Below are 72,089 nucleotides of genomic sequence, written 5' to 3'. Positions count from 1 at the left end.
CTGAGTTCTTTCATACATTCCCAGAGTTATTTCTTTACTTCTTTCACTATCATTTCAAGAGTTTCAGGTGTATGGCTTACATTTTCTTCTATGTCCATGTCTCCCAGGCTTGTAGGGGATGGGCTGAATGTTTGAGATTGCAGTTTGCTCTTTTGTTTTGTCGCTTTCCTATTTTCCCTTAGGGAAATTGAATGCAAGCTGTCAGTTGCCATCTGGGTTGAGGATATATGTCTGTACTGCCTGGAGTTTCCCTAATTGAATGGAGGTCATTAGACAGGCCTTACTTGATGACTCCCAGCTACTCACAGTCACTGGGCAGGGTCCAACTAGGCCAGAAGGCAACTTCTTGGGGTTCTACCTGTGATTGTGGACCCTTGGTGGAATTTTACCCGGCTCAGAGCAATGTGCTGAGGCCGCAATACAGGATGGAATTCACAGCGCACAGTTTTGGCTCACAAAGTGGAGGGCAGGCAGCTCCTGGCCAATTGAGGGTCACTGGCTGGGGCCCAACTAGGCCAAGCAGGGAACTTCCCAGGGACCCACTGGTGATGAAGGATGCTGGGCAGGGTTCTACCAGGCTCTGAGTGATGTTTGGATGCCCCACTAAGGGATGGAGCTTGTTGCTTGCACTTTCAGCTTGTGAGGTAGAGCACAGGCAGCTCTGGACCAGTTGGGGGGTCACTGAATGGGGCCGAACTAGGCCAGGAGGAACGTTCCCAGGGGTCCCCCAGTGATGTTGGCCACTGGGTGGGGTCCTACCAGGCTCAGAGCAACATGCTGATGCTGCACTGTGGGATGTAACTTGTGGCATACTTCCTTGTTATTTTTAAAAGATTTTTCTTTTCCTGTTCACTTGTAATTGAGATACAATCTTTCTTTGAGATCTGAAAGTCTATCTTCACTTTCATTGATGCAATTTTGCCAGCTTTTGATGGAATTTTTGACTTCCTGGATATCTTTTTGAATTTGTCTTATGCATTATAATTCTTTCTTACATTGTTCATTCAACATTTCCATTATTTTGCAGTGTTCTTCTATTTTTAAGTATGTCTTCTTTAGATATGTTCAGCATTTCTTTATGTTTATCATTTCTTGTTTTACCTGAGATATTATTTTTGATCTGATTTCCTTTATACCTTCATGGAATTTTTCTTTACTTCAGTTGCTATCCTTTCAGACATTTCAGGTGTGTGACTCACACATTCTTCTATGTGTCATGGCCTTATTTGGGATGGGCTGGAGGTTTGAAATTACATTTTGTTTTCATTTTGTCATTTTCCTATATTCTTCTAGAGCAGCTGAATGCAAAGTCTCAGTTGTTTTCCAGTTTGAGGACAGCTGTCCATACTGGAGGGGCCTTCTCTAGCTGAGTGGGGGTGGTTAGGCAGATCTTACCAGGTCCTGGTGGCACTCAGAGGCTCCTAGAATGGGTAGAGTACACTGAATGGACCTTCAGCATGCCCCATATTGCATGCTGAGGCTCCTCAGCTTACTGCTTGTTGGGCAGGGCCCTATGAAGTCCTGAGTGGCCTCCAAGGCTGCATGGTTACGTGGAGTATGTTGTGCAGACCGTCAGCTTGCATCATGCAGCACATGGATGCTCCCTGGCTGCTTGGGGTTGCTGGGTGGGGCCTAATAGGACCCAGGTGGTGCACAAATTATCCTTGGCTGCTTGTGGTCACCAAATGGGTCACTATCAGGACTCAATGGGAAGCCCAAGGCCCCTCAGTTTCTTGGGGGTGCTGGGAAGGACTCTACCAGGTTCTGATCAGTGCACCAAAGCTGCATGGCTAGGTGGAGTATGCTGTGCAGGCCTTAAGTTCACACCATGCTGTGCATTGATGCTCCTCAGGCCTTGGGGTCACTTGGTGGGGCTGTATCAGGTTCTGCGCCATGCACCAAGGCTCCCTGGCTGCTTGGGGTTGCTAGGTAGGGTCTTGCCAAGTTCTAAGTGGTGTACCAAGGCTGCATAGTTAGGTGACATATGATGTGTATAATGTCTGATTTTGAGGGCACAAGAAGAGTTTGACTTGTCTGTCAAACATCTTACTTACATAGTCTGTGGGTAGGAATGAATTATGGGCCCCAGTTTTGGAGGTCACTAGGTTTTGTTCTTGCAGGTTTGGTGGGTCAGTGTTTGTGCTGCCACATTTATCTATGATTGGGGTGGAGACAGTTTTGTGCAGAGGATCCATGGTGAGATAAGTCCTAAGCACCCACATTTCCTCTGGTCTCCATATCAGTGTTCCCATACTCAGAACCCACACAAGATCTCACACGACTAAACTCTTTTCCTGTCACAGTATTCAAACCACTATCTTGCCCCCACCCTTTGGCATTTCTGTCCACCTGGCTATGTGTTACAGCTACTGACACAGCTGGTAATGAATTGGGAATGCCAAAGAGGACAGTGCCCTCTGTCTTCCAGAGATGATTGATGTTGCTCATGGTACATGCTCAGAGGTGCTAGTCTTTAGGGATCACCCTAACTCAGTTGTAACAATTGAGATGCTTTAAAAGTTGACTTTTGTGATTCTAGAGACACTGTGGTTTCCAGACATTTTGAAACTCTCTGACTTTCTTTTCAATTTTGTCAATACTCTTAAAACACAAAGTTTTCCTACATCAAAATTACAAATTGTTAAACATAATTTTCAACTATTCTTTAACATTTTTATCTACTTTTATTTCTTTGAACATAGCAACCATAAAATCTAGGTCTGATAAATGTTATCTGAATATCTTACAGATTTTTACTATTTTCTGTTTTTTCAAACTTTCAAATTTTTTATTTTTAAGAGAATAAAGCCAAACAAAATAAAACCAGTGAAAATGAAATTGCTTGGGTTTATTCTGCTTTGTTTTATTCATTTTAATATGTCTGATGGTACAAACAGCTACTTTGAAGATAATAAGAGGCATTATGGTAGCCATTGTTGATTTCCTAAATTCTTGTTTTGAGATTATATTTTTCTCTTTTTGACCACTGTGTTTTCCTTACACATGCTAGAGTATTCGTGATTGGATGCTTGCCTCCATCCACTCAGATTGCTGCCCTGAATCATTTAGATGAATTATGAACAACAGAGATTTACTTTTCACAATTCTGAAGGATGGGAAGTAGAAGATTAAGGCACTGGTAGTTAGAGGTCCTGTGAGAGTCCGTTTCCTCATACGTAGTTGTATTGTCAATACAAGCTCATTTGATGAAGTGTATAAAGGATCTCTTTTTTTTAAAATTAATTTTATTGGTATACTTTTGACATACATAATGATCACATTCATCCCAAGGAATTTGTATTTGGATATATTGTATCTTGCTTCATTTTTCCTCATTCCCCTCGTTTCCCTTCAATCCTTCTTCCTTTCTCCTCACACAAAACTTTATTTTTATCATTTTCCTTCCATTTTTATTTATTTAGATTCTTATTCCACCCCTTCCCTTATCCTTGCCCTCTCTCTTGTTCCCTTCCCATTTGAACATTTGCTTCCTACTTTCCAAAGTCTATCATTCATTTTGGAAGGGTTCTCTTTTATAAGAGCATGAATCCTGTTGAGAAGAGTTCTGTCCTATGATCCAGTCTCCTCACAAATTCCTCCTCTGCCAAATATTCCCACTCTGGGGTTTAGGTTTAAGCATGTGAATATTGAGGAGACAAAAATTTCACACTTTAGCAGTGCTGAACATTGTAATGAAAACTTTAGACACAGTTTAAGATGTAGAATAATGACTGGTGTTGTGGGTTGAGTTGTAGCAGTTAGGCTAGATGTCAAATAGATGATGTGCGCAATTCAACATTCATTCATGATGAAACATTCATTACCTGATACTTTGAACATTCACTATGATTGATAAATACTATTAATGAATATATAGCAACATCTTACTTAATGGTATAACATTGAAATTTTTGCTTGCGTCACAGAAAAGGATGATACCCACTTTTTTTCTCTGCTGTTCAACATGAAACTGAAGGTAATCACAGTGCAGTAAGTGAAGCCAGAGAAAGTAAATGTGCCAAGACTGGCAAGGAAGAAATAATAGTGATTTTTTTCTGATAATATACTTTTGATATAGAAAATCCAAGATTACATACAGACCAATGACCAGAATTAACAAGGAAAGAGCATTTTTGCTAGATACAAAGCCAGCATGAAAATCAATTGTATTTCTTTATATAAATATCAAATATTAGAAGATGAAATAAAAAAGCATTTACATCAGCAATAAAAATGTTAAGGAATAAATATAACAAATGATGCACAAAATACCTATGCATTTTTATCGACTGTTATTATGAGAAATCAATAAACTTTCAGGAGAATTTTAAATATTCAAAATTCAATATTTTAGACCAGGTGTGGTAGTGGCAGCACCCCTGCAACCCAGCACTCAGGAGGCTGAGGCAGAGGATCACAACTAGTTCGAGGACAACTTGGGCTAAAAAGTGAGTTCAAGGCCAGCTTGAACTGCATAGTGAAACTTTGTCTCAAAAAGAAAAAAAATATTCAATATTTTAAGAGCATCATTTTTCCCCACAATGACCTATATGTGGGGTATAACTGAAAAATAAATTAATATGTATATAAGAAATACTTAATACAGTAAAAGATACATTGCCATTAATCCTCCTCAAAATATTCCCACTCATTTCCAACACATTTATCCCATCATTCTTTCCATATTTTTTCTTCTTTTATGAGTGTCTTTAGTTGTACTCTTGTGGCTGTTTCAATGTTCTGAATAATTGAAAGTATTTACTTAGTCACACAATGCCAGGTTAGTGAGTAAGGTGCATGACACATCGTAATATTTTTACGAGCCGGCTTTTCTTTTGGACAGCACTCAATAACAGTGTTCATTGTATTCTTGATTGTATCTTGTAAAAACATAAAAGAAGACTTCCACAACTGTTTCAGAAAGTGGCAAGAAAAAGACAAGTGTGTTCAAAGCAAGGGGGAGTTTTTGAGTGGGATTAATAATAATGTGTCTTCTACTGTAATAAAATTTTTGAAATTCATAGTATGTTTTGATCACTCTTACAGGCAATGCAATTCAAATAAAAATTTCAATGGTTTGTGTGAATTGGGTGCAATGTAAGTAGATTTAAAGTTTTTAATGTAAGAGCTGGTAATGTAGCTCAGTGGTGTGAGACCCTGATTTGACCCTCAAAACCACAAAAAACCAAGAGCTATCAACACATTTTAAAGAACAGGTGAGAGGCCTTGCACCACTAGAACAGCAAGACATTTCTACTGCAGACTGATCAGCAACCTCTCAAATGATGGACAGCAAAGACTTAAATAAAAGAGACAACTGGTATGATTTTAGGGCTCCAGAAGATCAAAACCTTCTGGCAGAATTCGAGATTCTTTGAGGGCTGAGACAAAGAACTTGTCTGTGCATTCTGTATTTATTTGGTTTTCAAATGAAAGGGATACTAAGAAAAACTGGGGCTTAGTGGGGGGGGAGTGGTGGAACTGACCAGGACGTTGGGAGTCAGTTAAAAGATTTCTCCAAGTAGTAAGTCATGCTAATAAGGAGAACTATCTTATTTCCAGGTTGACATTCACTGCAGGAATGAATGCCTGCAGCTGCAGTCTCTATCTGGTTAAGTGGGTTGGAGCTAGGCAGCTTCAGCTGTGGCCTTGTCTTGTCCTTTGAGGCCTCACAGGAAAATCAGGCATCATCTAGAACCAGTGATTCACAGAGATTCACTTACTATAGGAATCTGCTGCCCATCTCCAGACAAGGGAGTTAGGCCTGGGACAGACTCACAAGCAAATGAGGCCAACTGATTAATTTTAAATCCTGCTCAGAGCTGCTTCATAGTGGTCTCCATTACATTTTATTTTTAGTGTTTTAATTTTGTTTTTACTTTTTAACTCTATTCTTTCCCCTAGAAAGACATTTTATACATTTATAATATTTTTGATAGTGTGGTATGGGCAAAAGGACCCAACTGATATAATAGGGGGCTTGTGATTAGTTTTGTGGGGAGGAAAGAGGTTTTGTAATCTGGAAAAGGCATATGGGAAGCACTTGGGATGCTGATAAAGTTTTATTTCTTGACCAGAGTGGCAATTACACTATATTTGCTTTTTGGTAATTCATTAAACTATATATTTGATTGTTCTCCATCTGTGTTTTGTTTCTTTTTTAAACAAGCAACAATAAAGGATAATCAGGTCACTTGGAGAGGCAGATGTTGACCAGGAGAGAGGTAGTGTGTGAGGGAGGGGCTTTCTTTTACATGTTTCTGTCTAAATGTATACATACTCGTTTCCCTTTCCCCCCTCAGGTGCATTTTGAATTATTTTGACATGGACTGGCTGTTTATAATTCCACCAAAAGTGGAATCTAATTCCACCAAAAGTAGTATTCCATGAGAAATATATGTCTACTTCTTTCATGTTTTCTTCCTTCCAGCCCTGCCTTTCCTTCTCTGATTCTGACGTGTGAACCCAGGGCCTTGTGCAGGGTAGCCAGGCACCCTTGTTCTTTTATATTTTTAATCAGTACCTTCTTCTCTCTTCCCAACTGCTTCAACTTTTCATGACGAACAACCTAGGCTCAAACTCTGCCTCCTATCCCATCCCAATTTAGGCTGCAGTGTAAATAGAAAGATCAGTTGGCTGCAATTAATACCTTCTGACTTCTCTCACACTGTTTCAGCTTCTCATTCTCGCCAATGCACCAATGTTTCTTGTTGGTTCTATTGTTACCCTCTTAGTGCCTTTGCTTCCTGTCTTCTGTTGCCTGTGGATGTTCAGTGACCAATGAAGTTGACCTGCAGTATGCATAAGGTCCAAAGGATACAAGAGAAAGACAGGAGTGAGCTGGTGTTAGGCATTTAGAGGATCCCACTGACCACCAGCAATGGACTCAGTGCTGATTCCAGATGTGTGAGTATCCAACCCTAAAATCCTATCCCAACAGTCTCTTTATAAATGAATGAAGATGAAAGAAGCATTAAAGTATCCCAGTGATTCCTCCGTGCAAGCCACCCATACTCAAATTGCAGTCCCATTAGCTCAACTTGCAGTCTCATTTATTTTTTTCAGTCACTAAGATATGAAGTGATTTGTTAAGCAGCAGCAGGTACCTGACACAACCTCTACAGCATAGAGTTTGAATGTGGTGCTTCAGCTGATGCAGGATGTGGTTTGTGTCTCATGAGGATCCTTGTCGATAGCAGTGTGGAGCGGCCTTGTACTGGGTCAGTACTCTAGACAGAAGAGGGTTAGGAATGTTCAAAATGGAGGCCAGAGGAAGGCCGTTTTTATAGCTCATCAAGATTAACCCCATACATAGAGGATTAGTTTGAGATTGACATTGGACACTTCCATCACTCTGACCACAGAGTATTCACAAATGGGCATGTGTTTGGGCTATGTTTCCCTCGGTTTCATAGCTAATCTTTAGTACATCAGAATGTGAGTGTTGTGAAGACAGAATCTTTAAGGCATGACTAATTTAAAGTAAGGTAATTGAAAGATTCTTGCCTCAACAGAAATTATGGCAGTGGTCTAATGAGGTGGAAGGCCAAAGCTGGAATGCCTACCATTTCCTGCTTATTCCCCAGCTCCTGTTTGCACGCAAAGAAAATTCCAATTGGCTGCTCCTGCATTGGCAATGCTGTCCTAAGCATCACTCCAGTTGGAAATTATATGTATGTCCCATGCGCCATGTTTCTAGCAGAAAAAGCCAGGCCCCAGCAGTCATGGAGTTCTCTCCATGTCCTTAGAATAAAGGCTATTTTTTACTTTATGTTCTCCCTTTCATTGCATTGAAAACCCTGCCAGTAATTAGGATGGTTTTTTTTTTTTTTTTTTTTTTTTTTATGGGTACTGGGGATTGAACTCACGACCGCATGCTTGCAAGGCAGGCACTTATGCCGCTGAGCTAAATCCCCAGCTACTAGGATGGTTCTTAATTTAACCTGATTGGTGTACTTGTTTTGATTTTAAAGGTGATAAAACCAAGGAAATTCAAACAGAATAAAATCAATCAAAACAAACCAGTGCAAATGGTACAGGACCTCAAAACAACACGAAATCTACAGGAGTCACCATAATGCCTCCTGCCATCTTCAAAATAGCTGCAGGCACTCTCAGACATAGTAAACATCAAACAGAACAGAACAGGACCAATAAAGACAAAACAGTGAATGCAACAAAGGACTTCAAAACAGGACAACAGTAAATCCAAAATGGCTATCATAATATATTTTGCCATTCCTGAAGTAGCTGCTCATGCCATTGGGTACAGCAAAATCAAACAACAACAACAACAACAAAATAAAACCCAACCCAACAAAACAATGAAAAAAATAAAAGATATAGGGCTTCAAAACAAGGTAACAGGGAATCAACAATGACCACCACCTCCCCAGATGCCATACTGCATACTGCTATCCTCCAAATAGATGATCAACCACTGGTCCTAGACCTGCAAGGTCAGTGAAACACGGAAACACCACAAGCATCTAATTGTATTTCATTCTCAATAGTTACTTTGCGGTCTGTGTTTATCTGGATTGGCCAGTTGCTTACTGGGAGATGGGGTGGGGGTGGGGATTGGCTCTTGTTTGCCAGCCTGTGTGCTGGTAGGGGTTGAGGTCTGGCTGTTCCCCTGCCAGCAGTGGTTGCACATGGTGCTGGTTCATGGGGAGGGCTTGTTTCTTGGTGAGTTCTTGTTCTGCCCCTCCACCCCCACCCCGTGAAGGGTGCTGACTCATGAGGAAAAGCTTGGGTCTGGCTGCCTGTCCCCCAGTGGCAGTGTCCTGATTGGTATACTTACAGGAAGAGGAAATTTAGACTGAAAGAGAGACACTAGGGGTGCATACACAGCGAAAATGCCACAAAAGGACTCAGAGAGAGAGTGGCAACCTGTAAGCCATAGAGAAAGAACTTGGAAGGCACCAGACCTCAGTAGGAACCAAAACTAGCCATTTTCTTCTTGGACTTTTACCCTCCAGAAGTGTGAGAAAATAAATTTGCATTGTTTAGACCACCTGGTCTGTGGTATTTCTTATAGAAGCTCTATTAATACAATTGATCCATCTCTGACCAATGAGAAACATGCAAAAGGAAACAGGGAAAACTTGCTTTCTCCTGAAAGGGAAAGGAAGCCATAGGAAGACATATTGCCCTCTACTCTCCTTGTAGGCAATACCCAGACCACAAGTGGCCTCCTGGAACTCAGTGAAGAGACTAAGAACGCCTCAGGTCTTGATGGCATCTGGCAGCTGCTGAGTTAACCAAGCCTGCAGCCTGCCTTCTTAAGGGTGCCTTATTTCAGGAGGTGATGTTCACTTTTTGTTTAAGCCATTTTGAGATGAGTTTTCTATTATTCATAGATGATTGCATGCTAACTAACCTACCTGTTAACTAAATAAGTGGGAAAGCCAGTAGAATTTGGTGGGGCTAGCATGGAGAACAGATTCAAGAGGAAATAGGAGGTAGAATCAACTGGGCACAGCCATTGATTGGAAACTTGTGGTTAAAAGAGGTGATGTCCCTCAAATAAATCTACCATTCCTAGACTTTTAGGTGCAGTCAAATGTAGAGTGTTCTGTGATTCATGTGCCTCTAAGGGTGTGATGTATGACAGAAGATGTCAAAATGTGAAAAATGTATCTTGAAATCAGTGAAAGAAAGTACTAAAAGAAATATATATTTCTCTTTCTATGTATTCAGATATTATGGTTATATTTAACCCATTGCCTATTTTTTTTAAGTAGCAGACCTTGGAGTTGGTGATCCTGATGGTCATCTGGGCTGCGGTATGTACAATTACAATTCTTGGAGGAAGATTATGCACAGCTCCACAAGGTAATACGTGTTGTATACCAGCAGCCCTTCCGGTTCATCAGTATTGTGGACCAAGAACTTCTGGAAGCCACTGGGCAGCATGTGCATTGTTTTCATGTTGCTCCCAAAGCTAATGTTGTGCATCATGAATTGGCCCTTGAATCTTCACCCTACCCAATTGTCAATATTTCAGTGATTCTAGTAGTTGTGCTTCTCAGCTGATAGGTGTTGCATAAACTACTTAGTCTTCTTTTAGATGACCTTGAGCATCATGCAAAATCTTAGAGCAGCCATGAAGCTGGGTATGAGATAGTTGCCCCCACCATAGAGAGCAGTAAGTAGAAGAGGCCAAAGTATATGTTTTTTTGGAGCTTTTCTTCATGGCTGCCATTTTATTTTATTCTATTCATGTATTTGAGTATTTTGTATAAATCAAGACACTAAATCTACAAAGATAGACAATAATCAGGAAGGCACTCGTGATCTTTTCTTAAAGACTGTGGGATTTTCAGTGTTAAAACCCAGTGATAGCCGGATGTGGAGGCATGTGTCTGTCATCTTAGCATTCAGGAGATTGTGGCCAAGGATTGTTATGAGCTCAAGGCTGGCCTGAACTACACAGTGAGTCCCTGTCTCCCCACAAAACCAAAAACCCACAGTGACATACTGGATGTGTGGTATCACCGAGGGGGAGGCTGATCAATTTTATTACTGCTGAAAGTGGGAGGAGGGATTGAGAACTGCAGAATAACGTAGGAATAGGAATGATATCAGGGTTTGAAGCATTAGAGGGTGTTTGAACTGATTTATTTCCAAATGTACTGTTTAGTTTGTGGCAGAGAAAGTTACAAAGTAGTGAGTCATTGTATGAAATTAAATTTATTGACATGAAAGATTTAGACGTTTTTTGAATCTGTATTCTCTCTTTTTTTCCTTTTTCTACTTGCGCAGAGAAGAAAGCTAGAGTGCAGGAGTGAGAGCCGCCTGTGTTTTTATTGTATAATTCTTTTTTTTTTTTTTTTGGTAGTGGGGATTGAACTCATGACTTCACACTTTCCAGGCAGGCGCTTATGCCACAGAGCTAAATTCCCGGCTATTGTATAATTCTTACACAGGCTGTTATCTCATGTTTACATTCTTATGTAGTGCCATAGTCAACATGCATGTTTACCTTGCTAAGTCATGGCCATAAAACTATATCCCACTGTGTGGCCTGCACTGGATAATTAGAGTCATGTCCTCAGGCAGATGTCGCCTGAACTTTGAAGCAGTCTGGATGGTTCCCCACATCCCACCCCACCAAAAGTTGGGGGTATATAAAGGTAACATTTTATATGCAACAGGGCACAAGTACCTCTAGTTAACAAATCAAGATCTAGTGTGTTAAGTCTTCCTTTTGCTATGAAGTGATGAGGATAGTATACATGTCAGTACGTTTTCCAAAAGTTTTTGCTGTCAGAAAAGGCAGACACAAGCAAATGAACAAAAAAATACCCAGCGACCAACATGAACTTTTATTAGTCTGCTCATATGTTTTTTTTGTGTTTATTTTTTGGACAATAGGTCCATAAAATCCACAAACCAGGAAACAGTGCAGTCTGTTAATTCTGTTAATTATTATAAATTTAAAAACTTCCCTGAAAACATCAGAAGCCTTGCCGCCCCAAGGAAGGAGGAGGCAGGAGTTCCTGGGCAGCGCCTGTCTGGGATTTCTCCATAAAGGGCTCAGGGCTTCACCCCTTGTTAAGAGTCTCTGCAGAAGAAGTGCACAAACTCCATTCAGTTGGAAATTCTCATCTCTTAGCTTGGTGAGAAGAAAAGAGGGCTACCGTCTGTGAACTTGGGGGAACATTAACTTCATGTCTGCTTTAGCTCCTACAGATGTGTAGAGTTTGAAAAAAGGCAAAGGGATTTTACGTCTTTGTAGTGCTTGTTAAGGGTGGGGTCGTAGAAATAGAAGAGAAAATGGTCAAAATAGTGACCTTCATCTTGCTTCTCTGTAGGTAATGATCAGGATCAGTATCCTGTTGTTTCTCATGGTGGCCACCAGGGGGCGGAGCGCAGGTGAGTCGCCTACCAGAAGCTTGTCCTTCCAGCTTACCTATAGTTTTGGAAGAAAACGAGTAGGCTAAGTTATGACCAGGATCTTTTTTTTTTTTTTTTCTTTTTCATTTTTTTTATCGGTACCGGTGATCGAACTCACGACTACCTGCTTGCAAGGCAGGTGCTTATGCCGCTGAGCTAAACCCCCAGCCCCTATTACCAGGATCTTGATCGCTTCTATGGCAGAGACAATGTCTTTGAGATGAATAGAAGCAGACTGGCTTCAGGCTGACTGAAGATTTTTGTCCTCTTGAGGGATCTGACTTGTAGCAGGGGGGGTGTTGCTAAGGCCTGACCTGGTTCCATGCTGTATGACTTGGTGTGCACCTGTAGGGGACTCTGGTAAGAACTGTGTATTCTCCAAGCCATTCCTCACTCCCACGGGGCTTACTTTATGCCCAGGGAATGTTATTTTCATCATGCTTTTCTCTCCAAGAGCAATGGCATTTCACAATCTGCATTTCTCTTCATTGGTTTTGTGTGTGTGTGTGTGTGTGTGTGTGAGTGTGTGCGTATACCTGGGATCGAACTCACGACCTCACTCTTGCCAGGCAGTTGCATAGGCCACTGAGCTAAATCCCGGCCCACTCTTCATTGTTATTTTAGAAAACATTTTTCTAAATATAATTTCATTTGAACTCCAGAAAAATGATATTTATTAGCTCCATTGTAGGCATGAGGATACTGAGGCTCAGAGGTGGTGAGCTGGGATATTTGTAAGTATGAGCTAGTTACAGTTAAACACCTCTGACTTTGAGCTTGTGACTGCTTCCATTCCTCTGATTTGTATTAGTTCGCAGAGTTGAGGAGCATAGACAAGTTTCTTTGTTCATACTTCCATTATCCCTTGGCCATAGTCAGTACTGTTTTTCTTACACCCTAAGCTTCAGGCACATTAAGCTGTAAATATTTCTTCAGTGCACTGGATTTGTTTTCTGTCCACCAGGCCTTTGGACATGTTCTCCTGCTTTGACTTCTCTTCTCTTTGTTCCTACTGATAAGTCATATTTATTCTCTCAGAACAAGCTAGGAGTCACCTGCACTAGAGTTCTGTGACTAAAACATCCTATCCTAGGAAATCTTCATGCTGCCACTCAGGTATCTCCATTCTTCATTCTCATGTCAGAGTTTTTCATTCGCTCTCCCGAGGCTCTCATTCATTACTCTCAGTACACTTTTTTTGTTGACTTGTTGACAGCTCCCTCTATTGGTAAGCTTCTGGTTGTTTGGGGGGAGAATGTTTAATTCCTTGGGCTTCCCGGAGCCCAGGGCAGGGCCTAGCACCAGCATCAGGTTCCATGGAGAGGCCATGTGTTATCTGTGCTGGATGCCAGGCCAGGTGGGCTGAATGGAGATGACACTGGCCATCTCAGTGCCTTCCAACCCAGGCAGCGAGGCTCTGGTTCAGTGGAGAAATGAGTTTGAGATTAGTGATAAAGACAGGCTGGGTTTTGTGTAAAACCAGCAATAAGAATAAAGCTCTACATTTTCTCTAGTTTTGCCCAGCACTAATCTCGAGCAAGAGACCTGCTCTTTGTCTCCATCTCTGCCCCGAAGCTGCAATGAAGTGAAGCAGAGGTGCCCTAATGCCCGTGGTGAGTGGTGAGGTTATAGAGTCCAGCCAGAGGTTTGTTGCTTTTAAAAAAATATTGTAAAATATTATCTTTTGAATAGTTTTGTGTTTCAATAAGTTTTCAGTGTACATTTCAATAAATTACATTCACAATGCTATGTAACCATCATCACTATGCATCTTTAGAAACTTTTTGGTATCTCAGACACCAGCTCTGTGACCATTAAGCAATGAATCTATAGTCTGTCTTCCCCTTGTCCCTGGGTAACTGATGTTCTACTTTCTCTTTCCAAGAGTTGGCCTTTCTAGTTACCTTATATAAGTAGAATCATAAAGTATTGACCCTTTTGTGTTTTGCTAAATTGACTTTGCATAATGCTTTCAAGGTTTATGGATTTTTTTTTTTTTTTTGGAACCGAACTCACAATTTTGCATTTGCCAGCACTTATGCCACTGAGCTAAACACCCAGCCCTTAAATCTTAGAGTCTGTGACATTTTTTTTTGGTATTGGGGATCAAACTCATGGCCTCACCCTTGCCAGGCAGGTGCTTATGCCACTGAGCTAATCCCTGGCTTATCAATGTTTTAACATGGATAATTCATTCTTTTTCCTCACACATACATATATATATACATATGTATCAATATTTATGTAGTATGTATAATATTACACACACACTCCATGCTTTTTCCGTCATTGATCTGTTTAAGAATGCATAGGGTTGTCTTCAATTTTTGGGTCTTGTGACCAACACTTCAATGAATATTAATGTACAAATATCAGTTAAATTTTGGCTTCCAGTTCTTTCAGACACACACAAGTAAAGGAATTGTGAGTCACTGATGAATTTATGTTTACTTTATGAGGAATGTTTCTGGCAGTTTGGATAATTGTGTTTTAGGTCACTCACAGGGGCAGGGTCTTCTGAATGCAAGGGGAGTCTGGTAGCCATAGGACATGCAATGGTAGGACTCGGGAGGAGTCTTTAGGATGTTTCTGGTTCCTTCAGCTGTTTTGGGTATTGGTTGAAATGGATAATGAGCTCTCAGATGGGCTGGTGTTCTCTACAGATGGCCTGTATTTCCTTCGTGCTAAGAATGGCGTCATCTACCAGACCTTCTGTGACATGACCACTGCGGGTGGCGGCTGGACCCTGGTGGCCAGTGTGCACGAGAACAACCTGTATGGGAAGTGCACGGTGGGTGACCGCTGGTCCAGTCAGCAGGGCAATAATATCAACTACCCTGAGGGTGACGGCAACTGGGCCAACTACAACACTTTTGGGACTGCAGAGGCGGCCACAAGTGATGACTACAAGGTTGGTGCCACTCGCCAGCCTTGTGGGAAGAACAAGGGCTGGGTACGGCTGGGCCACAAGCAAGCAGGTGGGAGGATTGAAAGGTGGCTGTGGTGCTGGGGTAGAGTAGTTGGGCAAAGCACATGCCTTGAAATCCACCTTCCACTCGTCAAAATCTTGAGTGATCTGGGTGGCAGTGTTAAGAATGGGGTATAGCTGGCCATCTCTCATTTGAAACCCAGAGCTGTCAGCACAATGGAGGGAGGGAGTTCACTGTGTGTATCTTTGCTTTGTGGGGTCTTGTGGCCTATTCAGGCCTATTCAGAAAGCTGTGTGGGTTGCTTTCTAGAATCCTGGCTACTACGACATCCAAGCTCTGGACCTGGGCATCTGGCATGTACCCAACAATAGCCCCATGGAGACCTGGAGGTATAGCTCCCTGCTGAGATACCGCACGGCAGTTGGCTTCTTCCAGCACCTGGGACATAATCTGTTTGGACTTTACCAGGTACACAGGGCTGCTGGCTGGGTTGAGTTTCATGGGTCTTGAGACCAGCAGGTGCTTAAGGTTGTGCCAAAGAACCTGTCTTCCAGGTTCCCCAAACCTTCATTTGCAGATGGCTTCTGTCCTGCTTCTCTCAGAAATCTTGAGTTAGGAAGGGCAGAGACTTATAAGACATAACATTTGAGGCAGGAAGATAGAGTGAGAGAGGGAGTTTCAGAGAGGAGGAGGATGGGGAGGAGAGAGAGAGAGATAGAGAGAGGAGGGGGAGAGAGAAGAAGAAAGAAGAAGAAGAAGAAGAAGAAGAAGAAGAAGAAGAAGAAGAAGAAGAAGAAAAAGAAGAAGAAGAAAAGAAGAAGAAGAAGAAGAAGAAGAAGAAGAAGAAGAAGAAGAAGAAGAAGAAGAAGAAGAAGAAGAGGAAGAAGAAGAAGAAGAAGAAGAAGAAGACGGGGAGGGAGAGAGAGAGAGAGAGATTTGCCGAGTTTCCCGGATATTTGGAGAGGCAGAGCCAAAAGAAAAGATTCTTATTTTGACTGGTTTTGAAGCGGTATCTGTTATTGTGAAAAGATTATTTTCCCCTTGTTGAATGGCAGCATCCCTGTGAGAACTGAACCTCTTGTCCCCTTTCATTGACTTCTTCATTTCTTGTAGAAATACCCAGTGAAATATGGAGCAGGAAGGTGTTGGACGGACAATGGTCCCGCGATACCCGTGGTTTATGATTCTGGCGATGCCCAAAAGACAGCATCTTATTACTCCCCCAATGGCCGCAGTGAGTCCTCAGTGCTTTCCTCTGAAATCTTTGAAGGACATATGGTCCATTTCGTTATCACAGGTAGCAGTTATCTATCACACACTGCAGCCTGGTTTTCTTCTATGAATGTTAATTAAGTCTCTTGCCTTATGCAATCTGCATAACTCCCCTCGAGGCCTGAATTAATATTAACTCTTCAGTGGAGGTTAGGAAACAGACAACCGAGGGGTTGATGACCTGGCATAGGCACAGGCAGTCGAGTTGGTATTTGGACTGGGAAAATTTGGCTCCACGCTCTATTCTTAGCAAATCCATTACCACCCTGTCATTAAGCTTTTGTAAGTATGCCGGCTTCATGTGCACAGGGCAGAACAACAATCATGGGGAAATTTTATTTTTATCATGAAGGGTAGCAATTCATTTGTTTGATGCAAATCTAAATTTGACAGTGTATCTTTCATAGAATCTGAGCCTCTTCTATAACACTGAAAGTTATTTTTTGCATATTTGAGATTTAAGACTTTAAAATAAAAAGGAATTAGAAGTTGGATGTGGTGGTACACTCCTGTAATCTCAGCACTTAGGAGCCTGAGGCAGGAGGATCATTGCAAGTTCAAGACCAGCCTGGGCTTCAAAGTGAGCTCACAGCCAGCCTGAACCACATAGGGAGACCCTGTCTCAAAAAGACAAAAACAACAACAAAAAATGGGAACTAGAAAAGTCCAAAGGGGGTTGTAGATGTGCCTTAGGTATAGACAACTTGCTTAGTATGTGTGAGGCCCTGAGTTTCATCCCCCGGTACCACTCCCCCTAGAAAGAAAAAAAAATTAAAAAATAAGAGAAAAGTGTGAAGAGAGTCAGAGTGAGCGTACTTGCCGGATGCTTTAACAAGCCCTGATATTGTATAGCGGTGATCTTTCTGCAGTGTTGAATTTCTCTGTACAAATCTCTGGCAGACCAGGAGCCCTCCTTCAGTGCCAGCTCTTGGTCCCTGTGATTTCAGGAAGGTCCCTCTTGATCAGAGATGGTTCCATTGGCCACAGTGGTGCTGAGTTTCACTTGCACAGACAGCTAAAGTGCTGGGTTGGGCCTCAGCCTGAGGCAGATGCCTTTATGCTGCCCCAAAGGATGCTAGCTTTAGCATCTTCCTTGAAAGATATTTTCTGCTTCTTGTTTTCAGGTGAATTCACTGCAGGATTTGTCCAGTTCAGGGTATTTAATAATGAAAGAGCAGCTCATGCCTTGTGTGCTGGAATAAAAGTCACCGGATGTAACACTGAGCATGTGAGTCCTTATGTATATCGGGGGAGACTGTGAGGAAGGCTGATTTCATCTGTATGTGTGTGTGTGTGTGTGTGTGTGTGTGTGTGTGTGTGTGTGTGTAAGAGTATGACTGTGGCATGTCTGTATATGTGCAAGACTGTGACATTCTCTCTTGCTCCTTACTGAATCTTCCGGGACCAGAGTGCTGAGATCTTATGTTGAGCTACAGACAGATTGTAATATTGAGGACCAAAATCAATGTTAAGACTTTGAACACATAGATGAAACACTCAGTTGCCCAGAACTGGAGTGGTTGAGAAACTAAGCCTTGTCATTTTCTGCCCAAAGTTTAGCTTTAGTATTAAACTTGGCCTTCCTAGATATGTGAAGGCTCTACAGATGCAAACTCTGTTGACGGGCTGCTCAAGGGTCCTGGACATCATCTCATAGACCTCAATAGGCCATCTTCTGGCTAAAGAAGTTATCTGTTCACAATCATCAGTGTTTCAGAGAGGAAGAAGCACGCTGTTTGCAGCTGACTGCATGGAAATTACGTGGGTTAGAGGCAAAGGTTGGTGCTGGAAATAACAGCTGATCAGGAAGAGACTTCTACATCATACTAGTGACTTAGACTTTATGCTAGATGATGGGAGTCAATAAAGCATTTTAAAGGGTAGATCGACTTGATAATCATCTTGTGTTTTATAACATTATGCCAAGCACAGTGGTGGTAGATTTTATTGGAGAAATATTAAGGACAATGAGACCAGTACTGATGTAGTTTCAATAGGCCAAATGAAGACCTCAAGTCCACATGAAGACCTGAAGCGCCCATGGGACTGATGGAAGGGTACTGTTGAAGTCCAAAGATTTTTAGCCTATGACCCAGTTAAATGTATAGGATGGGAAGAGAAGTCTAGAATAATTGGATTTTCATTAGGGTGTTTATTAAACTAGGACATCTGGATATAAACAGGTTTGGGGTCAGTAAGGGATATACAGTCAGATGCTGCTATGTAACAATATTTTGGTCACTGAAGGATTCCAAATATTCAAGGCGATCCAAAATATTGTATCACCTCACATTGCTATAATCATTGAAGTTTGTGTTATTATATTCTATGATGTTACAGTGATAAAAATGTCTATCCATGCATTTCTGAGACTGCATCCCCACCTTTAAATGACACACAGTTGGAATTAATTTCTACTGTGTCCTATGGAACTTGCAGCACCTGTGCAGAGATCCAGGTGGCACTTGTTGTATGAGGTCTTCAGCCCAAGACACATCTAGACTACAGATGGAGATCTGGAACCATCAGTAAATTGTGAATAGTGAACAGAGGGTTCAAAATCATTATTTCAGAGAGTTCATGGGGTTGACAGAGTAGCAAACTGCTTTTCAGTTTTCAAGCACATGGTGTAAGGAAATGTGTTCCCTTCTGGGGAACAGTATTTAAGGAATTCATGAACATTCCAGCTAGGGACTTTGAGAATGAATGTTCCGAAAAGTTGAAGGAAAATCAAGTGAAGACAATGATGTCAAGGCAACTACATCCTGCGGCCCCTTCTGTCCTCAGACAGAAGCTTTCTTTCTCTCAATAAATTCTTTCCAATCTTAGAAAAAAAATGATGTTGAAACATGTATTCATAAGTGTAATCGATTAATATCATCAATGGAAATTTTCAAGAGAAATAATACTCCCTCAGTTTTGGCCATTAATATGTCTTCCTGGTCACTAGTGGGACTCTCATTTTTGTCTCCTCTACTTCTTGTTTCCTAGCACTGCATTGGTGGAGGAGGATTCTTCCCAGAAGGCAATCCATTGCAGTGTGGCGATTTTTCTTCCTTTGACTGGAATGGATATGGAGCTCATGCTCATTGGAGTAGCAGTCGGGAGATAACTGAAGCAGCTGTGCTTCTATTCTATCGCTGACACATTTGCACTATGGATTTAGGCTTCTTCTTCCAACTATGGGATCCCAGTGATGGAGAACACCTTACCTAGGAACTAGATAGCTAATGGCACAGGGAAAATGAATAAAGCATACTCATTCAGACTTGGTGTTTTTGTGAATTCTTTCATACAGGGGATAAAACACAGTGGGAAATTTCAAAAGAATATTTATGGACATGGTTGATGATGCTTTAGCCTCTTTAGTGCTTGAAATATTAGAGTTTAGGAATCCTGATAGAGGAATATGACATCCTCCAGCCCCTTTCAGGTAGCCACCTAATATAGCCAAAGGAATAAGGAATAAGGGCAGGATGGAGGAGGCATGTTGCCCTATCCTTCATAACTCATTTATATGAACTGATGAATTTGCATTCTCAACCTGAATATCCTAAAGGAGAAAAGAGTCTATTTTCTTGTGGTACACCAAAGAAGAAAGACACTTCTCAGTATCCATATCTGGTGCATTCTAGCCTTGATGCCTGTGGTATTCTCTTCAGGGAAGGATGGGACTGGCTATGATGACTCTTCTTGGGTGGCTAACCTTCCTGGCATTGCATCTTCAGGGGTTTGTTCAAAAGGAGCTAAGTGGTGAATTCATGCCCATAGCATTATCCATACAGACAAAATGAGGATGACATCGGTCCTGACCCATGACTAAATATTAGTCAGTGTGCTGTGTTTTCCTGTAGAATGCAGATCTGGTCCTGGCAAGCCCTTCCAATTCTCCCCTTCCCAAGTGTCAATTACTTCTTACTGGCTGGAGGATGAAGCTAAATTTCTTATGTCTTTCAGAAACTGGAACAAGAAGTTGCAGAAACACGGTAAGAGGTGTTTCTATTGTTTTAGTCACTTTCTCCACGCTGGGACCAAATTTCTGACACCACAACTTAAAGGAACAGAGGTTTGTCTTGGCTCATGGTTTAGTCCAAGGCCAGCTGGCACCAAGGCAGAAATGACATGGTAGAAAGGCCTGGAGGGAGGGAAGCTGCCTATCTCATGGTGGACAGATAGAGAGAAAGAGGGAGGAAGGAGGAGCAAAAGAGGGAGATAGACCCTTCCAGTTCACACTCCCAGTGAGTTGCCTTTTCTGGCCAGACCTCACCACTTTACATTAACTGCCTAACACTGATACTCCTATGATCCAATCAGCTCCAAAATCTCCAGCTCTGTACACATACAACTTTTGAGGGGAACAATTTAGATCTAACTCAGAACAAAGGGGAAAGGAAAAAAGCTTCTTTGAAAAAAATGTATAGGAAAGTCATCTTGTTTAAATTAAATTTATTGGGCCCTGGTTTAAAAATCTTTAGTATTCTTTCTAAAGTTTTCTTTCTCACTCCTTGAAACTTGTTTTCTTTGTTACTTGTTTTTCTTTCTACCCTTTCCCCATTTTCTATCCTAACCCAGATATTTCTGTCCCTTATTCTCAGCTGTTTTTTTCCAACTAGAGAATGTAACAGAAATTCTATATGAATTTTAAACTCTAGTTGGAGTTCTCTTGTATGTGACTCATTTCCTGTGTGCCAGAGATTGCTAGTCTGTAGTGCAAAGACCACTGAAGGGAAAGATACTTCTACTTTTCACATTCACCTTTCTATATCATTCCAACATTACTTATTAAATATGCTCCAGTTTCTGGGCTAAGTGATAGAGAAGATAGATGAATCTAACTAATTCCAAAGCTGCAGGTAGTGGAGCCCACAGGCCATTCCTGAGTGAAGCCAGTGAACACTCTGAAATTTGAAAACAAGTATGCCACTTAGATTGCAGTGGCAAACAGAAACACCAAAACATCACCTAGGATTTGGAGGCAGATTTATTTGTATTGTCAGACTCTGTTAGCGATTTCTTCCCAAAGTATCAGTCTGATTACTGGTAGTCCAGGGTTTATATATGGCTTGCAAGTACAGAAGCAGAGTATTTGGTGGTTATCGACTGATTGCATCTTAGCTCATTGGCATTGGTTGGCCTAAAAGAAAATTTCATCACATATGTTGCAATACTTAGACAAGCTCAAACTCCTGGCAAACTCATGGGATGCATACAGGTTCAGAGTGAGGACAAGCTCTAAGTTGCGGGTAGCAAGTGCTTGAGATAATATACAAGATCAGGATTTGGTAAGTTAGATAAGGGAAATATGTACCTGGTACTGGTGAAAGAGAGGGTGACAAATCTGCTAGCTGCTCAGAAATTTAGCTCTAAAAAGTTAGGTCTCTATTTTCCTCTTCAAGATTAGGGGCATGAATCTCAATGCTGTTAGAACTGTATGAGTGAGCAGTGTCTGGGAGTTGCAGGGCCAGTTAGGAAACTAAATGTGAGCATGATAAAAACAAAACAAAAATCGGGTCGTGAGCTCTGTGAGCCAAGCAGTGCCTGGGAAGAGCAAGCAAGACCCTGCAGAAAAGAGAAGCCAGATTGACCCAGACATAATTACTCACCTGTTCTTTCCATGTACACCAGGTGTGCTGTGATTACAGGATGCACTCACACTATCCACGCTGGTCCACAGGAACCCACAGCAGAGCGCCCAACATCCCTGGCCAGTGAGAGAGGCCTGGGGCTTCGCTAAGTTTGTGGGTTAGAGTGCAGTGCTGAGGAGAGTGACTGAAAAAGAATGACAGGTGGAGGATTGGAGAGTGGTGTCCAGGTTAGAGGGCATCCAGAGGGGCACTAGGCCAAAGGCTGGTGGAAGGAAACAGAGGAGACTGTGAAAGTTGCACTGCAGGGAAAGGAATGGAAGTAAGAAGGTCCCAGTTGGAAGTCAGTGGAGATCTGGGTGCTGGGTCAATTACATTGCACCCTCCCATCTCCAGATTAATTGGGGTGGTTGTGTCTATGGATGGAGACCAAGACATGCAGCTAGTCACACCATAGAACTGCTTGTCATGAGATGCTGGCTCAGAGAGACATCTGATTGGCAGGGTTCTGAGGCAGGTAGTGAGGCAATGCAGCTATATATTAACAACTTCTCACAATCTCAAAGCTTCCTCCCCAAAAGAGCTTCCCTCAGTCTCTAATTTCACCTTCCTTCCTCTGCATCCCTCCTCTTACCCTCACAAATATTCTTGAAAACCCTTTCAAACTAGCCTTTTAAATCAGATATAAAAATAATTCCCACAGAGTGGACCTTATGTATATTTTTCATCTTAGCGATTTCTCTATTCTCTTTCTTACTGACTTAGCCCATTCTTTTTCTTCTTCCTTTTTTGTTTATTCCTCCCTCTGCATCTTAGTCTGTCAGTTGCAATATGGCACAGTCCATATGAGGCATTGATGAAAGGGTAAGCTGTCAAAAACTAGTCTTAGTGTATATGGTTAATGTTTGGTTGAATCTGTTGATGTTACAACTGGTAGGAATTTTTTCCTTGAGGCACGGTATCATTAAACTGAGTAAGTTAAAGAGGTAGATAAGGCCAAGACACAGATAAAGTAAAAATTGTATCACTGAAAAGCAGACACTAGCTAAAGAGGTCTTCATAGTAGTGACAGAGTCTTCCCACTTTGGTTGACCTTCAATCCTCATCATGTGCGTGTGCACGCCACACACACACACACACACACACACACACACACACACACACACTTGTACATGCACAAGCACAAGAAAACAAGGTTGCAAAATACCTCCAAAATCATCCAGCTTCTTCCAAGAAGATCAAAGGGACACTGGTGGGGAGAAAATCAAACCCTAAATGGCTGAATTATGTGAAATAATAAAAAAAAAGACACAAAGAAACTCAGTAAGCTAATTGATGGTATAACTAAACATAATGAAATTGATAAACAAATTGATCAGTAAGCTTAAAATATTCAAATAAAAGATTAGCAGAGCTAACTAAAATTATTCAAGGTATGAATTAACAATTTAACAAAGAATTAGAGTCCACAAAAAGTTGCCAAATAAAAATCCAGGAGATAATTCTATTGAAAGTATGGACAGTTTAACAAAAGGAAAAATAAAGGGAACAATTGCACAACAATGCAATGACAGTAGTAAGTCAGTAAATATTAATGTAAATGATTTGACCTCAACTGAAAGATACATATTGGCAGACTGGATAAAAACCCAATTTGATCCTAGGCTGCATATAAGATACATGTTTAATCAAGAAATTCATAGACTTAAAATCAAATGATGTAAAAACATACTAGGCAATGTGAGCCTGCAAACAAGCAGGAATGCTATCAGATTTTCAGACAAAATGGAATTCAAGCCAAAACTGATCAGAAAAGAATGTCATTATATATTGATTATGGGAAAAATTTAAAAGGAAAAGATAAAAATGGTAAATGTTAGTACAACAAACACCACTATTCTCAACTTCATAAAAGAAATACTACTGAACATAAAAGATAAAAAAAAACTCCACAAAATAATAGTAGGGAACTTCAACACTGTACCTTTACAAGTACACAACTAGACAAAAATCAGTAGGGAAAATCAGAGTTGGACTATATTTTCAAACAAATGGATTTATTAAATATTGATGTACTATTCCATTGTACAACAGCAGAATACACAGAAATTTTCATCAAACCATGGAAATTTCTCCAGAAGAGACCATAGTCCATGAAACAGGTATTATACATACAAAGGAATTAAACTTATCCTATGTGTATAATTCAATCATAGTGCATGGAAACTAGAAATCAAAGGCAAAAGGAATGACAGAAAATTTATTAAAAGAAGCTCTTTTGAATAATCAATGGGTCACAGAAGAAACCAAGAAATTAAAGCATTCTTACAATCAAATGGTTATTTCAGTGGAGCGTACTAGAACTTTTGAGACATCTGAAAACAGTTTTTGGAGGGGAACCTATTGCAGTGAACTCCTACATTAAAAACATACAGCATCCCAACTAAGTAACTTAATGGCACACCTAGAAAGTGTCTTAGAAAAGCAAGAACCATCCAAATCCAAAGCTTGTACAAGGAAGGAAATTATAAATATTGGAATGGAAATTAATGGAAGCGAGACTAAAGCACAATGCCAAGAAGAGCTGATTATTCAAAGAATAAACAAAATAGAAAAAAACCTTTAGCTAAGCTTAAAGAAAATTCATGAAAATAGAACTAAAAAAGGTGAAAGTACAGCAGATTCTGCCAAAATTCAGAAGATCATTGTTAAATACTTTGAGAACCTATACTCTCATACAATGGAAAATTCAGAAGAAAGAGATAGGTTACTAGATACACATGAGCTACCAAAACTGAATAAAGAAGATATGAAAATCCAACATCAGTCAGTGAAATTGAAAAGTAAAAAAGAAAAATCCTACCAACTAAAAAAAGCCCAGGTCCCAATAGATTTAGAGAAGACTTTAAACCACTATTCTTTAAACTTTCTAAAGAAATTGAAAGGAAAGCAGTACTTCCAAAGTCACTCTTGAAAGAATGAATTAAGCTGACACAAAACTAGAGAAGAACCCAATGAAAAAAGGAGAACTTCAGGTCAATCTCTTAAATGAACATAGGTGCAAAAATCCTCAGTAAGATACTGGTAAACAGAATGCAGCAATTCGTCAAAAATACTATACACCATGACCAAGAAGAATTCATTTCAGCAGAATACACCTTCTTTTCATCAAGAATGGATTGCCATATGCATATCAATAAGTGTAATACACCACTGTAATACAACAGAAGTGAGGACAAAAACCACATGATCATCTCAACAGAAGCAGAAAATGCATTTGACCAAATCCAACAGCAATTAATAACAACCCTGCAGAAAATAGGAAGAGGAGGTCTTTATCTCAATGTGATAAAAGTTATCTATGAGAAAATAGTTGTCAACATCATTCTAAATGGAGAGAAGCTGAAAGTTTCCCCCTGTAACTAACAACAAGATGAGGACACCAACTATTATCAGTCCTGCTCAATATAGTCCTGGAATCATTAGCCAGAGCAATTAGACAAGAGAAAGAAATAGAGGGGATTTGGATAGAAAAGAAAGAATTTAAATTATCGTTATTTACTAATATGATCCTTTACATACAATACTCCAAGAATTCCACCAAATGATTTTTAGAATAGATAACCAAATTTAATAGTGTAGCAGGATACAAAGTCAACACTCAAAAATCAGTAATGTTGCTGTATACCAATAGCAAACTCACTAAGAGAGAAATTAGGGAAACAATAAAGAAAAAGGAAAGTCTCAGGAATTAACCTATTCAAAGAAGTGAAAGATCTCTACAATGATAAGTATAGTATTCTGAAAAAGGATATTGAAAAGAGTATCAGAAAAGAGAAAGACACCCTTGTTCCTAATAGACAGAACTAATATAATACACATGTCCATAAAGAAAACTATCCTAAAATTTATAAAGAACCAGAAGAGATGTAGAATAGCAAAAGCGATTTTGGGCAGCAAGGAAAGGCAGGAGTATCACAATCCTAGACTTCAAGTTATACTACAATGTTATAGTGCTACAAATAGAATGGTATAGAATAGAACAAAACAAAAAAAACCAGACAAGCTCTACACAGACATGTGGATCAATGGAACAAATAGAGGATACAGAAACAACTCCAGTCATAATGAGGTACGTTATCTTTTTGATTTTTTTTATTTTAAAGAGGGTAAAATTAAACAGAACAAAACACAACAAAACAGATCAAAACAGGTCATAAAAAAACAATCTAAGAAACACAGATTTCAAAGCAAGACTACCAGAGATCTTCACTGTCTATCATATTGTCACTGTTTCTTCCAAATAATTGTCCATATCTTCAGACACAGTGAATCCATACTGAACAATACAGTACTAAACTAATCATAACAGAAGATGATGAAGGCATTTGAGATCTTCAAGACCAGACAATAGGAGAGTCAACAATAGTTGCCGTAATGTCTCTCGTTCTCTTTGAAATAACTGTCCATATCTTTACGTTATGTTGAAATTAAACAAAAGAAAATAGACTAGTATCACTCCTAACAGAGAATAATAGTATTGCTAGATTTTATTTCACAATGATACAAAATTAGCACTGGGTATCTTAGTGTCTCTTCCATTTTGGAGTTATCGGTTCATTACATTGTGAGTTATATAATCTATTCTTGTAAACTGTTTAGAAGTTCTACACATGCATGAATATCTACATGTATCTTTTATGTATTATAGGAAAAACAGATCAAAACAAGACAACAAAACAAATTCCTAGGAAAACATGAAATGAAAAAGACTGATAAAACCACAATACTAGGTGGTCTACAGTAGTTACTATGATGTCTTCTGTTATTTTCAATAGAATTGTCTATATCATCAAGCATAATATAATTGAACATAGCACTATTAATACAAACACAACACTGGAGACATTGTAGGACTTCAAAAGCAGTTAATAACCAAACTGAAATGGGTATCCTATTGCATCTTGTCATCTTCAGAGTAGTTGCCTCTACTCTTAGACTTGATACTATCAAGCATACCAAATTTGAATAAAATCAGTCAAGACAAAACAGTGATCTAACAAAACAGATTCAAATAAGATCAGTCATAGTAAGACAATGTAAGTTATACAGGGTTTCAGTTTAAGTTAATAGGAAATTAAGGATAGTTACTATAATATATCCTGCTATTTTGGGGATAGTTGTATGTGCCCTCAAATCTAGCAAAGTAAACAGACTGGAACAGAATAAAATCAAACCAAACAGAGCGATAAGACTAATGTGGCTTTTAAAATCTGATACACTATTAACAATGCCCTCTGCCTTCTTTTTTTAGACAACTCCTCCCCTTTCCCTTTCTCAGGGTGCTTTGTCCCACTAACTTCTTTAGTTTTTAGATTAGGGGGGCAACTGGCTATCTACCTAAGTGGTGCTGAACCTTTTTACCCCTGAGCTTGATCTTGAGCTGTATTCCTTTACTTACTAAAGCCTCAAGGTTTTCCTTCCTTATAGCTGAGTAGTTCTCCACTGCACAAAAGTGTCATGATTTTCCAACTATCTGCAGCTGCTGGTAGAGCTGTCCCTATTTCTCTCTGGTTTCCTGTCACATAGAGCATCGTTTTCTCATCTTTGACTTTTGGTTTATTTACCCTCTTTCAGGTTGAGTATATTTCCTATTCAGAGTATATCAATGGACCCTATCTCCTGATCTACTCTGCCTGTGTTTCTTTTTGTTAGTGTATCAAGGCCATCTGTGTTAGAGATTATAGCCAATCTTCTCTGCCTCATCTCTGCTATGCTACTTTTCTGCTGTTGATTGTCTACTTTTCTCCTTATTCCACTGTCTGCCCCATTCATTGAGGCCTCACTGCCACTGAGGATGGAATCCTGGTATTTTTTTCTCTCTCTCTCTAGATAGTCCTTCAAGGTTGCATTGGTGGGCACGAACTCCCAAAGTTCCTCTTTGTCATGGAAACATCTTGTTTCTTCATTAATTTTGAAAGACAATTTTGCAAGGTACATTAATTTGGGTTGGAGATTATTTTCTTTCAGAACTTGTAATACTTCGCTCCAAGCTCTTCTTGATTTGATAGTTTGTGTTGAGAAGTCTGCCATAATTTTGATGGGTTTTCCTTTATAGGTGATCTTTTTCTTTTCTCTGACTATGTTTAATGTTCTGTTCCTGTGATGAATTTCTGGGATTTTGATTATTATATGTCTGGTTATGGATCTGTTTTGGTTGTAGCTGGCTGAAGTTATGTATACCTCATTTATCTGGATATCATTTCCTTTTCCTATGCTTTTCCTTAATTATTTTCCTTAAGTAGTTCTTAATTATTTCTGTGAATAGCCTTTGTAATTCATTTGTACTTACTCCTGCTTCTTTGCTCACATTTTTTTCTTAAGTTATAGAAACTCTTGCTATCTTCTAGCCTTTGTATTTTTACTTCCTGGTTCCTAGTTATTTTACAGAGGTCTTTTCTTTCATGGTCACACATTGCAAATCTATCTTCAAATTATGAAAGGCTAACTTTAGTTTCTTTCAAGGCAGTTTGCCAGCTTTCAATGGAGTTTTTAATTTTTTGGTAATCTCTTTGGATCTGTTTCATGTATTCTAGATTTTGTTTATATTCTTCATCAAAGGTTTCTCTCCTTTTTCTGGGTTCCTCCATTCTTTCATCTGTGCCTTCTTGAGAGGTGCTTAGCATTTCTTTTGTTAATCTTTTTATATCTTGCCTTACTTGAATTAAAATTTCAGTTTTAAGTTTGTCTATCAAGTCACAAAATTATTTCTTTATTTCTGCTGATGCTGTGGCCGATATTGCATGATTGCTGGATCTCTTCTGTATTTACCTGGTCTGGACTTATTTTCCCTGGATCAGTGGCTGGAGGCTTTTTCTCATTTCTTTGTCTTGTCATGTTTCTGATTTCTTTCAGACAGGTGTATGGTGAAGGTCTCAGGCCCTTTTCGTATTGCCTACGGTTTTTCTGAAGCGTGCTGGCTAAGGGCTTGCTGCCCACTCCAGTGTACTGTTATCTGAGTTGCATGCAGGGGTGATGTGGGCTGGCCCCTCTCCTCTGAGCCAGTCAACCAGCAAGTGCCTTCAGCATGTTAGTTTGTGCCGTGCTTGCATCACAGGTTCAGGACAGTTTCATCCTTGGCTATTATATCCCAACCAGGAGCATGAACCAGCCCAAGCAGGTTCCACAAGTCCTCTTGGGCCAGGGGCAGCTGACTGATGCCCTGTGGTTCCGGGTTCAGGCCCATCCTGCCCAGCTACAATATGTTGTCCAGCTGGTCACCCCTTCCATGGAACCAAATTCCTAGTACTCATCATGGATTAATGTAGCTCTCCACATTGGTTCTGCTCTTTGTTGCACTGCATCCTACTGCCAAGGCCCTGGGCTCACAAATCCCTAATTTTGCGGGCCACCACTTTAGCATGACCATGAATCGTCTGACTCCAAGGCATGCCCAGCACAGTGTGGGACCAGCTCCAATGAGAGTGTCTGGTTCCAGTCTTTCATCCATGTTTTTCCTACCTTTCTTTCTTTTTCCTCAGTTTCTTCCTGAGTCATGAGAATCCCTCTCCTTTCATCTGGTCTTCTCCATGATGTTAAATTCTAGTGTCTGAGTTGTTTTTCTCAGAGAGGCTCTCTACCCTGCTACCTATCAAGCCACCATCTTCAGACTGCCAGGTACCTTATCTTTGACAAAGAACCAGGTACTTTCACTGAGGAATGATAGTTTGTTTAACAAATTGAGAAGAGAAACCTGGTTATCCACATGCCAAAGACTGAACCTAGATTCGTACCTCTCACCACTCACTAAATTAAAATCAAAGTAGATCAAAGATCTAAACATTAAACAGAAACACTTAATCTTCTGGAAGGTAGAATAGACAAAACTCTTGAAGATACAGGTGTAGGTAAAAAATTTTGGGGGGGACTTCTGGGACAACATGGTGGACAGCTAGCAGTGGCTATGGAGGATCTCTGAAAGACCCAACTTAGAATTCAGGAATGGTGCGGAGTAAGGAATCATAAGCAAGTGGAGATATGCCCTGCTGACCCAAGAATGAACTGGGCTGAGAGAAACCAACTGGGAATGCAATCCTGGTGCTATAACAGGAACAGAAAAGCCTCAGTGTGGAAGCTGGAGCCCGTGGCATTGGAAGCTGCAATTTGGGTTTCCCACCGCTGCTGCTGCTGCCTCTACATTGGCTCAGCAGGGAGAGAGATGCACAGAAGCTCTGAGAATGGGAATCGGTGAACGGAGTTGAAAGCAGGACAGGCAGGGAGCTGTGCATTGACTTGCAGTGAGTGAGAGAAACTGGGTCTCTTCCACGGTTTAGGAGACTCCAACAGAGGACATTCTGGGACCGGGAAGACTTGCAGGAATAGGGCGCTGCAGTGACTTCAGCCACGTATCCCCCTCTCAAGTGGGATTGGTGAGAAGTGCCTAGCCTACGTGACGCTGCGGGCTGAGACCCAGTAGGCTAGCACAACCTAGATCCCAGCACCTGAAGGTGACCTGGAGGGGCGGGCCCCGCATAGGCTGCCTGGTCTGCAACTTCCTGGTGCACTGCGGTGGGTGGGAACACCTAGCCAGCGCAATTCAATCAGACTGTGGCTGACAGGGAAGGAAGCTGGGCCTCCTGTATACGCTTGCATATATAAGGAACAAAGAATATGGGAAGAGGCAGCAACAAGAAAGGGTCCTAGGCCCCCAATCCTGAGAAAGAGGCAATAGCAGACACAGCACCAATAGATATAAAGTGCTATCTCCAGAGCCTCATAGACAAATTCAGGAAGGAAGTTATTAATGACCTGAAGCTAGACATAAGCAGAATAGTTAGAGAAATGCTAAGCACCACCCAAGAAAAAACAGATGGTGGAATGGAAGAACAGAAAAAGAGGGGAGAATTGTTTGATGGAGAAAATAGAGAAAGCATAGAATATGTGAAGCAGGTTCAAAGAGATTACCAGGAAACTAAAAACTGTATTGAAAACTGGCATAACAGCTTGAAAGAAACTAAGGACAGATTATCTGAACTGGAGGACAGATTTGTAATATGGGAGAATGAAATGAAAAACTTCTTAAAAATAACAAAGAAACAAACAGCAATAATACAAAGACTAGAAGATGATAAGAGGATCCATAACTTAAGAATTAAGAACATAAAAGAAGAAGTAGGGACACAAACAAATGAACTAAAAAAGCTATTCACAGAAATAACCCAGGAGAATTTTCCTAATTTAGCAAAAGGTAAAGATACTCAGTTGTATGAAGCATACAGGACCCCAGCCACCTACAACCCAAACAGAGCGACACCCAGGCATACAATAATTAAAATTCCAGAAATTCAATACAAGAACAGAATATTAAAAGCCATCAGAGACAAGAAACAGATCACTTACAAGGGAACACCCACCAGAATTACAGCAGATTTCTCGGCACAAACCATCAAATCACGAAGAGGGTGGGGGGAAATAATTCAAGCTTTGAAAGATAATAATCTCCAGCCAAGATTGAGATATCCTGCACAACTATTCCTGGAAATTGATGGAAAAACAAGGTGTTTCCAGGATAAAGAGGAAATAGGGGAATATGCAACCACCAATTCAACTCTACAGAGAATACTGCAGGATATTTTAAAAAATATAAGAAGAATCCAGAAATAGTGGCAGAGAGGCCACAATGAATGGAGCAGAAAACAAAATGAAGAAGACAAACTGACAACTAATGACAGAAAAAGAGCTCAACAGAAATGAGGCAGAGAAGATTGGATGATAGGAACAGTTATTTTGGAGAAAATGACATCTTAATAGGTAATGCTGATTTAGTATCATCTTGTTTTGAAGTCTCATCAAGCTTTTGTTCTTCTGTCTCCATTGGTCTAAACAGGTTGTATCTTATTGGATTTTATTATATATGATAATATAAGCAAAAACTTTTATAGACAAGGAGATTATACAGAAACCATTGTTCATTTTCTGTTAGTTGATTCTAAATGCCCTGTAATACTGTCATTCTCTTAAATGGTTTTACATTGTTTTGATATATTTGATGCTACAGTATACGAAGTTATACTCAAAGATTTCAAAGAAAGAGACAATATGGTAACTACTTTTATGTCGGGATTATCTTGTGGTGAAATACTATTTTGCTTAAATGGTTATGTTTTGATCTGCGCTGTTTTGCTGTTATGCCCTCTTTTATCTCAATCTCCACTTTATTATTTACTTTTTTATTTTTATCCTTTTAATTAAGGGAAAAATGAATAAAAAATTGCAGGATATATTATAGTAACCCACTTTGACTTTCCATTATCTTGATTTAAAGCCCTGTATTGCTCTCACCATCTTGTTTTGACTGATGTCCCTCTATTCTGTTTTGCTTGATAGTACCAGGTTCGAAAGTTTAGGCAACAGCTGTGAAGATAGTGGGATTCATTATGATGCCCATTCTGGTTGACTATTATCTACTTTTGAAGATCTATAATGTCTCTAATGTTTTGGTTTTGTCAGTTTTGTTCTATACTGATTTGTTCAATTTTATTATAACTGATGATATAGGCAATTCTACGAGAGATAGCGGGAGGCATTATGGTAACCATTGTTGATCACCTTGTATTATGATTTTACATTATCTATTATGTCCACCCTTTTGATTTGACTGACTCTGTTCTGTTATGTCACATTTGGTTCTACTCTCTTCCAAAAAAGTAATAAGAACTGTGGGAGCAACAAAACCCAAAATGTGTAATTGTCATTGTACAAAAGAGAGGAAAAGAAAGTGCTCTAAATGATATAACTGTATGTATATTTAAGTTTATAAGATAGATAATGATATCACTGAGTTTTGTTGGATCATTGAACAGGACTGTTTGCAGTCTCACAGTTAGAATGTCCACTTTATAAGCTTTAATTTTGTAACTTGAACAATTATTTCTAAGATGACAATATGTAATCCATTAACTAGTGATTTCCTACTGTTTATTTTTTTTTCCTGTAAATCTGTATAACTTGTACCCTTTCTCTGCTTTTTTTCTTTTTCTCCTTAAATAAAATTTAAAAAAATTTTTTTGGCAGACTCTAGCCCCACAAGAAATAATAGTAAGCATCAACAAAAATGATCACATTAAATTAAAAAGTTTCTGCACATCAAAGGAAACCACCAGTAGTGTGAAAAGATAATCTATAGTATGGGAAAAATTTGTGCTTGCTACTCTTTAGACAGAAGACTAATATCTAGAATATATAATGAACTGAAAAATATTAGATCCCCCTAATTTAAATACCCAATCCCCAAATGAACATCTGAAGTGAACAGCTACTTCTCAGATGAAGTACTTATAGTCAATAAATACATGAAAAAATGTTCAACGTTGCTGGTCATTTGAAAAATGTAAATTAAAAAAACACTGAGATTCTTTTTCATTTCAGAAAAAAATGTGAATCATCAAGAAATCAACCAATAGCAAATGCTGGTGAGGCTGTGGAGAGAAAGAAACTCTTCTCCATTGTTGGTGGGATTGTAAACTGATACAATCACTACAGAAATCAGCGTTAAGATCCTTCAAAAAAGTAAAATTTCAAATTCTATTTGACCCAGGTATTCCTCTTCTAGGTATCTTCCTGGAAGAGTTGAAGTCCATCATACTACAGTGATATGTATATATCCATGTTTGTGATTTTCTTTCTTTCTTTCTTTTTTTTTTTTTTGTATTTTTACCGGTACCAGGGATCGAACTCACCACCACAGGCTTGCAAGGCACCACTTATGCCACTGAGCTAAATCCCCAGCAGCACAATTTATAACAGCTAAATCTTAGAAAAAGCCTATATGCCCATGATCAGATAAACAAATAAAGAAAATATATTTTCATACAATAGCAGACTACTCTACCACAAAAAGCAGAAATTGGAATTATATTTAAGTAAACACATGCATGTTGAGATTATGATATTAAGTGTAATAAATCAGACAAACAAGTTTAAATATTGCTTTATTCTTCTTATAAGAGAATCCTAAAGTATAAATAAGGAGTAAAATACATGATATTAGGTAGTAGAGATATTTTCAAATGGGAAGATGAACAAGAGACAGAAGGAGGGGAAAGGGAAGAAAAGGAAAGGATTAAAAAACAGTTAAAGAAAAAAAATAAAAATAGAGATTTTACAAATGGAGAGAGAAAGAAGGGTTGGAGAAGGAGATGGGATAAAAATGAATTATGAGATGTTATGCACATGTGTGAACTCCACACAATAAATGTAATCATTATGTACCACACATAAATAAGTAAATGAATAAATAAGGTGGCTTAACTTAAAAAAAAGTAGACTATTAGAGAAGAGGCAATAGTTGAGGAGAGGGAAGAAGACTATTAGAGAGAAAGAAGACTATTAGAGAAGAGGCAATAGTTGAGGAGAGGGAGAAGAAAGGTAAAGGTATGATAAGGAAGAGTAATAGGGGAAGGTTGTGGTCAAATATGCTGTATGCATGCATAAAATATCTATAACATGTTAATTATATGCAGTTAATATGTACTCATAAAAACAATGTATAAGAAACTAAGAATTAGGCACTGGGCCAGGCAATAGAAATGCTAAGCTAAGGGGAGCATGCATTTTATGTTGAAATATGAAGGTTAGACAAGACAGTATTTAGAAAAAAATAGCATTGATGTGGTAAAGCTTGTCAAGAACCACAAAATGGATAGATAGATAGGAAGTGCTATAGTAGTCAGTTCAGTTACCCAGGGGATGAGGAGGTCATCTACATGCTTGCAGAAGAGGCTGGAGTTGGTGTTGAAGTCAGAATTGGTAAAGCAAATTCCTAATTCAGGTTGTTCATTAACTGTCTTTCAACATTTGGACCTTTTCCTCCATCTGTCATATGAGGAAATTTACCTGTGTTGTCCTATGTCTCGAACACCATTTTTCAAAGTCAAGAGAATTATTAGATCAACTGCTGGAAACTCCCAAAAGTTAAAAGCTGCACAGAGGAGCAGATAAAGTAGAGAAGAGATGGTAACCAGTGGATTAACTGGATGAAGGTATACAAGTCTGTGTGAAATAAACAAAACCTCACCTTGGTCTGTTTGGGCTGCTAAGACAAAATAACATATATAATATCATGAATTTATTTCTCATAGATTTTCAGTCTGGGAAGTCCAAGATCAAGATGGCGGCATGACTGAGTCCTGGTGTGGTCTCTCTTAGGTGCAGACTGCAGACGTTTTGCTGTGCCTTCTTGTGGCAAAAGGGGTGGGCAAGCACCTGAGACATTTTTTAAAAAATTCTAAATAGAGGGAATTAGTCCCATTCAAATGAGCTAATATGCCACATTGCCATACAACAGAAGGGTCAGATGGGCCTCTTTTTACGTTAGGCTCTCGGCTGAGCATGGACTCTGCAGTTACAAATCTGGCAGGACAGTGATAAGGAGCAGAACTGTCTCATTGCATGACCAGCCACAATTTCAACCTGAATTAGGAATTTGCTACTAATGATGTAATAATTACATCATTATTCTCATGATGTAATTACCTCCTCAAAGACCCTATCTCCTAATGCTATCACATTGCTTAGATTTCAAGATAAGAATGTTAGGGGTGCTCAAACATTCAGACTATTGTGCCAATTTTATACACATAGTCTCAGAGATGGTTGTTAATTTGATACTGAAAACTATCTCATGAATAAGGGGAACCAATATAATTGATTCTGGAGATTCATAAAGTAACGTGCATAGCACAGGTTATAAATTGCTGAACTAAGGGTCAAATCTAAATCTTTGACTTCGGATTGGGGGAGGCTGTTCAGAACATCCTTGATGCTGGCATTGCAGCCAAGTTTCTCTGTCTGCCTCATTCATGCCCAGTTTCAGATTGTGTGTTTGGCACTGGGTCAAAGTGTGAAAAAAGAGAAGGGTGGACTTGGAAGGAACTTAAAGTGTGCATTACCCAACAGAAAACAGAAGAAAGAGAAAGGTGTGAACTCTGAGTTATGGTCTTGGTGCAAAGGATTCTGAAAGAGGTAGGATGCCACTGACTGCATCTGTCCACAGAAACCCAAAGAGATCCCAAGTCCCCTGGTGTTTCAGGAAGGTGGAATCCAAATGTGAATATGGGCTGCCAGAAAAAATGAGTTCATTTTCTTTCTGGGAGGAGGCAAGAAAAGGAATAGAACTATTACATGAAAGTAGAAAAAAGTCAAAGGAAGGTAGTATAAAGCTCCTGATAGGAATTTGGAGCAAAATCAAACTGTTACAGAAAAAAATAATTTTTAAGTACTTGAACTTTGGTATGAACGTGCATAGAGTCCTCAAGTCTTGTAGAATTTTTCCAGTGCCCCTAAACCTTAGGTATCTTTCTATGTCTCCCTGCTTACTCCCTCTCTCTTTAAACATTAGCTCTCATTTATACAGGGTTCTGCTTCTCAGCTCACACTGAGAGGCTCACACTGTACTGCCCTTCACAAGATCTGTTGGATGAACACAGTCTGGGATAATGGCTGTTGGGTAACTAGACAGGTCTTTTCGTAGTGCCAGTAGGATAGAAGGCATTGGAACTTTTATGTGCATCTGCACTTCAAATGTGGCAGCTGGGCTGGGGTGGAGCAAGGGAAAAGATTTTGAGATGGGCTGCAGAGCCACTGTGAACTCTGATCACCCACTTGCTTGAGGCAAATTTCAGTAGCTTAGTGTGTGGGAACTTTCTGGCCATGTGGCTTTCTCAGTCAACTCACAGCAGAAGTGAACAGCCATGAATTCAGGAAATTGTGGCTGGTCATGCAATGAGACAGTTCTGCTCCTTATCACTGTCCTGCCAGATTTGTAACTGCAGAGTCCATGCTCAGCCGAGAGCCTAACGTAAAAAGAGGCCCATCTGACCCTTCTGTTGTATGGCAATGTGGCAAGCTGTCATCCTCACACTCCTGCTCCTCAAGGGATATCAGGGCCAAGGTAAGGAGCCCAGCCTCGTGTTGGGTAGGAGCTGGCATGAATTTGGGAATTGTGTTCTTTGGAGAAATCAGAACCCAGAGCATCTGGTTGTGCTGCTAATGTGGTCCCTGGGAACTTAGCGAGCCGTAGGCGAGATCATGCAGGCTACTGTACAAAGAATGGCTTTTTCTCTGAGTGAAATGAGAAGCTCTCTGAAGATATTTGCAAAAACAGAGAGTGATATGTGTCTTGCAGCTTTGCATTCACAGTTTTCTCTTCCTGTCTTCTGCTCCCTTGCTCCTTCACTTCTCATTTTGCTTAACTACTGCCTTCTCAGTCATGCTTTCCCCCAGCTGTCAATTCAGCTTGCCACCCAGAAACTCCTTATCTCTTGCACTGCTTAATTTTTTCTCCATAACATTTATTACTACTTTACACACACTTTTACTTATTTATTTTGTTTCTTTCAATCTCCTCTTCAGTCTACAAGAACATAAAATGCTTGAGATCAAAGTTTTTGTTTGTTTTGTACACCGTTGTATGCTCAACGTCTAGACATATATCTGGCACAAGCAGACCCTGAGTAAATATTTATTTCCTCTGTCACATCCTCCTCTCTATTTCCACCCTCTCCCTGAATGTGTTTTGAGCAGCTCTGTCCTATGTACAGCTCTGTGCTAAGTACAGAGGATTCCATGGTGGATAAGTGTATGGTCCCTTTGTTCGTGGAGCCTACATTCCATCATCCAAGCGAAAAGGAAATGATGTGATTAGTGCATGGCACTGCGCCTAAGGTGGTAGGTGACCAAGACATGTTAAGTGAGTAAATGAATTATTTTCAGGCATCTTAGACACAGGATAGGAGAAGACATAGGCCCTAAAGTTTATTTTGGGTCTAAACTGTAGAATTTGGTTGTCCATTCTGAGGAAACCCCAAAGGACAGGTGTTTTGCGCTTGAGATAGGATATGCTGGACAAAAGTAGAACAGAAGCAGTTAGTTATCACTGTTACCAGCTGTTTGCCTAGATTGTGTAAACTTTCACTTCTCAGGGAGTGGCTTCCTATTTCAACTGCTCCGGCTTGGGTGCCAGTTGGTTCTAGGAAACCGAGGTCATTTTAACTCATTTCTTTCTTGATAACTCTTCTCAGTGTGTGTGGTAAAATGGCTGGGCAAGAGGGACAGACACGGGCGCATCATCCTGAAGGGAATCTGGTTGCATAAAAATCACTCTATAAATAGTCTGACCATTGCCTTTTTAAATGAACACATTAAAGTGCAGCATAAGTACAGAAAACACACAATACTACAGATATACATCTCAGTGAGCTATTGCTAAGCAGGCACACCCTTGGAAATACCGTGACTTCCTTCCCATTTGTTCACTACTTCCTCTTCCACAAAGATCACCATTCTTTTTTAAAGTATAGTATTGTGTATTTCTCTATTGTTTGATATTTACGCAGATAGGTATCTTTATCATAGCATGATGAATATTCTTATTTCTAATTGTTTCAAAAACTAGATTCTTAAATTCTTTTTCATCTTTATAGCCCTCTTTCTCTGATTGCTGATGTCATAGGCTAGTTTTCTGTGGACATAAATGGAATCATAAGGTATGTAGGGACCGACTTCTTTTGATCAATATCTCTTGAGATTTATGTATGTTACTATTTGTAACTGGTCAGGGCTATAAAATGTTTTATTGTGCAACTATACCATAGTTGTTCATTCATTCTAGTATTGCTGAACATTTGGATTGTTTAAAAAACTGCTTATTATTAAAATAATGCTGCTATGAACCTTTTGTACAGGTTTTGGGTATATTTCCATGGTATCCTCATGGAGAATGTGTATACGCCTGTAGTAGATACTGTCAAATTATTTCCCAAAGTTGTTGAATCAAGAAGCAATTAGGAGCTCCATGTTACTTTTGGGCCATTGGATTTTTGCTCTTAGGGTCTGAAATTAGGAAATAAAATTGCAGGAAAGTCCAGCCTGTAAGAAGGGAGGCCAAAGCTGAGGGAAACACATCTGTATGTCTTCTTTGGTATTCTGCATGGAATTTCTAAATTAGAATCACTTTTGGAAGTTAAATGAGAGAAATTCCTGAATAAATTATTTAAATAGATTCATTAAGCATTTACTGTGTTCCAAGAAATGTGCAAAGTTTTGTAGAGGAACCAAGATGAAGCAGGTGGTAATTCTATTCTTAAGTGTCCTTCAGCTGAAGGTGAGAGTGCATGTCTGTATTTCCAGCACTCTGTGAAGCTGAGGCAGGAGGATTATAAGGTTGAGCCCAACCTGGGCAATTTAGCAATTTAGGGAGATCCTGTCTTGAAAGAAAAAAAAAGGGCTGGGGATAGATAGTTCAATTCCTGTTTCTTTTTCTGCTAAAAAGAAGCTTTGAGGTAGAAGAAAGTCAGTGTGTATACTAACAACAATAAAAGAAGAAACAAAACTCTGTGTCATTCACTGGCAAGATAACTTAAGAGTGAAACAGGAGCTAGATTCCTTTTAGGTAGGGACACTGAGGAACTGGCCATGAAATGTGAGTATTCAAGAAGCAAAGAAAGAAGAAGAGCGATTTAAGCAGAGGAAATATACCGAGCAGAAGCACGGAAGGGTTTGAATGGGAAGCAACAACACAGAACACAATAGTTTTGTTGGAGAAATATAGTACCATGTTATAGAAGACAGACTGCAGTTAAAGGACACAAGATGCAGGACTTGTGCTGGGTCAAATTTGATGGAGGGAAGAGGTTGCTTTGCCTAAGGAGAGGAGTTAATATGGTCAGTATAAAGCCAAGAGAAAGAGAGGAGCTGCGGTCTGGCTGGGGAGCATTCTTTCTGATTTTACAAGCTTGCCTTAACTGAGGCTCGCCCTGCTCCTGGCACCTTTGTTCTCATTGAGCTCTGGTCACTCAGTCCCTAGCAGAGAACATGTTCATGGCCCTCCCCTGCTACCAACCTGGTGCACAAGTTCAAACTGAGAAACCTCAACAGCCTTTTGTCAGCTGGTGGAAATTCAGCTCCATGTGTCTCTCTTCCTCTTCTCCTGAGGGCTCCAGCCCCTTTCCTTCTTTTGATAAGCAGGTCTAGGTTGGAGGAGGCTGAGCTGATTTGGGTTCCCATCTGGAGTTGGAGCTCACAGCTCTGGCCAGTGGGCTCAGAGCTAGGTCAGATAAACTCCTTGACCATTCTGTGTGGTTGCTGCCTACTCCTTCCTGAGGCTGCAGTGCAGTTCACCACCTGTCCTTTGACCTTCTTCTGCAGAGTTACATTTCTTAACCACAGGAAGAAGGCCCCCAAGGCTGCTAGCAAGCAGTAGCAACAGTAGTACTGTAACCCTGTGGGCTTGCCCGACCACCGGAATCTGCTGTGGCTTCTCCCTTCTAAAAACTACCACTTACATGGGTCTCTTTTATCTCTCACTTTAAGCACATGGGAACTTGTGTTGAAATAATCTTTCCATAATGGCATTTCTTGTCACCTCTCTTGGTGTATACAGCCCCTGCAACAGGACAGAGATCTTTTTATACCAGTTATAATACTTGTTTTTGCACTGTAGCCAGCCGTGACTCTGTCCCTCTCTCCTTCCAGGCTATAGTTCCTCCTGTGCTGCACTATTGAGGGCTGCAGGAGAAAATTCAATGACAAAGAGAAGACATAGATTCACAGCCTCCAGCCTGACTTGGGCTTTTAGGGTCTCTGAGATTCTTGTTTCTTGTCATGGCTTCTTTCATTCCCAAAAAGGAGATTCCAGACCTTTATTATCTCTTTCGGGGTGGTTGCCACCATCCAGCCTCTAAAGGCAGCAGCATAACATCAAGTAGATCACACATTCCATTCTTTAAATATCAGTCTAATTAATAAATGTAGTTCTGTATTCATCTTTGCCCCAGTGGAGAAATGTATTCTTCTACATAGGCTTTTGTATTTTGACTTGTTCCTGAGGTATACAGTAGTTTACTTTATTTTCTAGACTGTATATCTAAATAGTAAGCACATTTTAACATTTTTACTATCTCTCATAATTTTATAAAGGTAAAAACAAAATAAAACCACCACAAAACACCCTGATATTAAGCTCATATTTTCCAACAATGGGAGAGAGCTTTGCTACCGTCCTTATTGGACCTGTAAGACAGATCAGGGACACCTGTACACATGCCTCTGTGCTGCTTGTCATGCTCTCTTCCCTGCTCCGTCCTCCACTGACGAAGCAGACTCTGAATCTTTCTTTCCACTGCAAGCTCCTCTGAACAGCCACTCCTAAAGCCCCAGGGCGAGGAAGGCACGCCATCTTCCTGCCAGCATCATACCTTGTGCATACACTTAGCTGGCTTATTTATGTCTATTTATTTCTTATAGATTACAAGCACATGAAGCCTGGAATTAAAACCCCTCCCGTCTTGACTCACTGCCCTTAATAATCCTTTTCTCTAGAGGAGTGATGCTAAAAATAGCTACCTATGGGTGTGGCATGAACAAAGACCAGTCATAACAGATGCCAGCTCTGAGCAACCTAAACAGACCCGTTTGTGTATCCTGGCTGAACTTTGGAGCTGCTTTTAAGCCAATAAGAGTTATTTATGTAATTTTTGATATTACATTCATGCTATGCTACTCCAGTTTCCAACAAAGCCAATTTTTCATAGCTCTTGGCTATTTTCTTCACATGCTTCTTTGTTTTGGTTCTGCTCTTTTCTTGAGAATTTGGCTTCTATTTCTTACATAAAATCCTACACTGTCCTGTGGATTTTGGCTTGGTGGCAAGTACTTCTGGCTCTTATTCTAGAATCTTTAGACTTGGCTAGGCTTTTTGCTATTGGTGTTTCTTCTTGTAAAATACTCAAGATGCATCTGTACTTTCGGTCCATCGGTGCCTTAGGTGGGGTGGAGAATTAGGAACCTAAACATTTAGTTAAGTGCTTGGCTCATGAAATGCAAATCCATTGATGTGGTTTTACTTTTCTGTTTGTTTGTTTGTTTTGTCTTGCATTGCTTTCTGGAGGCAGAGGCTTGCTATGTAGTCCAGGCTTGCCTCAAACTCTCTACTTTCCTGTCACTGCCTCCTGAGTTATAGGCGTGTGCCACTGGGTCTGGCCAGGCCTTACTCTTGACCATTCACATGTTTGACGCTGCTAATAATGACTGACCAGCGTTGGCTATTCCATCTCCTTACTGTTACCACTTACTTGTTATGTATGGAGAACACATGTCTCTTTCTGTGCACCGTTCTATTAAAAACTATGCCTCACTCAACTTGCCTGGGTTAGTTTCTTACATGTATTAATATTTATTGCTTTATCTTTTCCTTTTTCATTGCCTGTAGAGATGATATCTGATTTTTAGAAAATAAAGTTTTATGACACATATCTATTTCTTTACAAATGCTGCCAATCAGAAGACTCATCAGTTTTAATTCTTCTGCCTCTAGTATTCCACATAAGGTTTGCACCTTGCTCAGTTCCCTGGCCCCAGAGGATCTTTCAACTTGTTGACCCACCTACCTGAGATGGTTTTCCTCTAGCTCTTTTCCTGGTTGATCTTCATGTCTTTCGCTTCTGATCTCACATATCAGCTCCTTTGAAAGATGTCCCCTGGTCATGAAGCTAAAGAAATTCCCACATTCCACCAGTCATTCATTTATTTTTTTACTTTAAAAACAAAAAAAGAACAAAAATAATGATAAAGAATTTCAAAACAAAATAATAAATTAATAGTAGTTAATGTATTGCATATTGTTATCTTCAAAGTAGCTGTTCAGATTACAAGATTCAGGCATGAAAAAAATGATCAAACAATCAAACAATGAAAGCACAAACTTTGTTTGGATTAACTAACAGAGATTGGTAGTATATTACCTATCATGTTATATCACATCTTAAAACTTTTTCATGGCACTTATGTCTCCCCCAAGAATTTAGTTTTCACTTATTTATAATGTGTACCCCACTGGGCTGTAAATTTTATGGGAACAGGACTTTGGTTCTTTTGGTCTCCTTAGTACCCTAACTGCACAGAACAGTTGGGCAGAGTCCTCATCTTTCACATCTTTCACATTTGGGAATATCTGAAGATATTTTGATTTCCACGACTGGGGCTAGGCATGCTACTGGAATTTAGTGTATAAAGCCCAGGGATGCTGCTAAACACTCTTAAGAGTGCACAATACAATGGTTCACCTCCAACACACACACACACACACACACACACACACACACACACACACACACATACACACACTCCTAAGAATGATCAGGCCCTAAACACTGAGTGCTCTAGAGCTATTCCTGATGCTCCAGAAGTGTTCAATAAATACTTGTTTAATACAGGCAATGGTCGTCTTCTCATTACTTCTCATTACTGAGGGTCTCAGTTATTCTTGCAAATGCACAAGAACATAAGTTTAGGACATTTTCTGTATCAGTCTATAAATGTGCCTAATTTAGTCTTTTCCACAGAAGTAAGTTTTCTTATCCATTTCTTTCTGGCTTCGGTTGGAAGTTTAGTGTCAGGAAGACTTTTTTGATATTTATCTAAGAGATGGGTTAGTTAACAGAGGAAACAAGGAACTTTCCTCCATCTGCTCTTGCTGTAGTAATGTTTCCACAATGAGAACTCCTCACGTTATACTTACCAAACTACACTTTTCTTAGAACTACATGTTACTCAGAAGAACTCCATGAGAGATAGTCATTACTCATTTTTTATTTTTATACTTTTTAATCAAGATATAACTTACGGGAATGTGCACACACAATTTAAATGAACATGTCAGTGGAATTTTGTGTATGTATATGTAGATAATTCTCGCTAAGCTGTAAAACATTTCTAGCATCCAATAGGATTCTTTGTGCTACCTTGAAATTACTAATATCCTCAAAGTTACCAACACTATCTTTTTCCCCTATAGATTAGGCTTCTCTGATTTTAAACTTCATATACAGGAAATAATTCACTACACACTTTAGTGTTTGCATTCCTTACTAATCATGATGCAAGTGAAATCTATTCACAGTGTTGCTGTAGAAGTAGTCTATTTCTTATTACTGTGTAATATTCCCTTATTAGAATGTAGCACAATTTATTCATCTTAAAATGATAAATACATGAGTTTTGACTTTATTATGAATAAAGCCCTTATAAATGTTCTTGAACATATTTTTAGCAAACAAAAATATTGCATTTTCTTGAGTATAGCAAATTTAATCTTTTATCGTTAGTTTAATTTAATCTTTTTTCTTGTTCTTCAAAAGAAGCATTTGCCTACTTCAAGTTGTAAAGTTATTTAGATATTTTCCTATATTTTTTAAAGCTTGGTAACTTTAGTTTCACATTTAAATTGGTCACCTGTTTAGGATTCATTTATGTACATAGAGGTAGAGTGATCTTAAGATTTATTTTTTTCTTAGAGATATCTGATTGATCCAACATTATTTGTAGAAAAGGTCATATATGTGTAGGCCTATTTTTAGACTATTAAGTTTCATTGACTATTTTTCTGTCCTATGATAATGGTGTACTATCTTAATTTCTGAAGTTTTATAATATATCTTGATATTGGGTAGTAGAAACTTTATTCTTCAAAATTGCCTTTGCTATTCTAGGTTCTTTATACTTCTATAAAATTTTACAAGCAATGTATCAATTTTTGAAAAGATAAATTGTTAAATTTTTCATTGGAATTGTATTAAGCCTGGGAAAATGTACATATTAACAATATTAAGCCTTCCAATAAAATCATGATACTTCCTTCTATTTAGTTAGCTCATTATTTTTCTAAGAAATCTTTTTTGCATCAGATGTAGAAATCTTAAATATTTCTTTTTGAATATATTTCCGGTTATTTAAAATATTTTGGTTCTGTTTCATTTTTATTTTTGGTTCTTTTTAAAAATTTATTTTATTTTAAAGAGAATAAAATAAAATAAAGTACAACAGAATAAACACCAATCAAAACAAAACAATGAAAGTGATATAGGACTTCAAAACAAGGTAACAGAAAATCAACAATGGCTATTATAATACATCTTGTTATTTTCACAATAGCTGCCCTTATCATCAGACATAATAAAATCAAACAAAAACAAAATGGAAAAAATCAAACAAAACAAAACAATGAAAATGATATACAATTTTAAAACAAGGTAATAGGAAATTAACAATGACTACCATAATGCTTTTTGTTATCCTTTAAATCATTGCTCAGACTATGAGCTTTAGGCCTGCAAAATCAACTAAACTTGCTATACTCAAGAAAATGTGCTATTTTTGTTTGCTAAAAATATGTACAACTAATACAAGCATTGTTTCTTTACTTCAGTTGTTACACTCTCAGCCTGGGTTCCACCCCGTAAGCAATCAGTTGGGCAGTTCTTCTGTCCTGGCCCACATGCCAGCTGGCTCATGGCGGGAGTTGGGTTCCTGGTGCTCCCCTAGCTTTTGCTGGCTCAGGGGTGTGTGGCTTCTTGGTTCTCCTGTGGTCAGCACAACTTCCGCTGGTTCCTGGGAGAGTTTGGGTTTGTTATTCTCCCTCAGCTGGTACAACTTCTGCTGGCTCACAGGGTGGGAATGGGGTTGGGTCCTTGGGGTTCCCCCAGCAGGTGTGACTTATGCTAACTCATGGGAGGCTTTGGGTCTCTGGCCTTTGTTCTGTTTTAAATGGTATTGTTTTCAAAATTTAATTTTCTATGTACAAATATATTGAAATATAAACAATTTTTTGTGTTGACTTTATCCTAACAACCTTGTTAACTAGGTTTTCAAATAGTTTTCCATACATTTATCTAGGTTTTCTGTATACATGATTACATAATTTGATAATAATGACAGCTTTACATATTCACTTTCAATTTTTTTCATTTATTTTTCTTGCTTTGCTGAACCAGCCCTGACTTGATGAAAAGGGTTATTATGGAATTCTTGTCTTGTTCGTGAACTCAAGGGAAAGCATTTTATAGTTTATCACTAAATATAACACTATCTATAGGTTTTTGGTAGCTACTATATATCAGATGAAATGTTTCTTCCTAGTTACTTGTTTGGACATTTTTTGTGTTTACAAAAATCAGGTGAATGTGTGTTTATATCATAAAGAAATGAGAAATGAGGTGGTCATGTAGCTCAATGGTAAAGTGCTTGCTTTGCATGTGTCAAGACCTGATTCCGTTTGTATTATAGAAAAAACAACAAAAAAGGAAATGACAAATGACAAATGTTTGAGGAGACAGACAATGTGATTTGAATGTTACATTTTACATATATATATATGCACATGGTACTGTATAAGTTTTATGTATCAATTAAAAGTCAATTTAAATTTTAAAAATCATGAATAGGTTAGATTTTAACAATTACTTCTGTACATATAGAGATGATCATTTGTTTCATTAATATAGTGAATTTCATTCATGAGTTAAAAAGGTTAGTAAATTTTGCACACTTAATACAAATCTAAATTATTCAGGGTATCTTATTTTGTTATTTATTTGTTATTTGTGTTCAATTTGTTAATATCCAGTTTGCATTTATGTTTATAAATGCCTGTTAGTTTCTTTTATTGTTGTTTTTCTCAACGTTTTCTGAGTTTTAATGGTTTCAAAAATTAAATTTAAAAGTAAGTGTATAAATAAAGTAATTCACTCTTTTTAAAGGAACATCACTGAAATAACTAAATAACAAATCTCATTACTTAAATAAGATCAAATTATGCTTTCCCAGATAACTGCTTTAACTCTGACCAGCAATCATCTCATAATTAGCAAAGAAATTGATTTTCCTCTTTAATTATGTAAGTCATTATATCTAATAAAAAGCAGAAAATAAATTAGCCAGGCTCAGTAATTCATCCTTGCACTTTGAGAGAATGAAGCAGAAGGATTACAAATTCTAGTCTTGCCTCAGAAAATTAGTGAGACCCTGTCACAAAACAAAAATATAAAAGGGACTGGGTGCAATGTCCAGCATAAAAAAATAGGAAATAAAGTGAGAATTTAATCTTTAAAAAATACATCTCTAGTCTATGGAAGAGATTGGTAGTAATTTGTAAGTTTTAGGAAAATTCACCAATAGATCTATCTGGGCCTGGGCTTTCTAGAAAGCTTTAAAAGTATAGATTGAACTTCTTCAACATATAAGACTCTTCAGAATTTCTATTTCCTCTTGTATCAGCATAGATAAGTTTGCATCTTTCAAGAGATTTTATCTATTAAATCTGAATTTTTGAATTTATTGACAAAGTTCTCATGATACTTTCTTACTGCCCTTTAAAGCATTTGTGTGGTCGCTAGTGATGTTCTTTAATCATTTCAGATATTTGCAACACTTTCCCCTGTTTTGTTATTGATTTTTCTAGAAATATATAAAGAAACATTTTTACTTGAAGAAGTTACGTTCAGCTCTGTTGAGTACCTCCATTGTACATCTGCTTTCTAATTTCCTGATAATTGCTCTTGCCTTGATTATTTTCTTCTTTCTTTGGGTTATCATTATTACAATTACTTAGTTTTTGTTTCTTGAGGTTGGCACTTAGGTTACTGACTTATAGACTTTTCTAATATATGAATTTAAAGCTACAAATTTCCTTCTAAGCAGCTCTATTCCATATTTGCCACTCATTACCACTTAGTTCTAAATATTTTACAGATCTGGTTATGATTCATCCTTTGACTCCTGCATTTTTAAGGAGATGTTGCTTATGTTCCAAACATAGGGGTTTTTCTAGTTATTTTTCGGTTACTAAATTCTAGTTTAAAATCTACTACTCTGTAAAGGTAGTAATATTTATAGCTTCAACATTTTGCAATTTGTGGAAGCATGTTTTAATACCTAGATATTACTTATTTTGGTAAGTGCTCTAATTTTTTTTAAAAAGAATAGTTTGCAGTTGTTAGTAGTAATGTTTTATATATGTTAATTGTGTAAAACTGGTTAATCATATTGTCCGAATTCTTATATATTTTCTGTATCTTTCTTCACTTTTTATTTATGTCTGTTACACAGAGAGATGTGAGATAAAAATCTCCAACTATGATGGTGTCTTTGTTTCTATTTTCTTTTTTGTTCTTTTAAATTTTGGTTCACATATTTTAAAGTTTCATTTTGAACTTGTTATTATATGTATAGGGACTATTATATGTATAGAGACTATTATATGTATAGAGATTTTTAACTGACCCTTTGAAATATTTTTATTAAAATTAATATGTAACAATTGCATATATTTATGGGCCTAGTATGACACTTCAATACTTAAATATGTCATGTGTAAGGATCAGAAAAGGGCATAGCTATCACATCATTTATTATTCTTTGTATTGATAACATTCAAAATCTTATTTTTATAGTTAGCCAATTGTGCATTGGAACTTTAGAAGGTATTTCTCCTGTTCAATTAGAACTTTTGACCTAAGAATCATCCTCTCCATGCTTCTCTATCCCCAAGCCCTCCACACACTTTGATAATATGTATTTTATTTATTACTTCTATGAGATCAGATTTTTAGTGTCCATGTATAAGCAAGAGTATGTGGTACTTGTTTTTCTGTATCTGGCTTATTTTGCTTAACCTGATAACCCTCTGTTCCATCCATGTGGCTGTAAATGAAAGAATTTGATTCTTTTTTATCGTTTAACAGTATTCCATTGTACATATGTGTTATACTTTTTTATGCATTCATCAATTGATGGTCATGTAGGTTAATTGCATACTTTGACTACTGTGGACAATATTGTTATAAAATGCAAGTGCCGTTATCTCTGACATACTGACTTAATATCCTTAAGATATTAGGATACCCAGGATTGGGATTTCTGGATCACATGGTTTTTTGAGGGGTAATCTAGAATAGAAATCAAAACCTTGCATTCGCCAGGAAGCTGCTGTGCCACTGAGCTATGTCCCCAGTCCCTTCTAGTTTTTTTTTTAATTCCATACTATTTTCCATAATGGCTGTAATTTTTACCTTCCTACCAACACTGTATCAGAATTTTCCTTTCCCTGAATCTTCACCAGAATTTTTATTTTATGATCATCTTTATCATGGTCTTTCTTACTGGGATGAAATTATATATCACTGAAGTTTTGATCTGCATTTCTCTGAGGATTAGTGATATATAACATTGGTCATTTGTGTATCTTTTTTTGGAAATTGACCGTTCATGTCATTTACTGAGTTTTTATTCAAATTATTATTCTTATTTGCTATTGAGTTACTGGATATAAATATTCTGGATATCATTCTCTTGTCAGATGAATACTCTGCAAATATTTTCTCACACTCTGTAGGTCATTTCTTTCTTCTGTTGATTGATTCCTTTGCTCTGCAGAAACTTGGTTTCATGTAATCCCACTTGCTAATTTTTGCTTTTGTGTATTTTCAAGTAGATTGTTTTTGAACTCACTATTCTTTTTTTCACTTAAAAACAGAATTTCTTTATTTCAAAGGAAAAATAAAAGACCTTCCCAATCTTTTCCAGAAAACTCCAATAGTAGTAATAATAACAATAATAATAATCCTATTAGAAACCATAAAGAAACACTAAGAGTTTCAGTATTACGTTCTTTAAGTATGTGGTTCAGGTTTTTACTTTATTTATTTATTTAAAGAATGAAAAAAAAGAAAAAAAAAGAAAAAAGAAAAAAGTAGAGTAATACAGAATTCCAAAAAATTAACATAAAATGGCTAGTTGATACATTACATATTGTCATCTTAAAAATAGTTGTTAAAGTTACAAAATCAAAGCATAAAAAGTGGTTAGACACCCAAACATTGATAGTGCAAAGCCTTCTGTTCAATGATCCAACAGAAACTTGGTAATACAGTTATCTATCTTCAGGTTTTTATTTTTAAGTTGATAACTATACACATATTTTTAAAAATCCTTAAAAGTGTGTCCAAAGGATTTTGCTTAAAATGAAGGATTTAGAGGATTTTTTTAAATTACTTACCTTGTTATTTATACCTTCTATCACAGTCTTTCTTATGTATTATGTATTTTGTTTTATGTATTTTTCAGCTCAAGTATTTCTACTTGATTTTTTTATAGTTTCTTCCATCTCTTAAAGATTGCTTTCAATATTCAGAGTCCTGAAATGTTTCTCCTTTTTTTCTTCAAGTTCACTGAGTTTCTTTAAAACAGCCGCTTTAAATGCCCTGAGAATTCTTCTATACTGATTTCTACTTCGTTTGTTTATGTCTGAGTATTAGGTGGGGTCATGGTTTCCTGAAAGCTCTTGATGCTTGTTGGCAAGTGATACTGTCTGTTCGTTAGAGGGTGAGGCATTTTGTCCAGTTTTTCAGATCAGGCTTTGTCCGTGCCTGTTTTTCCAGAAATCCTCAGCAGGCTGTTTATTTCTCTGACCCTATAGTCACTTCCATTATTTCTACACTGGATGGCAGGCTGGTGCAAGCCTGCCAGGAATCCGTTGGTTCGTGGTAGTCAATGTTTTGTTATTAATTGGTGACCCACTCCTAGGTTTGTCCAAATTAAGTCATTGACCGGTTGTTCAGAATGAATCAAGAAAATATCTAGACAGAATAGTGATTTTTACAAGCCTCTCTCTAAGGTCAGGGTAGGCCCAGGTGACTCGACCATGGTTACTGCCCTGTGGTCAGCATCATAGGACTGTGCCTGGCTGTGGGTAGAGTTTCCGTGGATGGGCCAGCCTTAGACTCCTGCCATACCTATGAACACAAATGCCCCAAAGCACATGCTGAGTTCACAGCCTGCCAAGACCAGCAGAACACTGGGATAGGACCAGGGCCTATACTGTCAAGGGCTACCTACTGCTGAGGTGGACTTACTGGCCAGGAATGCTGCCATGTGCAGCCACAGGCTAGCTAAAACAGAAGGACAATAGACTGGGGTCACATATCTTCCTTGGTCCTGGAGTTGCTCCAGAAGCTCCATTCACAGGCATCCAAGGGGCCACGAGGCCTGTGTGTATCTCCCCAGTCTAGCACTAAGCTCCAGGGCAAAGTCCCATGCTCCCGACCCTGTCCTATTCCTGGTGGATGGAGTCTTCTTACTCCCTAGTGTGCTGCCTAAGGTTGGGGCAGTGTGTGTGAAGACAGACTCTCGGCCACCTGGGATGCTGCTAACACAGGTCCTACTTGAGTTTCTCAGCCTCAGAGATGCACAGAGGCCCATATCACATGTGGTACTGATGTGGGCTGAAACATACAACTCTTCCTCTAATGCAAGATTGGCCTGATGAACTTTTTAGAGTCTGAGTGCCCAAACTGCAACTGAAATCCTGCTTTTTTATCACGAAGTGTCAATATTGCAATTAAACCTGGATGCTTGGCTGCTGGGGTAACAGTGGGGTGGTGCGGCTGGCATGCTGACAGAGAGGGCTCTGTGTGCCCTCTGCAGCATGCTGTGGCTTTCACTATGACAGCCTTGGTACTGAGTTTCATGTCTGCGGCCCAGACTTTACTTGCTCAACTCCCCAAGCAGGAGATGTCTCTCTCAACACTGGGCTGCTGCGAGTTGGAGACAGGGTGACACAGACAACTCCTTTTCTGTCATCTTCAATACATCTTTTTATTTTGCCATAATCTGGTACCTCTCACCTGATTTCCTCAGTGCTTGTGAAAGTAGTTTGGCCCATGAATAACTTCTTGCGTTGCTATGCCTCTGGGGAGAGGATCACATTTTGCTCTATTTCCCTTGCTCTCCCTTTAATGTCTGAAATTTTAACAGCCATTTGGATAATTATTCTCCTCTGAACTCCCTCTGACTCTTCCTAACCTGTGCAGACAGACCTTTTCGTTTCTTGCATCCACTGGGCAATGCCACACAGTACACCTTTCAAAAAATGGCAACAGGAATTTGTATTTTTCTTCACTGACCACCCTCAGCCACTCTTGGTGAATCATGTATTCTTTCACTCTTATCTTGATTCCTGGAGAAGAAAATTCTGGGGTATGCTTGAGAAGTGTTATTTTATTTTTCTCTTCCTAATTATTCTGAATTTAGGAGCAACCTTTGTCCAGGCTTCCAGGTCACTAACAAGTTGGCCAGCATTAATGAAGAATGCCTACAATCTCTTTTGCCAAGTGCTATAAGGGAAGAGTATGAATCCTACTCTGAAGAGTGGCCATGATTTCAGGTGGGAGGTTAGTCTTTGGGGGATGGCCACTGTCCAATAGGGCCTGCCTCAAAGCTGCGTGGAGGAAGTCACATCAGACATGGAGTCATTAACACTGCGGTTAAAATTACATCTCTTAAAGGCAAATTGCCTAGATTTTAAGCTCATCATTTTCACTGTGTCATGGGCCAGTTACTTAAGTCCTTTCTATCTCAATTTCTTCACGAATAAATGAGGATTACACTTTCACAGGGTTAATTAAAGCATTACAAGTGTTTGAAATCCGCTTGTCACCTAGTAAGTGCTTAAGAGATTCTAGTTATTATTATTGGTCTGTGGTTTATTCAGATTAGAGGACAGAGCTTGGGGAGAAGATGAGCCAGGTAAGGGGAAAGTGTTTTCATAGGCTATGGGCTTCGTGACTCCATCATCTTAGTGCAAGGGAGGTCACATCCAACTGTCCACTTTTCTCAAGTGTTACACTTTTCCTGCCGCTTTCATCCTGGGTTCTCTTTCCTAGAATGCTCAAATTCTCTTGATCCTGTGATTGGCCTCTCGGGACAGCCTGTCTTAATATGGCCTCCAAACACACAGACGGAGTTATACTCAGTTGAATGGAAGATGGAGCTGCGCTCACAGAGAACCTCGACGCTGATACTGCGTTGGAATAATCAAAGTGAACACTGTTCCTCTATCTCAGAGCGTTTAAACTGTGCATTTGTTTTTGAGTGTGGGAACCTGAGTCTTAACATCAAGCCAGCTAAGCCACAGTGCAGTGGTCTCTACAAACTAGCGATGACCAGTAACAATGGGGACGTTTCCTGTATCCAATTCAATGTCTCCATATTTGGTGAGTCTCCCAGGACTGTGCATGCTGCCACTCTGATTCCTGTAGGACTTATATTTCCAGAACTTTGCTGATCAGAATCTCTGCTTCTAGATCATGTAGAGAAGCCTTACCTGCAGATAGTGAGGAAGATCATCAACGAAGGAAAATGTCAAATGGATCTGTACTGTTTAGTCTCCAGGAATGACAATGTGAACTATTCTTGGTACAATGGGAGTGAACTGATCTTGACACCGAGGAACTGTTCTCATCTGGAGGTACAGATTGATGCCCATAAGCTGAACACATATACCTGCAACATCAGCAACCCTGCCAGCTGGGCTAGTGCAAGCCTCAACCTCACCTTCACCCAGGACTGTCTGGGTGAGTAGGGCACTTTGGGCTATAATAGGAACTGCAGAGCTTGGATCCCACCAACAGGAGATATATTGGTTTTCTTTCCTGGTGCTATTTAGCCCTTCCTCAGCAATGGCCCAGCTCTGAGCACATAGTTTTTATAAAGCCAGGTGTGTCTCAATCTGCAAAAGACCGTACTGCATCTCCATCTCCTTCTAGGGGTACACATGTCCCTCCATATCTGTAAAGCATTGCTGCTTGGAGAGTCTTGCAAAGGCTCCTGGCCATTAATTTTTTCCTTAGAGACATAATTTTTGAGCCATAACTTACCAGGAGTCAGGTAGTTGTCAGGAGCCAGTGACTGTACATAGCAGTAGAGGGCTCAGCAGGAGCCTCAGGAGAATCACAGACTCCCTCAATGAGTTCTAGGTTCATTACTTTATCTTGAAAGTTACCTGAGATAAGTTTGTGTCAGTTTTTTTAAAGATAAAGACTTTTTGTGCCATCAGCATGGCTTTACTGGAAAGAAAGGCCTAAAATGTTATGTAATCACTGACCTGAGAAACCATACAGCAACACTGGGACAACAAAACTAAGTACTTCTGGGAAAAAGAGAACCACATAACATGAGGCAATGTGTAGTGACAAGGACACTGGCCTTTTGATCATGACAGATATGGGCTCATTATTCACCAGCTCTGTGATCTCAGATGGATTCATTAATGTCTGTGATCTTCATCTTTTTCTCTTGGATGAAATGGGCACAATAATAAGTACCTCACAGGTTTTCCGTTAAGACAAACTGAGATTACGTTTTTAAGGAGATAATCCATCAGTATGTGTACTGTTGGATCCTTTTCCTTCTCCTCTTGTTGGTTAGATGATACAACGGACTCCATCTGTGACACAGATTTTACGCATAGAAATTCAAATCAAGAAGAGCAGTGAAGATGGGGTAGCAGGATGGTGAACAGAAGACTTGACTGGCATATAATAGATGTACCCTGAATATTTGTTGAGTTAAAGTCAATAGGTAGAGAGAACAGTTGCTGTGCCAGATGGTTTACACATAGCAGGTCATGTAATTAGCCCCTTCAGACAGATTATAATATGGCCAGGTCTGTTAGATATTAATGTTCATATTCTTGGCATCACTCAGAGGGAGTCACCCAATTGAGTAGAGGGACAACCTTGATGTGAATTCATAAGGTATGAGATCAGCCACACCTCAGAGCAGAGTGGGCTGTGAGCCAGTCTCTGTAGCTGACAGGTGGGAAGCAAGATGACAAGAAGTGAGAACTCAACCTTTGTACCCTCTGTGCTCTCCAGAACCCAGGTTTTTACCCTTTTGGATAGTAATCGTGATTCTAGGTGTACTGTTTCTTGGCACCCTGATTTGCTTCTGTGTGTGGATGAGGAAGAGGAAGAGAAAGCAGTCACGTAAGTGGGATTTCCTTGAGGGGGTTCTGTGGATTAGATCCAGTGGCTTGGGCCTGTGGGCAGTGGGGTGTTCCTGTGTGCACAGAATGTCCTTTTTGGGGGGTGTTGGGATATGTGTGTGCACAGTTGAAGGGTGGCAGTCAGTAGCTGGAAGGTCCCCTATCCTTGTTCCTGCTTTCTGTGGTAGATGCAGTCTGACCTTCAAGGAGCAGGTGGGACTGCCCAGCTTAATAGAGAAAGTATGTCAGGAGTGGTTATTCCACTTTGTACTTTGGGAAGAGAACAGAACCAACACAACTCTTTTCTAGAGTCATTCTTAAGGTCTTGACCATCTAGGGTACCGGGTAGGGGATCTGTCATAAGTGCAAGTCTGAAGAGCAGGCCTTTTGGAAGTTTCTGGAGCTCTGATATTTGCTTCCTTCCTTCTACAGGGTCTAGCCCACAGGAATTTCTGACAGTGTATGAAGATATCCAGGAAATTAAGAGGAATCAAGTAAGGCACTCTAGGGATTGGGTTCTCTCAACTGGTTTGGAAAATGCTGTTTGGAGGATGGCCTTTAAGAGTAGGGGAATAAAGAAAACTGAACGACTGTCCTTTCAAAGTGATCGTCAGTGTTTCCTTGTCTCTTTTTTCTCCATCATTTTCTTAGCTCTGGCCATATAGGAGAAGGGCAAGAGAAAAACAGCAGAGAATATGAAAGGGAGGTAGGAAGGGCAGCATGGTTCAGAATTGCTCCTGTTAAGAAGGGATGATGAACAGCAGCAGCCAGCAGAGGAAAGGATGCTCTTGCTGCCTCCCTAAATTGTCCCACTGTTTCCTCAGTCTTGCTCAGTTTTGTCACCTGAGCTGAGTGCCAGAATAAGAAACCTTCTCATATTTCTTATGTCTGAACCCAAATTCTCATCTCCTTAGCAGATAAGAGCTAATTTTTGTGGGTCCCTTAATTGTTACTGAGGAGCATAACCAACCAAAGCACAACAGTTGTGTAGCTGGCCCAGTGGCCTGTGCTTACAACACAAGTCTAGCTGAGGCACTAGAAAGAGGAAGTAGCTTGATAGGAAGCCAGAAACCAAAGCAGTGACGTCAGGGAACACTTCTCAGTTCTCTGAAGGCAGTGGCCAACTCTTCTTGTCATCCAGAGATATGGAAGAGAAAGACGCTGGAGAGGGTCTTGGATGACCCCCAGTACTACACCTCTAATCAGGGAAGGATGTGGTAAGAGACCTACGGGGAAAACCCTGATGGGTCAAGCAATACTCAGCTGTCAGTGTGAGGCAGAGTGGGCACAGGAAGGAAGTGCTTTTTCAATACCACGAATGACACTTGACTGGAGGATGCCCATATGGGTTTCCTCTGCTCTGGTTACATGGGTGGAGCCCTGTGAGGCCTCATAGAATAGATAGCTTTGCTCAATTGGAAGTGAGGATAGCTCCCTTTGTTTTTATCTTTTTCCCAGCTCTCTCCCAAGAGCTGCTTCCTGGTGGCAAAGGATGAAAAGTTTCTGATAAAGATGAATTATTCTTAAATAAAATAATTAAAAGCCCAAGCAGATATGGCTAGATGGTGGGGCAAAGAAAATCCATTATAACAGTGATTGACACTGGCCAGATCTTCGGCTTTAGCAAGATTGTACTCCCAGGAGAGGAATTTGAATAAATCCAAAGAACACTATATGTCCAATGGTGTTATTGATGGAAATGAGACTCCCCCTTTGGGAGCATCTTGAAAGGAGGAGGGTTTCCTGATGGTAACCAGTCAGTGTAGGGTCAGATGGAATCTGTGTCATTGAGATTTGCATAGAAAATGGATACCTTGTGACTGCAATGTTAAGTGAAATATATCAGACACACAAGTTTACATATTGCATCATATCTCTTATATGAGAAATCCAAAGTATAAATAAATTAAAAAACAAGTAAAAGATAGGTAATAGGAAACAGGAAGAGTGATCTCTTGCAAATAGGAAAAATATCAAGAGATGGAGGGAGAAGAGGAAGAAGGGAGAGAAAGAGTGTTAAAAAGAATTAAGTGTGTTGAGTATGTGAACCAGCTCCATTGATGAATGTAATCATTATGCATTGCAAACATATAGTAACAAAAATAAAAGTTGAAAGAAGGAGAAAGATTACCTGGCCTGGAGGACACCTAGTTCAGGTCCAGAGAGGGAAGGCATGTTGACAAAGAGAGGCATTGAGATGTTGAAGAAAAAGCCCTTGAGAATCTTGGGCTTGATTCCTTTTTCTATTGTGTACACACTGACTTGAGCTTTTCACCCTTTTGTATCCTCCTCTGTGGTGGAGGTGTAAATGATTGTCATTCCTATCTTATAGGAGTCATCTATGGGTAAAGGGGAGAGTATACATACAAAATACAACTGGGCATGGTGGCACATGCCTATAATCCCAGAATTTGGGAGGCTGAGGTAGGAGGATTATTGTGAGTTTGAGACTGGCCTGGGTTACAAAGTGAGCTCAAGTCCAGCCTGAACTGCATAGCAAGACCCTGCCTCAAAAATACAAAAACAAAAGCAAAATCAAAACAAAACAAAAAATGCTCAACAAATAGTAGCTACTGTTAATAATAGAACAGGACTAGCATTCATGTTGATAGGCTTCTCAGCTCATCCAGGATTTTTTTAACTGACACCTAAAGCTTCTGCCTAGGCAGGGCTGAGGCAGGAGGATATAAGAGGTGACCTCTCTAGGTTGTGCTGGATCAAGGTTTCTGAAAAGATTTCATTTGTTTTATCATTAGTGTTCTGCTTCCGAGTCACAATCCCAAGGAAATGCTGCTACTTTGTATTCAGTAATACAGGTTTCCCAGGTGAGTCTCCTTCTGTGCAGGGGGGGGGGGGGAATGGCACTATGGATGCAGATGTCTGTCTGGTGTGAGCACAGGCAGGCGTGGGTGCAGTGTGTGTTTGCAAAGTGTGTATGCTCCATCCTCCCTGACTTGTATCCCATTACCTTCTGTTAAAGGATAATATTTAAATTCCATGGTCTCAAACAGAAGAAATGCCTTTCTAGTTCTGTCTAGAGGTAAAGAACAGCGAAAGACTCACATAACAGTGTATTAAGGGTTTTCTAGGACTTTCTAGAAAAGGACAAAGGAGAAGCAAAGGATAGGAATAGAAAAGAGGTGCTGAAGAGGAGGGGTTGCTGAGAGCCTAATAGGTCAGAGCCTTAATAGGTCAGTCTCTCTAGTGAGAGATTTCCAAGGCAGAACCTTTTTTTTTGGACCTGGAAGAGTGAACTGTGCTAGAAAACAACAGTGTTTTCAGCTTTTAAGGTTCCTGCCATTCCTGTCTTATAGGGCTCCACTGGTGGAGGCCTCTGGACTGAGGCAGATATCTGGCTCCAAGCTGAACTCATAGCTCTCCCGTGTAACAGGAACCACACAGTTAGGCATCCTGGTGCCCATCCTCGTCCTTTCTACCTGATGTGGGGAGGGATGGAAAGGGTGGTATTCACATGGCAGAAACCAAAGTATGAAACCATAAACTGTAACATGGTACAAGAAAAGTTGGGAACTGTGGAAATCCATGAAGGTCAGAGACCATGTGTTTGAGGGAATTTAGGACATGTTTTCAGACGTTTCATTCAACTTCCTTCTTTTTATTTTATTTTATTTTGAAAGTATACAAAAGAAAAAGTCAGAATAAAGCCAACTAAGATTGTACAGTGAAACTGGTACAGAACTTCACCGCAGGTTACCGGGATAATAGTAATAGGTATCATAGTATATTTTGTTATCTTTATAATGGTTGTTCTTTTAATCACGTATATCAAAATGAGATGAAATATAGAACACTATAGAACTTATCAAAACAGAATATTTAATAGCGCAGATCTCAGTAGACACTGCTGGTTCTCCCCTTGGAAGGGCTGCAGTCTGCCACCCTGCCTCCGCTTACCAGGGAGAGGAGGTGCTTGCTTGGCTTCCCAGAATCCTAAGTTCCAACATGGCGTGGCAACTTCCTTCTAATAAATCATCTAACCAACTTGGAACTCACCATGAGAAATATTTAACTTTAATTATATACAATATAATTGCCTGCCTATGACATGAAGATATTCATAGACACTATGAATACATATTTTGGTATTACACTATTAAAATTTCTACATAACATTGAAGTAATTTATATAATCACTGTGTTCAGGACTGTGCTAGGGTTGGTACTAAGTATGGTACCATAATTGTGTGCATTAGGTGAGTGAGTGTGTGTTGAAGAGATACATGTTTTGGGGTAGTATTTACATTAGGATTGTTTGAGGGCTGTGTGTGTAGGTGTATATGTATGCATATGTATGCTCATGCACTAGGAATGTGGGCTTTACAGGTGTGTGGGCATGGTATACTAATCTCTGACATTCCTTCATGCCAGTATACACTGTTCTTCCTGGAAACTGCAAACACTGCTGGTTGCTCCTGGGGTAGATTCTTTGCGTTTTGTGGACAAGGAAACCTCAGGCAGCTTTCTGGGGGCCTAATCTCTTTTGGGACTTTGTTCATCAGCTAGGATAGAGCACTTCTCTTGAAGTTAAATATTCTTTATTCTCTAGGCTAGACTCAAGAAGAACCAAGATCCTTCTTGCAGTTCCACCATCTATGAACAGGTCAGAATCTGGAGCTCTTTCTGAGTGAATTTGTTTCTTTAGCACTGACTTGAAGTACATCCAGGAAGGGTATTGTTATGAGAAAGTCATCATATTGTAGCAGAGTTGTAGGGAGTTTAAGCATACTCTAGTCTGAATCTTCATTTTAGAATTTAGACAGCGAGACCCAAAAAACTGAAGGTCTCACTCAAGATCATACTATGTATTCAAGATTAACTTTTATTGGGCAGTTTGGGTTCCAAATTAAGGCTCTTCCCAAATTATTTCTTAGAGTATGAGCTACAAGCTACACCTCTCCTCTTAAAAGATGAATGTGAGATGATAGAGGGTCTGAGAGGGAAAAATAAATGCCTCTTAACAATATTTGGAAATTACAAAGTCACTGGGAAACATTGTAGAGGTGCAGTTACAGAATATTCTAAGGCAGATAAAATTCACCCCCCGCCCCCGCTCCGAGGATTCAACTCAGAACCTTGTGTCTATTAGGCAGGCATTCTACCACTGAGCTATACTCCCTGCTCCTATGCTTTGCATGTATATCCAGGGTAATTAAGGCATGAAGTGTACCTAGACCCATTAGCCATAATGATACTGTTTTTGTCACAAGGTTGGGGAGGGTAGGTGCTCTCTGGGATTCTTGACACCTCCTAGGATTCCTGGCCCTTCAGGTATAACCCAACGTTAAAGCTAACTTCTATAACCCTGAGAGGTTAGGGTTCAGGGTTATAGAAGACCCTGTGTGGGCCCTGTTCTATAACCACACATCTATGTGAGGGTTTGTAATGAAGCATAGTATGGTTCAAATGACACAATAATTGAGCAAGAGGAACTGGATCCAAGTCCCTTCTTTACTTCATATTTGCTGTTAACCCTGAATAATTTGTTTTATACTCTGAACTTCATTTTTTAGACATGTAAAATGGCGATAATAATCTATATTCCATAGGATTATTGTAAAGATCTAGGAAAAAGTTTCTCCTTTTATTCTTGCAGGTTGGAAGGAGACCACTCAAGGCCTGTAACCCTGCCCGATTGAGTCGCAAAGAGCTGGAGACCTTTGAAATTCATTTCTAGTTGCTATAGCTGTCCTCATTTCTCTTCCACATAAATGTCTGCCTCGGGAATCAGCACAACAGATGATGCTGCCTGAGTCTGTGAACCAGTTCTTGGTCTGCAAAGGGTACTGAAGTTCATCACATCCTCTATTTTGTTTTGAAAATGATTTTGGACAGCCATTACAAAAGCAAGGCTGTAAAATAGTATCTTTCACTTTCAGACCAGACAAGAATGCGTGAAGAACTTGGGTGGACTACATTCTGAGCATTTGTAATTTCTAAAGTGTTCTGTAAGTGTAGATGCCCATGCCCTAGCTTTCTAACATGTTACTTGTTTTCCCTCCTTGCTGACTTGGAATGAGTGCATTTCTAGATGTTCCTCTTGCCAAAGCCCAGCTTCCAAAGCAAGAGCAAAGAAAACCGATAGTGACTTGGAGGCTATGAGCTGGTGGGTTCTCACAGTAGGGACTTTACTCAACTGCAAGGGGAAAACTTCCCACCCTGATCTCATGTGTTGATCTGGCCAGTTGGTCACAAGAGTAAGTTGGAGGAGGAAGAGTAGATGGTGGTGCAAGTCATGGTCATTTTTGAATGGTAAGATCATCCCAAGTCCAAGTCTACAGTGTCCTGTAACTGGATGGTGAAACCAACTGTGTTCATGGTAACGTGTTGGACTTCCAAAGGCTCATTACTGAGTCTTGGGGACTGGCTAGGCTGGCTTCCTCCTAGAGAGAATGAGGAGAGACTACATTTAAAGCAAATGAATTTTTCATTAAAGAGTAAGTTTGTCAGAGACTTATCCTACTTCAGTTTTGCCAGAGGATCCAACGAACAGAGGACCCAAGACAATTTTGAGCCAAGGAAGAGGCAGTTGGAAACTGACTCTATGCTGAGTTTGCTGCCCTTCAGGCCAGCTCCCTTAACAAGGCCTAGGGGAGCATGATTGAGACTGGCTGAACCCAGAAAGAGAAAAAGGGGGTGATGGGGAATTGGAAAGGGATTATTAGAGACTCCAACTGGTGATAATGTTGGGAGCTTGCTTCTTCAATTGACCCCATCCTGTACTGAACATAAGCATTTAATTTAAAAAAATATTGGTGTTATACAGAGGATCTATAAATCTTTTGCCTAAATTAAATTTATATATCTTCTCCGTATTCTGTTTTTATTCTCAATAGCACCCAGAGGGTACTTGTGGGCCATTTGTAAACACATCTGCTTAAATTCTGTAGAGGAGCCTGGATTTCTGATGTTCCCCAGTGTTTCTCACACCGGGGCAGCAGAGAACAGATACCAGAGGCCATTCATCCTCACAATGAGTAGCCAAGACACACACCTGTTCATGTCCTACCTGATCTTTCTCCTCTTGGAGACTGGTCAGGCTGGTTTTTTTCTAGAGTTTAGTGTGAACATGTCACACTTTAAATCAAGTGTCAAGGGAAAAACCACATCCAGGGTCCTGAGCTGAGTTGCAGAGGCAAGGGATTTGGTGAACACAGCATCTAGAAAAGGGGTAGAAGCAGTCCAATTGAGCACCAGACCAGGTGAGACATTGACCACTGACTGCTGCTTGCCTTTCAGATCTCTTGTGTTGTGTAGGTCTTGATCTAGCCAGGTGTATTTAAAGCAGCAGAAGGAACCCCATTCACCTAAGGCTTTTGGGAATGCTGTGTTCTGCAGTGTAATATGTACATTATCATATTGTGTGTCAGATTGCTGAGCTTCTGTGACAACACTTCACAAAGATAATTATCCATGCAACGAGACAAAGAGCTAGCAGAAACTAAGGGCCTGTTGAGTATGAAGCATTACTTAAAACTTCGGAAGTGTCTGTTGCAGCCTACAGGAACCATGCCTACTCCAGAGCCATGTGCAGGAGGGCAGAAGTGAAGGGCTAGGTGCATGTAACACAAATGTACTGTAGAGTATCATGAATATAAGTCCAGAGACATGCATCTCACAGGCGGGGGACAGGGCTGCAGCTACAGTCTGGGGAGAGATCCTGTGGTTATTATGTACCCAGAGTGACAATAAGGAGGAAAGTTCTTTGTGGTAAAGTGTAGGTGTCTTACATGAAATGTGGTGAAAAAGGGTCAAAATTCTCAGCACCCAGACTTCTTTGAAATGCACACTTGTCCAGCACATACTGCATAGTCATGAAGCACTATGCTAATAAGGACTAAGCCCAAGATAAGAGTAACTTTTTTAAAAATTTTATTTAAGGAGAAAAAAGAAAAAAAAAACAGAAAAAGGGTACAAGTTATACAGAATTTCAGAAAAAATAAACAGTAAGAAATCACTAGTTAATTACATAGTGTCATCTTAGAAATAGTTGTTGAAGTTACAAACTTAAAGCATACAGAGGGGACCTTTAAACAGTGAGACTGCAAACAGTTTTGTTCAATGATCCAACAAAACTCAGCAATATGGTTATCCATCCTACACACCCAAATATACATGCAGTTATATCCCTCAGAGAACTCTCCCCTCCCTTCTTCCGTACAATGACAATTACACATCTTGGGTTTCACTGCTCCCATAGTTCTTATTACTTTTTTTTTTTTTTGAAGAAAGTAAAACCGAGTAACACACCAGGACAGAGTCAGTCAAATCAAAAGGATAGACATAATACATAATGTAAAAACAAAATACAAGGTGATCAACAATGGTTACCATAATGCCTCTTGTTATCTTAAAAAAGAATTGCCTATATCATCAATTATAATAAAATTGAACAAAACAGTAAAGAATAAGACAAATAAAACCAAAACATTGGAGACATTAGAGGACTTCAAAAGAAGATAATAGTCAACCAGAATGGGCATCACAATGAATCTTATTGTCTTCATAATTGTTGCCTATACTTTCAAACTTGGTACTATCAAGCATAACAGAATAGAGGAAAATCAGTCAAGACAAGATAGAGCAATACAGAGTTTAAAATCAAGTTAATAGGAAATCAAAGTGGGTTACTATAATATATCCTGCTATTTTTTATTTATTTTCCCCTTAATTAAAAGGATAAAAATGAAAAAGTAGATAATAAAAAGGAGATTGAGATAAAAATGAGGGCATAACAACAAAACAGCACAGGTCAAAACATAGCCATTTAAGCAAAATAGTGTTTCACCACAAGATAATCTCGACATAATAGTAGTTACCATAGTGTCTCCTCCCTTAAAATCTTTGGGTATAACTTTGTGTACTGTAGCATCAAACATATCAAGACAATGTAAAACTGTTCAAGAGAATGACAGTATTACAGGGTATTTAGAACCAACTAACAGAAAATGAACAATGGTTTTTGTATAATCTCCTTGTCTATAAAAGTTTTTGTTTATATTATCACATATAATAAAATCCAATAAGATACAACCTGTTAAGACCGATGGAGAGAGAAGAACAAAAGCTTGATAGGACTTCAAAACAAGAGGATATTAAATCAGCACTAGCTATTATGATGTCTTGTTTTCTCAAAAATAGCTGTTCCTACCATCCAACCTTCTCGGCCTCATTTCTGTTGAGTTCTTTTTCTGTCATTAGTTGTCAGTTTGTCTTCTTCATTTTGCTTTCTGCTCCATTCATTGTGGCCTCTCTGCCACTGTTGCTGGAATCTTGGTATTTTTCTCTTTTAGAATGTCCTGCAGTATTCTCTGTAGAGTTGAATTGGTGGTTGCAAATTCCCCTAGTTCCTCTTTATCCTGGAAGCACCTTGTTTTTCCATAAATTTCTAGGGACAGTTGTGCAGGATGTATCAATCTTGCCTGGAGGTTATTATCTTTCAAAGCTTGAATTATTTCCCCCCACACTCTTTGTGATTTGATGGTTTGTGCCGAGAAGTCTGCTGTAATTCTGATGGGTATTCCCTTGTAAGTGATCTGTTTCTTGTCTTTGATGGCTTTTAATATTCTGTTCTTATATTGGATTTCTGGAATTTTGATTATTATATCCCTGGGTGTAGCTCTGTTTGGGTTGTAGGTGGCTGGGGCCTGTATGCCTCATACATCTGAGTATCTTTACCTTTTGCTAAATTAGGGAAATTATCCTGGATTATTTCTGTGAGTAGCTTTTGTAGTTCATTTGTTTGAGTCCCTACTTCTTCATTTATGTTCTTAATTCTTAAGTTATAGATCCTCTTATCATCTTCTAGTCTTTGTATTATTGCTGTTTGTTTTCTTGTTATTTTTAAGAAGTTTTTCATTTCATGCTCCCACCTTACAAATCTGTCCTCCAGTTCTGAAAATCTATCCTTAGTTTCTTTCAAGCTGTTATAACAGCTTTCAATAGAGTTTTTAGTTTCCTGGTAATCTCTTTGAACCTGCTTCACGTATTCTATGTTTTCTCTATTTTCTCCATCAAACAGTTCTCCCCTTTTTTCTGTTCTTCCATTCCATCATCTGCTTTTTCTTGGTTGGTACTTAGCATTTCTCTAACTATTCTACTTATTTCTTGCTTTATTTCATTAACTACTTCATTTTTGAACTCGTCTATGAGGCTCCGGATATACTGCTTTAGGTCTTTAGGGGCCGTGTCTGATATTGCATGTTTTCTGTCTTCATTCTCTTTTGCATTTACCTTTCCTGGATCTCTGTTCTCAGGATTGGGGACTGAGGACCCTTTCATGTTGCTCCCTTTTCCCATACTTTTTGTTCCTTCCATACAACTGTCTGTAGAAGGCACAGTTTTTTTTTTCTCTTTGTCTGTTACAGTTTGTTTGAATCTGCGGGCTAGGTGTTCCTGCCCACTGCAGTGTACTAGGGAGACACAGACCTGGGCAGCCTCTGCTGGGCCTGCCCCTCCAGGTTAACCTACTGAATGCCTCACTGCTAGGGTACACCACCAGGTGCAGGGACCTGATTTGGGCTAGCCTACTGGATCTTAGTCTGCAGCATCACTAGGCCAAGCGCTCCCCACCACTCCCGCTTGAGAGGGGAATATGTAACTAAAGTCACTGCAGGGCCCTGTTCCGGCTAGTCTGCTTGTTTCCAGAATGTCCTCTGTTGGAGCCTCCTAGTCTATGAAAGGGTCTCCATTTCTCTCACTCACCACAGGTCGATGCAGGGCTCCCTGTCTGTCCCACTCTCAATGCCGTTTGGTTCACTGATTCCAGCTCTCAGAGCTTTCGCACATCTCTCTCCCTGCCGTGCAGATTGGGACGCAGTATCGGCAGCAGCAAATTCACATCGCGGCTTCCAGTGGCGCGGGATCCAGCTTCCACACTGAGATTTTATCTGTTCCTGTTTTTGCAGCAGGATTGCATTTCTAGTTGGTTTCTCGCAGCTTAGTTCATTCCTGGGTCGGCAGAGTACATCTCCCCTCGCACAGGACTCCTCACACGGCACCGCTCCTGGATTCTAAACTGGTAATCTCAGAGAGCCTCCATGGCTGCTATTATTTGTCCGCCATGTTCTCCTGGAAGTGATAAGAGTAAATTTAAAAACCCATGTTTTCCTCTTCTGAGCTTATCATATCTTTTCTTTAAAGATTGGAAATACAGGGGCTGGGGATTTAGCTCAGCAGCATAAGTGCCTGCCTTGCAAGCAGGCAGTCGTGAGTTCAATCCCTGGTACTGATAAAAATGAAAAAGACAAAAAAGAAAATGAAAAAAAAAAAAAGATTGGAAATACAGATACCCTTACCTAACTCTACAGAGACTCTTTTGAGGTATAAGTGAGAGGCTTTGATAGTTTGAAATTTTGATGTACAATTTTAATTTGAATACGGGTGCTCCTAAAAGGTGAAGAATAATAGGATTCTCCAGAACATGTATTTCTAAAGTGTATACACCTGCTAGCTCAGACCCTTCCTAGTATCTTTGTTCCCATACAAAAAACTGCAAAGTCTCATCCTGGCTGCATGACTTCTTTCTTGGAAATTTACCCACTGTCCCTTTTGACAATGTTCTCAGTAACCTGAATGAATTCTTATTGAGGACCACTCTATGTAATTGTTGGGGAGGAATCACTTCATAGTTAAGTTGTGATTAGGCCTACTGCCTTGCCATGAAGGCCAGCTAGGATGTGTGGGAACATAATTCTGTGTACATCCAGTCACAGCTGAGGCCTCAATGGTCCTGTGACGCAATGATGCCCCAGGGCAAGATTGCACCAGCTTACGATATCCTGGTTCCTTGAGAACCCAGTAGTATAAAAATAGTTTCACCTTGGAGAAGGACAAACTCTATAACCCATCATCTCATCTCACTGTCCTCATCAACGTAAGGTGGTCACCACCTGCCCACCCTGTAAATCACCTCCCTCTCCCCACCCCAAGTCATCATCTGCCTATCCAGAGGCATTCACCTCCCAGGCCCCCTGTCATGCATTGCTAAATTTGGCTGTTTCTTATTTCATCCTGTTGCTACCCCTCATTCAGGCAGTTGGGAATCTTGGCCAGGTCCCTGATATTTGGTTAGGCTAGAATGGTAAGATCTGCCTGAATGGAAAGAATAGGATGTGAGACATGGAGAGGACTGCACAGGATGAACTGGGGAAAATCCAAACAGAAAGTGAGAGGTAAATCACTTGGCACTGTGACAAGTTTCTGTAGCTGGGAAAATAGGGCAGATGCAGTTTATGGAATAGCAGTATTACACCCAACTCTTGTGTAAGCTGCTTAAATAAGAGGGAACTTGAGTTAGTATTGGCACCTTAACTAAAATGGTGCATGAGGTTGTTAAATTCAGTCCTTGATTTCTGCAGGTGGGAACCATAGATTTAGAAGAAATTTGTTTCTGTTTTCTTATTTCCTCCTTTCACTCACTGTAGTCCTCTACAGGCAGTTGGGGATCTTAACCAGGTCCCCGATAAACTCTTGTCTTTCCCATCTTTTTCTTTAATTGCTTGTGTCACAGATTTTCTGTATGCCATCAGACATGGCATGAAAAGGGGCATTTTAAGCACTTTCAAGAACTATAAAAAGAGTAATACACATATGGTTTTTAGAAAAAAAGCCAGCAGTATAAAAATTATGTAGTAAAAAAATATGATTCTTTCTCAACTTGAGATTCCTAGTTCCTCCTCTGAAGGTAGCCACTGATAAGCTTTATTTTTCTACTTCTTTTTAGAATTTCTCTATGTGTACCTAAGCATATGGACACACATCTTTCCTAATCCAGTTGGCAGCATACAATTAACATTTTCCTAGACTGTGTTCTTGGCACTCAGCAGTACAATTTAGAGTTTATTCTGTATTATCATATTAGTCTCTTCTTTCTTTAAAGTGGTAAAATTTGTTCCTGCATGGGTACATTATTCTGTATTTATAACTAGACTGTTATTAAGAGACATTTAAGTTATTTCACACTTTTTATTTTAAACAATACTATAGTGAACATTATTTTATATAGATTTTTGTATGAGAATATCTGCTGGATTGTCATAGTTATTCATAAGAAGGGTGAAGGATAGTCAGATTCCTTTCATCAACTTCTTACCAGTGTTGGGAAAATTTTGAGTGAAAAGAGGAAATAGAATAAAAGGTACATTTGCAGCCCAGAAAGCTCCAAGAAGGAGCATGTTCCCTTTTTAAAAATTTTATTTAAAGAAAGACTAAACAAAACAGAAAATAAGTAGAAATAATACGTATGTTCACAGAAAAAAATAAACAGTAAGAAATCACTAGTTGATGTTTGCATATTGTCGTTTTACAAATAGTTGTTCAAGTTACAAAAATGGAACATGTGAAGTGGGAATTCAAATAGTGAGACTGAAAACAGTTCTGTTCAATGGCCCAACAATAACTTAGTAACATGGTTGTCAATCCTATACACTTAAGCATACATGCAGTTATCCATATCTTCATTTATGTTTAGATTAAACAAACTAAAGCAGGTTAAAATCATTCTGAACAAAGAATGATAGCATTGCTGGATTTCACATCATGACACTTTGTGATCAGCACTGGGTACTGTAGTGCCATTTTAAAAACTTAATTTAAAGAAAGACTAAACAAAACAGAAAACGGGTAGAAATAATACATAATTTCAAAGAAAAAATAAACAGTAAAAAATCACTAGTTGATGGTTAGAGATTGTCTTCTTACAAATAGTTATTCAAGATACTAAAGTGGAGCATATAAAGGTGAGACTCAAACAGTGTGATTGTAACCAGTTCTGTTCAACTATCCAACAAAAACTTAGAAATATGGTTATCAATCCTATACACTTAAACATACATGCAGTTATCCATATCTTCAATTATGTTGAGATTGAATAAACCCTTCAAACTTCAAATTGAATATATCAGTACATAACAGCATTAATAAAAACATAACTTTGTATATAGTATAGAACTTCAAAAACTGGCAGTTATCAAACCAGAATGTGTATTGTAGAGTCGTCATCTTCAGTGTAGTTGCCTATACTCTCAGACTTGATACTATTAATCATATCAGTTTTGAATAAAATCTTCTCTGCCTTATTTCTGTTATGCTCTTTTTTTGCCATCAGTTGTCTGCTTATCTTCTTCATTCTGTTTTCTGATCCATTTATTGAGGCCTCTCTGCCACTGTCCTGGAATCCTAGTACTTTTCTCTCTGTCTCTGGAATGCCCTGCAGTATTTTCTGTGGAGTTGGATTGGTGGTTGTGAATTTCCCAAATTCCTCTTTGTCTTGGAAGCATCTTGTTTCTCCATTAATTTCTAGAGACATTTTATCAGGGTATATCAATCTGAGTTTGAGGTTATTTTCTTTCAGGGGTTGGAATATTTTGCTCTAGGCTCTTCTTGACTTGATGGTTTGTGTTGACAAGTGCATTATTCTGATGGGCCTTCCTCTATAGGTTATCTGTTTCTTGTCTCTAACAGCTTTTAGACAAGTGTCATTATTCTGATGGGCCTTCCTCTATAGGTTATCTGTTTCTTGTCTATAACAGCTTTTAAAATTCTGTTCTTATATTGAATTCTGGGATCCTGATTATTATGTGCATGGGTGTAGCTCTGTTTTGGTTGTAGGTGACTGGAGTTCTGTATGCCTCATATATCAGAATATCATTTCCTTTTCCTATGTTTGGGAAGTTTTCCTTAATTCTTTCTGTGAATAACCTTTGTAGTTCCTTCGTTTGTACCCCAGCTTCTTCATTCACATTCTTTATTCTCAAATTATAGATCCTTTTGATTTCTTCTAGCTTTGTATTGTTACTGCTTGTTTCCTTGTTATTTTTAAAAGTTTTTCCTTTTATACTTTCACATTGCAAAATTGTCCTCCAGTTTGGATAATCTATCCTTAGTTTCTTTCAAGCTGATTTGCCATCTTTCCATAGAGTTTTTAATTTCCTGGTGATCTTTTTGAATCTGCTTCATGTATTCTATATTTTTTTTTCTATTCTTCATCAAATGATTCTCTCCTTTGAGTTCCTCCCTTCTTCCATCTGTGTCTGCTTGAGGGGTGTTTAGTATCTCTTTTATTAATCTTCTTATATCTTGCTTCATTTGGCTAGATATTTCACTTTTGAACTTGTCTATGAGGTCCCGAATATATCTCTTTATGTCCACTGGCACTGGGTCTGATATTGCATGTTTCCTGTTCTCAATGTTCTCAGGGTTGGGACCTGGAAACTTTTTGTTGTTGCTTCCTCTTTTCATCTTTTTTGCTTCTTCCAGGAGGCCCTAGTTTCTTTCTTTGTTGGTTACAATTCTTCAGAAGTGCACTGGCTAGATGACCCTTCACACTGCCATGTGCTAGTTAGTTGCAGACAGGGACGGCATATGTTGGCCCCTCCCCTCCGGATCAGTCAACCTGCTGTGGTCTGCACTGCACCACCTCCCCTCCGAGTGGTGGCAACTAGAGCACAGCCACAGCTGTGGCGGGCAGCGGCAGCAGTGGTGTCAGACTTTGTGCTGCTTCCCCTCCACATCTATGACTGCCATAGAGGTGGGGATAGGGGCAGCGGTAGCCAGTGGGCGTGGAGTCGCTCAGATCCCCCAGCCTCCAACGGCCTGCAGCGACAGGTCTCACCAGCGGGCTCGGAGGCACCAGAGGTGGTGGCTGGAGCGAGGTGGTGGGGATCAGTCAAGCTCCTGTGGCCTGCACTGTATTTCTTTGCACCGCCTTCCCTCTGGGTTAGTCAAGCTGCTGTGGTCTGCACTGTCAGTTAAACTTCTGAGGTTTCACTGGGTTAGTGTGGTTAGTGTGCACCACGGCTGTAGGGACTTGATTTCGGATAACCTGTTGGGTCTCAGGCAGGTCACATGACCCAGGCCTAGCTCACTCCACTAATCCCATTCAGGAAGGGAACAACTGACTGAAGTCACTGCTGCCCCTTGTACTTGCCAGTCCTGCCCAGTGCCAGAATGTCATCCATCGGAGCCCCCCTATCTATGGAATGGCTCCACTCACCACAGGCTGTCACTCACCACAGGTCAGTGTAGGCACCCTGCCATCTCAGCTCTCCTTTTGGCTTGCCGACCCCTGAACTCAATGTCGAAGTGGCGGGACCTCAGACGAAGGAGCCTGTTCCTAATCTATTAATGTGCTTAGGAGGCTGAGTTGTGGGTAGGAGTCAAATCCAGGCATGTCTGAGCCACTGTAGGAAATTATGATTCACTTCTGTCTGTAGGAGTACTAGGATTTATTAAGTCCAGCTATTTTTCCAATATTTAAGAGAGCAATAAAAGTTGCTCTTCATTTGAAGTGAAATTTTCACAGGTAAGGATTTTGGGAGACTCTGGATCATCCTGTGGTGGTGGCATCACCTGTGAACTGAAAGAACACATATAAATTTAGTTAATAAACCTTGGAAGCTACAAGTTTCCTTAGCTTTGTGCTGGTGAGGAAGAGGCAGGCAAAAGCAGGCTGTGACTAGCCCATCCTTCAGAAATAGGACCCTATTTGGAACAATCTTTAAGGACTGTGTTCTTAATGGTAAAGATTGTGTGCTGGATTTCATGTGAGGGCAATACGAGGCAGTGTAGTGTAGAAAACCTAGGGCATTAAAAATGACAATAAAATGTCTTGCTTTTAAGAGGCTACTATTGAATGACTGCAGTCTCTGGCTTAGATGGAGAAACATGGAAACTTTTCTATAGAGATAATTCTGATGGTAGAGTTTAGGTTCCAAAGCATTGGTCCAGGCAGACCTTCATACTCTAACCGTTTTGAGGATTCTTTGTTTGAGGAGTGTTCAATGAAGGGCCTAAATGAATAGACAAGACATGACCTGATACAGAGAGGAGGGGAAGGTTAGGTACCAGTGACACTTTGGGAGTAGCATAAATCTTCTTTGAGACAGTATGGAGCTATAGTGTTAGAAAAAAATACCTAAAGTAGGCTTGAGCATCTCTTGATCAAGTGGGCATTAGCAGCCCTAGGAGACCCAGAACTAGGTTCCTGTTTGGAAAATTCTGAAGACAAGGAATGAACTATAAGGAACTTGGCTAAGGAAACACATTGATTTTTGCTTACACTATAGGTGAAGGTGGAGTTTAAGTCTTAAATCTTGGCCATGCAGGACTCACCAGACTTATGGTCATTCTGTAACTCAGAGCAGGGAATGATGTCCATGACTTTAAGTTTGGCTACTGTTGACCCAAACACAAAGGATCAGATTTCTGTAGAAAGGAGCCCTAGTAGTACAATGAACAGTATCAATCTGTTCTCAAAACTGAAGATGAAGCCCCTGCCTGGCTTAGCAGTATGAAAGTACCCTTCAGCAGGAATGCCAGGAAAAGAACAAGTCAGCATCTCCAGAGATCCAGCCATGTTGGAACTTGGGAGCCAGAGCCAGAAAACAAAGAGCCCTCCTTCCTATCCCAAGATAGCAAGCACAAGTGAGCAGCAGACATGCCAGAAAGAGGACAAATCAGCATCTCCCATGAGCCTACTGGCCCGTGGGCTGAGAATGAAATGTGTCTCCCCCTCCCGCCAGTTAGCAACTGGAAGGTGTCCAAGACGGCCAGAGTTGATAGCAACTAAGGCACATAAAGCAACTAAATGCTTGTATTATTGGGTTGATTATGCTGACCTGGGGCCAGAGCTCTGAGCATCTCTGGGGAGGATGACCCTGTACAGTACAGCAAATATGGGGGAATTCCTTCTAGCTTTTCTTTGAAGACAAATATTGTTTTCACTGTTTTGCT

The 72,089-nt window shown here is 39.6% G+C and overlaps 2 protein-coding genes across 7 annotated transcripts; both read left to right on the top strand.

The window, feature by feature from the left end:
• Positions 1–11,527: 11,527 nt before the first annotated feature.
• On the top strand, positions 11,528–19,371 carry LOC100723437 (intelectin-1). Its single transcript, XM_063253534.1, has 8 exons — positions 11,528–11,624; positions 11,820–11,880; positions 13,416–13,514; positions 14,565–14,812; positions 15,141–15,299; positions 15,945–16,065; positions 17,228–17,331; positions 19,095–19,371. Exons 2-8 carry the CDS (start codon positions 11,823–11,825, stop codon positions 19,245–19,247), a joined length of 942 nt encoding a protein of 313 aa, XP_063109604.1. The 5' UTR covers positions 11,528–11,624; positions 11,820–11,822; the 3' UTR covers positions 19,248–19,371.
• Positions 19,372–36,425: 17,054 nt separating this feature from the next.
• Cd244 (CD244 molecule) lies at positions 36,426–61,171 on the top strand. 6 transcript variants are annotated; one of them, XR_010048817.1, is made up of 9 exons: positions 36,432–36,635; positions 52,237–52,566; positions 52,657–52,926; positions 54,229–54,339; positions 54,771–54,832; positions 57,095–57,163; positions 58,906–58,959; positions 59,953–60,139; positions 60,236–61,171. XR_010048817.1 is itself a non-coding variant. In XM_063253533.1 (8 exons), the coding sequence occupies exons 1-8, from the start codon at positions 36,575–36,577 to the stop codon at positions 60,031–60,033; spliced, it is 957 nt and encodes a 318-aa protein (XP_063109603.1). In that variant the 5' UTR covers positions 36,426–36,574; the 3' UTR covers positions 60,034–61,171. The 6 variants fall into 6 exon arrangements, 5 of the variants coding, with proteins under 5 accessions (XP_063109603.1, XP_063109602.1, XP_063109601.1 ...); XM_063253533.1 differs by having other exon boundaries at positions 36,426–36,635; positions 52,738–52,926; positions 59,953–61,171; XM_063253531.1 differs by having other exon boundaries at positions 36,430–36,635; positions 54,271–54,339; positions 59,953–61,171.
• Positions 61,172–72,089: the final 10,918 nt, after the last annotated feature.

This window comes from Cavia porcellus, unplaced genomic scaffold (genome assembly GCF_034190915.1).
Source record: "Cavia porcellus strain 051 isolate PalLab524CR breed Dunkin Hartley unplaced genomic scaffold, mCavPor4.1 scaffold_7, whole genome shotgun sequence".
NCBI classification, from domain to species: Eukaryota; Metazoa; Chordata; class Mammalia; order Rodentia; family Caviidae; genus Cavia; species Cavia porcellus.
This window is presented reverse-complemented; position numbering and strand designations above follow the sequence as displayed.

Coding starts and splice junctions, on each gene's coding strand:
- Cd244 (XM_013149211.3), top strand. CDS start 36,575: ATGGCAATGTGGCAAGCTGTCATCCTCACACTCCTGCTCCTCAAGGGA. Junction 52,927..54,228: donor CTTCACCCAGGACTGTCTGG/GTGAGTAGGGCA, acceptor TGTGCTCTCCAG/AACCCAGGTTTTTACCCTTT. Junction 54,833..57,094: donor AGGAAATTAAGAGGAATCAA/GTAAGGCACTCT, acceptor TTTTATCATTAG/TGTTCTGCTTCCGAGTCACA.
- LOC100723437 (XM_063253534.1), top strand. CDS start 11,823: ATGATCAGGATCAGTATCCTGTTGTTTCTCATGGTGGCCACCAGGGGG. Junction 16,066..17,227: donor TTACTCCCCCAATGGCCGCA/GTGAGTCCTCAG, acceptor TCTTGTTTTCAG/GTGAATTCACTGCAGGATTT. Junction 17,332..19,094: donor CCGGATGTAACACTGAGCAT/GTGAGTCCTTAT, acceptor CTTGTTTCCTAG/CACTGCATTGGTGGAGGAGG.